We start from the raw sequence: 72089 nt of genomic DNA, 5'->3' as shown, positions 1-72089 counted from the left end.
GTTTCCTCTGTGGGTGGGCATCTGCTGAGTTCAGCCCAGTTTTGCTTTCCATTGTGACAGGGTAGCATGGAGTTAAATGCAAAGTCTCACAATCACTGAGCTCTCCCTCTCCCAAGCACAGGGATTTCTTATGCCATGTAGCCACTGTGGAGGAATGAGGTAGGTGTGGTATCCATAGTTCAAGACTGTTTTTGCTGCTCTCTTCCGTGCCCCTTTCGGTGAGATGAAGTTAAAACCATGTACTGTGAGTGCTCCTCTGATCTTTGACTCTTATGAAGGTGCTCTTTTGTGTAGCTAGTTATTGAATTTGGTGTTCCTGTGTGGAGGGATGATTAGCGGGATCTTCTACTCTGACGTCTTGCTCCAATCCCTCTCTATAGTGGTATGCTTTGATTCTTTTGTTTTTATCTTTTATCTGATAAAAGTAGATTTTTGCTTTGTGCATATCATTGAACTTATATAAAACATCAAATAGATATAACAGTCTATTTTATGATGATAACTATTATATATACCTGACAACCCCCATATTTTAAGTTTTTGGTGTCACAATTTACTTCTTTTTATGTATCTGTTGACAAATTATTGTAGCTATAGTTACTTTTATTGCTTTTGTTTTTAAACTTTTACACTAGAGTTAAAAGTAATTGTTACAATGCAATCACAGTATTAAAGCATTCTCAATTTGACTATATACTTTATCTATATGATTTTGATTCTAAGTTCTTACTTTTATGAATGGACTTGGATTCTATGCATGAAGTATGATATTCTAAATATAATCTGAACAACACAGAGTCAAAAATGGAATGAATTGGAAGAACAGTAAGGAGGAGAAGGAACTTGCGTGAAGGTCTTCTTTTCTCCTCTGCGTAATCACCACATTAATAATTTAGAAAATAATTACATAATCACTGTCTGCATTAGTTATGTGGAACCAGGTAGTATGAATGTGGTTATCTTCTCTTTGCCAAGTATTTCTTCTTAGTATTCCATTAAGAAAGTTTTTTGAGATTAACTTAATATAATTAGTAAAATTTCCTGTGATTATATTACGGGGACATCTTTACACTTGTATTTCTTAATTTGGGTATATACATCTCTTAATTGAATCATTACCGGACAGTAATTAATACAAATATATATTTATTGAGATGTAATTCATATACAATTACATTCTCCCATTAGTAATAATATATTCTGCAGAAATATTGAACGTTTTGACATTTTAAAACATTATATTGATCAACTATTATTCTTTAATGTAGTTATGCTCATGGAATCCAATGATTAGAAAAAAATGTATTTCAGATGTCTTAGACATATCTAAGCTAGTTAGTCAGTGATAACCCATCTTAATAAGTTTTCTGGATGGTCAGCATCCTACTGAGTTCCAGTAATTACAAAATGCCTAGATTTGGGCATCAAAAAATTGTGTGAACTAAGCTATTAATTATGAAGTGGGTCCTATCTTACACTTCAAGAAATAAAACTGAGATGCAAAAATAGCATTCTATCATCAGGTGAAAATGATATGTAGGAGATCAAGTTTACCAGTTCTAGAGGCATAAAGAAGTTGTATTAACTTCTGGTACAACTCCTTCATCAACTACTATTGGATTACCTTCTCTTCCTCAATGAATACCTATGGCTACATGAAGAGTTCCTTTTAAAAAGTGGATTGACAACTATGAACTTGGGCCTAAGTAAGACAATTGTTTTTTATTATAGCAAATTAGAAGCAGAAATTAAAAGCAACTAGGAGTGAAAGATTGCAGCTTTATAGTTCCAATTAAGTAAAGTATTATGAACAAGTATTAGTTATGGTTAGCATTATGGTTGTGTTCCTGTAGAACAGTGGTGAGGGGAATATAGTGAGGACTATATTATAGTGGTGAGGACTATATAGTGAAAATATAGGGGTCCTATTTGAATGCCTGCCAGATAGTATTCACTAGAGGGAAAGCTTTAGTAATCAAGTAGATGTATAATAAGTTCTTGGTATGTTGGCTTCTATTTCCAGCTTCCCCAACTTACTTAATAAGTCTCTATACAAAATGACTAGCGTGGAAGCCATATGATGCAAAACAACATGGATTTCCTCACAAAGAATGACCTAGCTCCTTTAATTCTGATAGTACTGATAAGCTCCTTTAATTCTGAGCCACTAATATTGCTCAGCAAACTGTGTGGATCTGTTGGGCACTTAGTGGCAGGTTGATTATATTGAAATCCTTTCATTCATGGAGGAAATAAAATTCTGTTTCATTGAAGTGAACATGTATTCTGAATATACATTTTCACCCTTATCTTAATAGTTCAACTTGCACTATTATCTTTGTATTTAAGCAATGCCTTTGTATTAGTCTGTTCTCACGCTGCTAATAAAGACATATTTGAGACTTTATAAAGTAATTTATAAAGGAAATTTATAAAGGTAATTTATAAAGGGTAATTAAAGGAAATTTATAAAGGGTAATTAAAGGAAATTTATAAAGGGTAATTTATAAAGGAAAGAGGTTTAATGGACTCACGGTTCTACATGGCTGGAGAGGCCTCACAATAATAGCAGAAGGCAAAGAAGGAGCAAAGGCATGACTTACAAGGCAGCAGGCAAGGGAACATGTGCAGGGGACTACCCTTTATAAAACCATCAGTTCCATGAGACTTATTCTCTGTCATGAGATCACCACAGAAAAAACCTGCCCCCATGGTTCAATTACCTCCCATTGGGTCCCTCCCACAACATGTGGGGATTATTACAAGTCAAGGTGAGATTTGGATGGGAACAGAGAGCCAAATCATATTATTCTACCCCTGGCCCCTCCCAATTTCATGTCCTCACATTTCAAAACCAGTCATACTTTCCCAACAGTCCCCCAAAGTCATTATTTATTTGAGCATTAACTCAAAAGTCCACAATCCAAAGTGTCATTTGAGACAAAGCAAGTCCCTTCACCTATGAACCTGTAAAATCAAAAGCAAGTTAGTTACTTCCTAGATACAATGGAGGTTCGGACATTGGGTAACTGCGCCTGCTCCAAATGGCAGAAATTGGCCAAAACAAAGAAGCCACAGACCCCGTGAAAGTCCAAAATCCATTGGAGTATCCAAATCTTAAAGCTCTGAAATGAGCTCATTTGACTCCGTGTCTCACATCCAGGTCATGGTGATGCAAGAAGTGAGTTCCCATGGTCTTGGGCAGCTCTGCCCCATGGCTTGGCAGGGTACAGCTCCCCTCCTGGCTGCTTTCATGGGCTGGTGTTGCCTGTGGCTTTTCCAGGCACATGGTGCAGGCTGTTGGTGGATCTACTATTCTTGGGTCTGGAGGATGGTTGCCCTCTTCTCACAGCTCCACTAGGCAGTGCCCCAGTGGGGACTTCATGTGGGGTCTCCAACCCCACATTTCCCTTCTGCACTGCCCTAGCAGAGGTTCTTCATGAGGTTCCTGCCCATGCAGCGAACTTCTGCCTGGACATCCAGGTCTTTCCACACGTTCTCTGAAATCTAGGGAGAGGTTCCCAAACTTCAATTCTTGGCTTCTGTGCACCCACAGGCCCAACACCACGTGTAAGCAACCAAGGCTTGGGGCTTGGTAATAAATACATACCTGATAATAAAGACATACCTGAGACTGGGACATTTATAAAGAAAAGAGCTTTAATGGGCTCACAGTTCCACATTGCTGGGGAGGCCTCACAGTCATGGCCAAAGGCAACAGAGGAGCAAAGGCATGACTTACACGGCCACAGGCAAGAGAGCATGTTCAGGGGAACTCCCCTTTATAAAACCATCAGATTTTGTGAGACTTATTCACTATCATGAGAACAGCACAGGAAAAACTCACCCCCATGATTCAATTGCCTCCCACCTGGTCCCTCCCCACGACACACAGGGATTATTACAATTCAAGGTGAGATTTAGGTGAGGACACAGAGCCAAATCATATCAGCCTTATTCACCATAATGGTACTCTATAGAAGATTGCTGTTGATCAATAAATTTATTTTATACTAAATGGCAGGGCACAGAAGCTCATTCCTGTAATCCCAGCACATTGGTAGGCCGAGGTAGGTGGATCACCTGAGCCCAGGGGTTTGAGACCAGCCTGGGCAACATAGCAAAACTCTGTCTCTACCCTCAAGCCAACCCCCAACAAAAAAACAAAAATTAGCTGGGTTTGGTGGTGTGCACCTGTAATCCTAGGTACTCAAGAGGCTGAGGTGGGAGGATGGCTTGAGCCTCCCCAGAAGCAGAGGTTCAATGAGCCGAGATCATGCCATTGCACTCCAGCCTGGGAGACAGAGTGAGAACCCGCCTTAAAAAAATAAAATAAAAAAAAATAAAGAATAAAAATGAAAGAAATTTATTTTACGTTAAAATGAATGAAGTAATGGGCTCATGACCATGGGGTTACCTGGTCTTAACATATACATGATCACCCATACACAGCTAGTCTAATAGAATGGTGGAATGGCATACTGTAGACTCATACGTTGCTCTCATGAGAAAGAAGATCTTCATTCTCTGTATTTGGGAATGAAGATATGGGAGTGGAAGTAGCCCCCCTTACTTTTATACCTAATTATTCACAAAATTTTTGCCTTCCGTTCTCACAACTTGGAGCTCTGTTGTGTTGGAAGTAACTTTGCTAAGGAAGAAATGCCTCCACTAGAGTAGAAGATATTTTCATTAAATTGGAAGCTAAGACTGAGTATTTGATATTTAAATTTTGTCTAGAAAATATGCATAACTACAGGTCCTCTAGATTAGTGTCTGTGAAGATGACAGTAATATTAATAGAAACCAGTGGGAATTGGAGAGAATCCTCCTCTGCTTAATGTATAAATACTGAGCTCTCATAGCATGGTGGAAGGTGACAAAAATTTTGTTGTGACAGGTTTTATAGCAAAACAATACAAGCTGTGTTTTTTTTTCTTATGACCTTCTTTCAGAATATTTAGGAAATCCATACAAGGAGTACTTAACACTCAAGTTTACCTTCTAAAGATATATAGAGATAATAATATACTCAACAGTATGAGTACTAAAATGTTACTTAAAGCATAGTGATTAAAATGCAGTGGCAAATTTGTGTACCCATGAGGATCAATTGACCCTACAACCTGTGACTGAGACTGACAAATAGATAACTGTTAGTTCTTTTTTTAAATTAACTTTTATTTTAGATAGAGAGGGTACATGTGTAAGTAAGTTTATTACATGAGAATATTGCATGACGATGAGGTTTGGAGTATGGACCCTGTTACCCAGATAGTGAGCATAGTATCTGATAGGTAGGTTTTCAACACATGGCCCCCATTCTTCCCTCTTCCCTCTGGTGGTCCCCGGTGTGTATCGTTCCTATATTTATGTCCATCTGTGTTCAATGTGTAGCTCCCACTTAAAAGTGAGAACAGGCACTATTTGCTTTTCTGCTCTTGCATTAATTCACTTAGGATTATGGCCTCCAGTTGCATCCAGGTTGCTGCAAAGGACATGATTTAATTCCTTTTTTATGGCTGCATAGTTCTCCATGGTGCATATGACTACCTTTTCTTTGTCTAATCTACCATTGATAGCCATCTGGGTTGATTTCATGTCTTTGCTATTGTGAATAGCACAGTGGTGAAGGTATGAGTGCATGTGTCTTTTTGGTAGAATGATGTATTTTCCTTTGGGTGAATACCCAGTAATGGGATTGCTGAGTTGAATGGTAGCTCTAAGTTCTTTGAGAAATCTCCAGACTGCTTTTCACAGTGGCTGGACTAATTTGCATTCCCACAAACAGTAGATAAGTGTTCCCTTTTCTCGGCAGCTTCACCAGCATCTGCTGTTTTTTGACTTTTTAAGTTACTAACAAACCTATGAAGTACTGTTTAACATCACTAATCATCAGAGAAAGGCAAATCAAAATCATACTCAGATATTATCTCACACCAGCCAGAATAGCCGTATTAAAAAGACTGCTAGTTCTTTAACACTATTTATGTGCAGTCATGGTCTGAGGTTTACAATTTAGATAATTTATACTGCATGATCAAACTAGAGTTGTAATTTATGTCATTTCCAGTAGTTATTTTTCATTTGTTAGAGTAATAGAGATATTCTGGTATTTTATTCTAGGTATGAGTTACTTACAAACTGTCTTTTTGAGAAATACATTTTTTTTAAATTATAACTTTTATTTTAGGTCCAGTGGTACATGTGCAGGTTTGTTGTATCAGTAAACTCTGTGTCATAGGGGTTTGATGTGCAGATTGTTTCATCTCGCAGGTAATGAGCATAGTACCCAATAGGTATATTTTCTGATACTCTCTCTCCTCCAGTCCTCCTCCCTCAAGTAGGCCCATGTCTGTTGTTCCCCTCTTTGTGTCCGCGTGTTCTCATTGTTTAGTTCCCACTTGTAAGTGAAAATACGTGACATTTGGTTTTCTATTCCTGCATTAGTTTGCTTAGATAATGGTCTCCAGCTCCATCTGTGTTGCTGTAAAGAACATGATCTCATTCTTTTTCATGGCTATGTAGTATTCCATGGTGTATATGTACCACATTTTCTTTATCCAGTCTATCATTGTTGGGCATTTAGGTTGATTCCATCGCTTTCCTGTTGTGAATAGTGGTATGCATGCATGTGTATTTATGTATGTGTATTTATGGCATGCATGTGTATTTATGGCAGAACAATTTTTATTCTTTTGGGTATCTACCCAATAATGGGGTTACTGGGTTGAATAGTAATTCTGTTTCAAGTTCTTTGAGGAATCAACACATTGCTTTCCACAATGGCTGAACTAATTTACAGTCCCAACAGCAGTGTATAAGCATTCCCTTTTCTCTGCAACCTTGCCAGCCTATGTTATTTTCAAGTTTTTAATAATAGCCATTCTGACTGGTGGACATTTTCTATTGCACTGTATAGTATTGTTTAATAAGGGAATAGTCTTTAAAATAAATTTTATCTCCAAATGCTTTAAATGAAGAAGAAATAAAGATGTGCTACTTTGAGAATTGACATTTTTGAGTCTCACCCACTCACTCACAATTTGGAGATAATAATAAGAATACTTAAGGTAATACTATAACATGCTGACACAGAGTTGGCAGTCAAGCATAATGACTTTATTTTTACCCTGCCACTGTGTTTTGTATTTTGATTCCATATTAAAATAAATAAAAACTGAATATGTGCCATACTTATGTTTTAGGCCTTTTACTGTTGATTCTTACAACTACAATTGAACTATTCTTTCAATTGACTTAGTTACTAATTCTAGAAGACAGAAAATAAACAAAATTTATGATTTGAAACTTTAGGAATTCTTTTTAATGCCAAAAACTATACTTAAATACACCTTGACAAATAAATGTTATGAATATTTTAAAAGAATAATTGACCCTTAATATTTTATTAATATATAATTACTATCTGGTATGCATTAATCACAGTAGTATAATAAACATTGCAGTTTCATAATTAACCATGTAAGACATGACTCCAGGCCTCAAGAAGATTACATTTTATAAGTTTACACTGAATACGTTTAAAGAATAAATGTTAGTTTTTGGAACTGAGATAACTGAGAGAAATAGCATTAAGTTTTAATTTTTTCAAAACTTTTATTGAGTTAGTGAAATCTAAGCAAGAGTAATCTCTTTTATCCTCTCTTTATTTTTTTCTTTTGGTTTTTCCCATTAGTATTTGAGTAGGATGCTAAGTTAAGGAAACAACAATTTCATTGCCTTTTGTCAATATGTAAGTGAACATTTTGAAGGTGCTAATGTTACAGACACATTTTTCTTCCAAATAAAATTAGGAGAAAATTCAAGATAAGGTTATTAAGATGCTATTCAGCAGGATGGAGGCATACTTTTGTAAAAATCGTTTTTATATAATTAAACATAGTTGAAGGCATAGGGAGACTGATTGGATACTTCTTTCCATAATGAAGGATCATTAGGCTTCTAGGCATTAAATATTTCCCTTGCATTCCATTTAGTAGCTTCTGAACCTCTTCAAAGCATTTTTTATCTCTTTATTTCTCAGGGTATAAAAGGCTAGATTTAGGAGAGGTGTAAAAACAATAAAACGCAGCAAGAAACGTGTTCACCCAGGTGATGCTAAGTGGCCTCACATAGATGAAGATAGAGGGTCCAAATAAGAGCACTACCACTGTGATGTGGGCAGTGCAGGTAGAGAGTGCCTTAGAAGCCCCAGTTATAGAGCTTCAGTGGACAGTGAGAAGAATATATGTGTAGGATGTCAGTACTAGAATAAAGCATGTTATGGCCAGAACCCCACAGTCAAGATTCATGAAAATGTCTAAATGATAGGAATCCATGCAGGCAAGCTTGATTACCAGTGGTCTATCACAGAAGAAGCTATCTATTTCCTTGGAACCACACAAAGGCAGCTGAACAATCATAACTATTTGGCTCATGGAATGAACAAAGCCAATGGTCCAGGAAGTTGCCACTAACCGAATGCACATTTGTAGGCTCATAATGGTGGAGTAGTGGAGTGGTTTGCAGATTGCCACATAGCAGTCATAGGCCATTACCGCCAGTAGCACCATCTCAAACCCTGCAATAAAATGAGCAAAGAAGATCTGGGACATGGAGCCTCCAAAGGAAATGGTCTTGCTCTCCTTGAGAAAATCTGCTATCATCTTAGGAATGGTAATTGAAGAAAGTCACATATCAACAAAGGACAGGTTGGCCAATAAGAAGTACATGGGGGAATGGAGATGGAATCAGTGATGATTAAGATCATGATGACAATATTTCCAGATACAATAATCAGGTAAAAGATTAAAAATATCATGATAAGTAAGACCTGAATATTCCATGCGTGGCAAAGTCCCAGATGCACAAATTCTGACACTACGGACTGATTTCCTTCATCCATTTTGTTCAGTGTGTCTTCTAAAATAAAGATAGAAAAGTAAATTATTAGTTAGTGGAATGAGAAAGGGTCTTTAATTTTTGAAATTTAGTGTTCACATTGAAATTTAGCATCTATATTTGAGAGTGAAAAACATAATTCTGAAGAGAAACCTTGACCAAATATATGTGGTATTATGACCAAAAGAGAAACTGACTGCCTAAGATTGGCTTTCCAAGAAACAGAGCCTGAGATTGAGACAGTTATTCCAATGCTTTACTGAGAGGCTACTCTCATTAAAAGGGAGGAAGGAAATTGGAACTGCAAGTAAGGTTTAAAAAGATAGTGGTGTCACCTGGATTAGCTTCAGTCCACTAATGCTGTAAAAAGAATGTAGGTGGAGCACCAACCATAATTATTATAGTAAATAATTATAATTAGGTCATCAACTTAGGAAGGTGAATGTAAACTAATATGATACACAATATAATTTATCTGTACAGACATTCTTCCTTTTATTTAATTTCATTTTACTGCATTTTTCAGATATTGCATTTTTTTTTTTTTTTTTTTTACAAATTCACTGCTGCAACTCTGTGTCAAGCAAGTCTATTGGCATCATTTTTCCAATAACGTGCTCACTTTGTGTCCTTGTGTCACGTTTTGGTAATTCTTACAATATTTCAAACTTTTACAATATTATATTGTCTGCTGTGGTGATCTGTGATCAATGATCTTTTACGTTAGTCTTGTAATTGTTTTGGGGGCACTGCAAACTGTGCCCATGTAAGACTCAGTTGATAAATGTTGTGTGTGTTCTGACTGCTCCACCAACTGGCTGTTTCTCCCTCTCCCTTTCTCTCTTTAGGCCTCACTATTCCCTGAGACACAATAACATTGAAATTAGGCCAATTAATAATCCTGCAATGGCCTCTAAGTGCTCAAGTAAAAGGAAGAGTTACATGTCTTTTACTTTAAATTAAGAGCTAGAGGCTGGGCACAGTGGCTCATGCCTGTAATTCCAGCACTTTGGGAGGCCAAGGCGGGCAGATCATGAGGTCAGGATATCAAGATCATTCTGGCTAACATGGTGAAATCCCATCTCTACTAAAAAAATACAAAAAGGCTGGGTGCAGTGGCTCACGCCTGTAATCCCAGCACTTTGGGAGGCCGAGGCGGGTGGATCACGAGGTCAGGAGATCGAGACCATCCTGGCTAACAGTGAAACCTCGTCTCTACTAAAAATACAAAAAATTAGCCAGGCATGGTGGCGGGCACCTGTAGTCCCAGCTACTCGGGAGGCTGAGGCAGGAGAATGGCGTGAACCCGGGAAGCGGAGCTTACAGTGAGCTGAGATCGCGCCACTGCACTCCAGCCTGGTGACAGTGCAAGACTCTGTGTCAGAAAAAAAAAAAAAAAAAAAAGAGCTAGAAATAATTAAGCTTAGAGAGGAAGGCACATTGAAAGCTAAGATAAGCCAAAAGTTGACCTCTTGTGCCAAACAGCCAAGTTGTGAATACAAAGACAAAGTTTTGGAAGGAAATTAAAAGTGCTATTCCAATGCACACAGAAATGACTTAAGAAAAAAAAAGAAAAGCAAAACACTGTTATTACTAGTATTGAGAAAGTGTTAGTGGTGTATATAAAAGATCAAAGCAGCTATAACATTGCTTTAAGCCAAAGCCTAATCCACAGCAAGGCCCTAACTCTCTTCAATTCTATGAAGGATGAGAGAAGTGAGAAAGCTACAGAAGAAAAATTGGAAACTAGCAGAGATTGGTTCATAAGGTTTAAGAAAAGAAGCTATCTCCATAACATAAAAGTGCAGGGTAAAGTAGCAAGTGCTAATGTAGAAGCTGCAGCAAGTTATCCAGAAGATCTAGTTAAGATAACTGATGAACTTGGCTACACTAAACAACAGATTTTCACTGCAGACAAAACAGACTTAAATTGGAAGAAGATTCAATGTAGGACTTTCATAGCTAGAGAGGAGAAGCCAATGCCTGGCTTCAAAGCTTCAAAGGACAAACTGATTCTCCTGTTAGAGCTAATGCAACTGGTGAGTTCCAGTTGAAGCCAGTGCTCATTTAGCATTCTGAAAATCCTTAGGGCCTTTAAGAATTATGAAAAAATACTCTGCCTGTGCTCATTTTTATAAATGGGAAAACAAGGCCTGGATAGCAGCACATTAGTTTATAGCATAGTGTACTGAATATTTTAAGTCCATCGTTGACATCTACTGTTCAGAAGAAAGATTCTTTTCAAAATATTTCTGTTCATTGACAATGCACTTGGACACCCAAGAGCTTTGATTGAGATGCACACGGAGATTAATGTTGTTTTCATGCCTGCTAACACAACATTTATTCTGTACCCCATGGATCAGGAGAAATTTTGACTTTCAAGTCTTATTGTTTAAGTAATACATTTTGTAAGGGCATAGCTGCCATGTACAGTCATTCCTCTGATTAATTTAGGGGGAGTGAATTGAAACCATTCTGGGAAGAAGTCCCCATTCTAGATTCCATTAAGAATATTCATGGTTCATAAGAAGAGGTCAAATATCAACAGTAACAGGAGTTGGGAATAAATTTATTTCAGCCCTCATGGATGACCTCGAAGGGTTCCAGATTTCATTGGAAGATGTAACTGCAGATATGGTGGAAATATTAGAGAAAGAGAATTAGAAGTAGAGCCTGAAGATGTGACTGAATTGCTGCAATCTCATGATAAAACTTTAATGAATGAGGAGTTATTTCTTATGGATGAGCAAATAAACTGGAAATTCCATGTAGGAATAGGGAATTCCAGTAGGAATAGGATAGGAGAAGAAAGCCTGTGAATTATCTTCTGAAAATATAAAAAACTAAAAAATTCTTTATCAACTCCAAGCATTGTGGGCATGCATGAAACAGATACATAAAAATATTTTAAGACTTAGTATCGTAAAAAAGAGAATTAGATGAAATGACTTACTAACACAAATGTTCTCTTAGATCAGGGTCTCTTTTTGTGTTTTCTTCTGATGTGTGTTTGAGATGTATCCATTGTTGAGTGGAAACAATATTTGTGGAAGTGCTTTCCCCCAGCCTGGCATATATTCACCAACCGAAGTGGTCCCTTGAGTGTCAGTTTCCTATTCTACATCTCAGCAGAACTGGAATCATAGAAATAATTTACCTTGGATGTCTCTTTGGGACTTCTTTGTTAAGAGTGATAGCGATTGTTGCATACTGTAGAAATCAGAACAAAGAGACAAGAAAAACCTCATCTAAATCAACCAAGCATTATAATTAGTGGTTTTAAAATGATTATTCACTTTATTTTTTTATTTTTAGTTTTTTGTGGGTACATGGTAGGTGTGTACATTTATGGGGTATTATGAGATGTTTTAGAACAGGCATGCGATACAGAATAATCCCATTATTTATTCTTTATTTGACCTGTAAGTATTAAGGATATGTCTTCTGCAATGTTGATCTGTAACTTGATCTTGATCTATAGTGTCAAATTAAATTAACATTTTAGTTCTTGTTGCAAGATAAGTAAAATCCTATTTGGTGTGACATATGACCATCAACAGAAACCTCTGATATGAATGGAGTGCCCTAATGCACATCAATATTGTCCAAATAGGCAGGTACTCTTGGTCAGCTAATTGATGTATTTCAATAGCTGTGATTAATTGAGGCCCTGAACAATTATGCACTGAATGTTAAATTATTAAAATATCTTCAGATTTTCAAAATAAGGATATTGAGGTTACGTTAAGATACATTCATTTTGACTTTTTAGATTTTAAAATGACTTTATTGTAGTGCAGTTGATATTTAATAACCTGTCCATATTTAAGTGTAGAGTTTGAAGAGTTTTGACATATGTATACAACAATAAAAAGGCCATCACTGTTAAGATAGCGGCCATATGCCTCCAAAGTTCGCTTGTCCCTTGATATCACTCTTTCCCTTCCTTCCACACATCTACCATCCCCAGACAACCACTAATAAGTATCTATAATTATTTATTAGTTTGCATTTTCTAGGGTTTTATATAAATGGAATAAGAACATATGTATTCTTTTTTTGATCTGGCTTCTTTCAGAATACTTATTTTCATATTTGTCATGTTGTTGTGTGTATCAATAGTGTATTCCTTTTTATTGCTGATGAGTATTTCATTGTATGTATATGCCATACTTAGGTTATCAGTTCATTTGAGAAACATTTAGGTTGTTTTCAGTTTTTGGCTATTACAATAAAACTGATATGTACATTTGTGTACAATATCTGTGTAACTTGAATAATTTTAAATGTATTGAGACTTGATGTGTAGCCCAGAATATGTTCTGACTTGGGAAAGGTACTTTGTTAATTTTAACAAGGAATTATCTGATTTTTTTTTTTTTTTTTGGTCGAAGTGTTCTACAATGTCAATTACATCAAACTGGTTCATAGTAGTCTTCAGGTGTACTACATCTCTGATCAATTTTTGTTTACTTTTTCTGACAATTATTAAATATAGAAGTATTGAGGTTTTGATTACAACTTTTTGGACTATTTTTCCTCGTAGTTCTGTCAGTTTTTGTTTCACCTACTTTAAAGCTCTGTCATTAGGAAAATACATAATTAAAATTATATCCTTCTAATTAATCAACCCCTCTCTCAATATGAAATGACTTTTAAAAAACCTCGGTAATATTATTTTTTGAACAGTGTTTCTCTTATTATTAAAATAGCTACTGAAGTTTTCTTTTGGTTTGCTTTATCATTATATGTATTTTTACATGATTTTATTAATAATTTAATGACTACATATTTTAAGAGCAGTTTTAGGTTCTCAGCAAAACCTGAGTGGAAAGTATAGAGAGTTCTTATATACTCTATGCCCACAAACATACACAGCCTCTCCACCATCAACAGCCTGCAACATAGTGGGGCATTTGTTACATAGCTGAACCTGCTGCAACACACGATTATTACTCAAAATCTATAGTTTATATTAGGATGTACTTTTAATATTATGCATTCTATAGGTTTGGAAAATATATAATCACAGGTATCCACCACTGTAGTGTCTTACCAATTAGTTTTTCTGCCATAAAAATCCTCTGAGGTTTGCCTAATCATCCCTCCCTCCCACACAACTCCTGGCAACCATTTATCTTTCTACTGTTCAATGTTTTTTTCTTCCCCAGAATGTCATAGAGTTGGAGTCCTACAATATGTAGGCTTTTCAGATTGGTATATTTCCCTTACTAATAAGATTTATGGTCTTCTGTGTTTTTCCATGGCTTGATAGCTCATCTGTTTTTATCACTGACTAATACTCCATTTTCTGCATGTACAACAGTTTGTTTATACATTTACATACTGAAGGATAACTTAGTCGCTACCATTTTTTTGACAATTATGTATAAAACTGCTGTAAATATTCATGTGCACATTTTTGTGTGGATACAAGGTTTGAAAGCATTTGGGCGAATACAATGAAGTGTGATTATTGGATTTTATGGTAAGAGTAAATGTTTTGTAGAAAACTGCCAATCTGTCAGTATCTTGGATTTAGCAATTCTAATAGTTTTGTAGAGGAATCTTACTATTGTTTAATGTACCTAGACTATTGTATTTTAATTTTTCTTTGTGTGTTTCAGATAACCATCCTTACTTAGACATATGTTTGCAAATACTTTCTGCCAATGTGACCAGTCTTCTCTTGACATTGTCTTTAAGAAAGCAGATTTTAATTTTAATGTAGTCACATAGCCAGTTTACCAATTATATCTTTCATGGATTGTGCCTTTAGTGTTGTATGTAAAAACTCATCACTATACCAGAGGTCACATAGATTTCCTCTTATATAATATTCTATGAGTTTTATAATTTTCATTTTGAGTTATTTGTAAGTTAATGTCTGCATGGTGTGTGTGTGTGTATATATTTGTATTTTCTTTTTTTATCATAATTTAAGTTCTGGGGTACATGTGCAGAATGTGCAGATTTGTTACATAGGTATACACGTGCCCTGGTGGTTTGCTGCACCCATCAACCTGTCATCTACATTTAGGTGTTTCTCCTAATGCTATCCTTCCCCTAGCCCCCACTCCCTGACAGGCACTGGTGTGTGATGTTCCACTCCCTGTGTCCATGTGTTTTCATTGTTCAACTCCCACTTATGAGTGAGAACATGTGGTGTTTGGTTTTCTGTTCTTGTGTTAGTTTGCTGAGAATGATAGTTTCCAGCTTCATCCACGTCCCTGCAAAGGACATGAACTCATTCTTTTTTTTTTTTTTTTTTTTTTTTTTTTTTGCTGGTCCATAACTTCCTTTATTCCCCAAAATGAGTTTAAAGTCCTATTGGCCCTTAATAATAAAAACCCACTGTTTGGGAGGAGAAGTGGATAACTCATCCTACATTTTAAATGCAGTTTTTGACTTTTTGACCTGTTCTGTGAAGAACTGCCTTTAACAGATGATTTTTAGTTTTAATAGATATTTTTAGTTTTATAGGAACTTAAGAAAAAAGATTAGAAACAAATTAAATGAACTCTATGATCGATAGTACAGTATTATATCCAATGGCTACATATATTTCTATAATTATCACAATGACCTGAATGATGCAAATTATTTTATGTATGTTTTTATTAATATATATTTTTTTTGAGACTGAGTCTCGCTCTGTTGCCCAGACTGGAATGCAGTGGCATGATCTCGGCTCACTGCAACCTCTGCCTCCTGGGTTCAAGCGCTTCTCCTGCCTCAGCCTCCCAAGTAGCTGGGACTACAGGCGTGCACCATCACACCCAGCTAATTTTTATATTTTTAGTAGAGATGGGGTTTCACGGTGTTAGCCAGGATGGCCTCCATCTCCTGACCTTGTGATCCACCCGCCCCAGCCTCCTAAAGTGTTTGGATTACAGGCATGAGCCACCGCCCTCAGCTTACTAATACATTTTAGAGACAGGGTCTCACTCTGTTTCCCAGGCTGGAGTGCAATGGTTATTCACAGGCACAATCTCCACTGCAGCCTCGAACTTTTGATCTCAAGCAATCTTCCTGCCTCAGCCGTTGGAGTAGTTGGGACTACAGGTGTGTGTCATTGCACCTGGCCTGATCCCCAATTATTATAAAAGAAACCTTCATGAGTTGAAGGCAATTGGCTGTGATCTTTTTGTTTCTCTTCTAGAAGCTTTCACACTATGGGATATATTTTTAATCATCCATATTCTTAATTTTTTATTCTGGTTAAAATAGGATTGCTGCTTGTTTTTCATTTTTTTTGGCATAATTTCTATTCCTTTATGGATTTATTCATGTGGAAATACAGGAATCTCAAAGGCAACTGTTAAGGAAAACAGATTAGGGAAAGGTATTCTATAAACAGCCTTCTGATTGTAGTCACAGGTCACATCACCTTAAAGAAAACTAATTTCATATAATGCCATTATGTCAGAGTTTCCCAAGACCACCTCTGTGTTTGGTGATTCACTTGGAAGGAGTCAGCAAACAGTCCTACTCTGGGCTTTGATTTGTTACAGTGAAAGAATACAAAGTAAAATTGGCTCAGGGCAAAGGGGCATGTGGCAAGTCCTGGGGAGCCGGGCACAAGCTTCCGGGAGCCATCTCCTGTGGCGTCACCAGGATGTGCTGAATTCCTGCAGCTTCCAATTTTGACAGCACATGGGCAGTATTGTCTACCAGTGTGAGTCTGACTAGAGACTTACACAGTGTCCAAGGTTTTTATGGAAGCTGGCTACATAGGCATTCTCTCACACATACACACAAATTCCACACTTCCAGAAGAAAAGCAGCTGTTCAGAGTCAGGCACATTGTTTATGCAAACAGTTTAGGTACAGTGAGCTACTTTTCTCAGGAAATGGTGACAAACCTTTAAAATGCAAATTTCCAAACACCAGCGAAGGGCCAGTTTTACATGTAGGCCTTTCTTTTTTATTTATTTATTTATTTATTTATTTATTTATTTTTTTTTTTACTTTTTTTTTTTTTTTTAAATCTTTTTTTTTTCCTTTTTTTTTTCTTTTATTATTATTATTATTATTATTATTATACTTTAGGTTTTATGGTACATGTGCGCAATGTGCAGGTAAGTTACATATGTATACATGTGCCATGCTGGTGCGCTGCACCCACCAACTCGTCATCTAGCATTAGGTATATCTCCCAATGCTATCCCTCCCCCCTCCCCCCACCCCACAACAGTCCCCAGAGTGTGATGTTCCCCTTCCTGTGTCCATGTGTTCTCATTGTTCAATTCCCACCTATGAGTGAGAATATGCGGTGTTTGGTTTTTTGTTCTTGCGATAGTTTACTGAGAATGATGATTTCCAATTTCATCCATGTCCCTACAAAGGACGTGAACTCATCATTTTTTATGGCTGCATAGTATTCCATGGTGTATATGTGCCACATTTTCTTAATCCAGTCTATCATTGTTGGACATTTGGGTTGGTTCCAAGTCTTTGCTATTGTGAATAATGCCGCAATAAACATACGTGTGCATGTGTCTTTATAGCAGCATGATTTATAGTCCTTTGGGTATATACCCAGTAATGGGATGGCTGGGTCGAATGGAATTTCTAGTTCTAGATCCCTGAGGAATCGCCACACTGACTTCCACAAGGGTTGAACTAGTTTACAGTCCCACCAACAGTGTAAAAGTGTTCCTATTTCTCCACATCCTCTCCAGCACCTGTTGTTTCCTGACTTTTTAATGATTGCCATTCTAACTGGTGTGAGATGGTATCTCATTGTGGTTTTGATTTGCATTTCTCTGATGGCCAGTGACGGTGAGCATTTTTTCATGTGTTTTTTGGCTGCATAAATGTCTTCTTTTGAGAAGTGTCTGTTCATGTCCTTCGCCCACTTTTTGATGGGGTTGTTTGTTTTTTTCTTGTAAATTTGTTGGAGTTCATTGTAGATTCTGGATATTAGCCCTTTGTCAGATGAATAGGTTGCGAAAATTTTCTCCCATTTTGTAGGTTGCCTGTTCACTCTGATGGTAGTTTCTTTTGCTGTGCAGAAGCTCTTGAGTTTAATTAGATCCCATTTGTCAATTTTGGCTTTTGTTGCCATTGCTTTTGGTGTTTTAGACATGAAGTCCTTGCCCATGCCTATGTCCTGAATGGTAATGCCTAGGTTTTCTTCTAGGGTTTTTATGGTTTTAGGTCTAACATTTAAGTCTTTAATCCATCTTGAATTGATTTTTGTATAAGGTGTAAGGAAGGGATCCAGTTTCAGCTTTCTCCATATGGCTAGCCAGTTTTCCCAGCACCATTTATTAAATAGGGAATCCTTTCCCCATTTCTTGTTTTTGTCAGGTTTGTCAAAGATCAGATACTTGTAGATATGTGGCATTATTTCTGATGGCTCTGTTCTGTTCCATTGATCTATATCTCTGTTTTGGTACCAGTACCATGCTGTTTTGGTTACTGTAGCCTTGTAGTATAGTTTGAAGTCAGGTAGTGTGATGCCTCCAGCTTTGTTCTTTTGGCTTAGGATTGACTTGGCGATGCGGGCTGTTTTTTGGTTCCATATGAACTTTAAAGTAGTTTTTTCCAATTCTGTGAAGAAAGTCATTGGTAGCTTGATGGGGATGGCATTGAATCTGTAAATTACCTTGGGAAGGATGGCCATTTTCATGATATTGATTCTTCCTACCCATGAGCATGGAATGTTCTTCCATTTGTTTGTATCCTCTTTTATTTCCTTGAGCAGTGGTTTGTAGTTCTCCTTGAAGAGGTCTTTCACATCCCTTGTAAGTTGGATTCCTAGGTATTTTATTCTCTTTGAAGCAATTGTGAATGGGAGTTCACTCATGATTTGGCTCTCTGTTTGTCTGTTATTGATGTATAAGAATGCTTGTGATTTTTGCACATTGATTTTGTATCCTGAGTCTTTGCTGAAGTTGCTTATCAGCTTAAGGAGATTTTGGGCTGAGACAATGGGGTTTTCTAGATATACTATCATGTCATCTGCAAACAGGGACAATTTGACTTCCTCTTTTCCTAATTGAATACCCTTGATTTCCTTCTCCTGCCTAATTGCCCTGGCCAGAACTTCCAACACTATGTTGAATAGAAGTGGTGAGAGAGGGCATCCCTGTCTTGTGCCAGTTTTCAAAGGGAATGCTTCCAGTTTTTGCCCATTCAGTATGATATTGGCTGTGGGTTTGTCATAAATAGCTCTTATTATTTTGAGATACGTCCATCAATTCCTAATTTATTGAGAGTTTTTAGCATGAAGGGTTGTTGAATTTTGTCAAAGGCCTTTTCTGCATCTATTGAGATAATCATGTGGTTTTTGTTTTTCGTTCTGTTTATATGCTGGATTACATTTATTGATTTGCGTATATTGAACCAGCCTTGCATCCCAGGGATGAAGCCCACTTGATCATGGTGGATCAGCTTTTTGATGTGCTGCTGGATTCTGTTTGCCAGTATTTTATTGAGGATTTTTGCATCAATGTTCATCAAGGATATCGGTCTAAAATTCTCTTTTTTTGTTGTGTCTCTGCCAGGCTTTGGTATCAGGATGATGCTGGCCTCATAAAATGAGTTAGGGAGGATTCCCTCTTTTTCTATTGATTGGAATAGTTTCAGAAGGAATGGTACCAGCTCCTCCTTGTACCTCTGGTAGAATTCGGCTGTGAATCCATCTGGACCTGGACTTTTTTTGGTTGGTAAGCTATTGATTATTGCCACAATTTCAGCTCCTGTTATTGGTCTATTCAGAGATTCAACTTCTTCCTGGTTTAGTCTTGGGAGGGTGTATGTGTCGAGGAATTTATCCATTTCTTCTAGATTTTCTAGTTTATTTGCATAGAGGTGTTTGTAATATTCTCTGATGGTAGTTTGTATTTCTGTGGGATCGGTGGTGATATCCCCTTTATCATTTTTTATTGCATCTATTTGATTCTTCTCTCTTTTTTTTCTTTATTAATCTTGCTAGCGGTCTATCAATTTTGTTGATCCTTTCAAAAAACCAGCTCCTGGATTCATTTATTTTTTGAAGGGTTTTTTGTGTCTCTATTTCCTTCAGTTCTGCTCTGATTTTAGTTATTTCTTGCCTTCTGCTAGCTTTTGAATGTGTTTGCTCTTGCTTTTCTAGTTCTTTTAATTGTGATGTTAGGGTGTCAATTTTGGATCTTTCCTGCTTTCTCTTGTGGGCATTTAGTGCTATAAATTTCCCTCTACACACTGCTTTGAATGCATCCCAGAGATTCTGGTATGTTGTGTCTTGGTTCTCGTTGGTTTCAAAGAACATCTTTATTTCTGCCTTCATTTCGTTATGTACCCAGTAGTCATTCAGGAGCAGGTTGTTCAGTTTCCATGTAGTTGAGCGGTTTTGAGTGAGATTCTTAATCCTGAGTTCTGGCTTGATTGCACTGTGATCTGAGAGATAGTTTGTTACAATTTCTGTTCTTTTACATTTATTGAGGAGAGCTTTACTTCCAAGTATATGGTCAATTTTGGAATAGGTGTGGTGTGGTGCTGAAAAAAATGTATATTCTGTTGATTTGGGGTGGAGAGTTCTGTAGATGTCTATTAGGTCCGCTTGGTGCAGAGCTGAGTTCAATTCCTGGGTATCCTTGTTGACTTTCTGTCTCGTTGATCTGTCTAATGTTGATAGTGGGGTGTTAAAGTCTCCCATTATTAATGTGTGGGAGTCTAAGTCTCTTTGTAGGTCACTCAGGACTTGCTTTATGAATCTGGGTGCTCCTGTATTGGGTGCATATATATTTAGGATAGTTAGCTCTTCTTGTTGAATTAATCCCTTTACCATTATGTAATGGCCTTCTTTGTCTCTTTTGATCTTTGTTGGTTTAAAGTCTGTTTTATCAGAGACTAGGATTGCAACCCCTGCCTTTTTTTGTTTTCCATTTGCTTGGTAGATCTTCCTCCATCCTTTTATTTTGAGCCTATGTGTGTCTCTGCACGTGAGATGGGTTTCCTGAATACAGCACACTGATGGGTCTTGAGTCTTTATCCAGTTTGCCAGTCTGTGTCTTTTAATTGGACCATTTAGTCCATTTACATTTAAAGTTAATATTGTTATGTGTGAATTTGATCCTGTCATTATGATGTTAGCTGGTTATTTTGCTCGTTAGTTGATGCAGTCTCTTCCTAGTCTCGATGTTCTTTACATTTCGGTATGATTTTGCAGTGGCTGGTACCGGTTGTGCCTTTCCATGTTTAGCGCTTCCTTCAGGAGCTCTTTTAGGGCAGGCCTGGTGGTGACAAAATCTCTCAGCATTTGCTTGTCTGTAAAGTATTTTATTTCTCCTTCACTTATGAAGCTTAGTTTGGCAGGATATGAAATTCTGGGTTGAAAATTCTTTTCTTTAAGAATGTTGAATATTGGCCCCCACTCTCTTCTGGCTTGTAGGGTTTCTGCCGAGAGATCCGCTGTTAGTCTGATGGGCTTCCCTTTGATGGTAACCCGACCTTTCTCTCTGGCTGCCCTTAACATTTTTTCCTTCATTTCAACTTTGGTGAATCTGACAATTATGTGTCTTGGGGTTGCTCTTCTCGAGGAGTATCTTTGTGGCGTTCTCTGTATTTCCTGAATCTGAATGTTGGCCTGCCTTGCTAGATTGGGGAAGTTCTCCTGGATAATATCCTGCAGAGTGTTTTCCAACTTGTTTCCATTCTCCCCGTCACTTTCAGGTACACCAATCAGACGTAGATTTGGTCTTTTCACATAGTCCCACATTTCTTGGAGGCTTTGCTCATTTCTTTTTATTCTTTTTTCTCTAAACTTCCCTTCTCGCTTCATTTCATTCATTTCATCTTCCAGGGCTGATACCCTTTCTTCCATTTGATCGCATCGGCTCCTGAGGCTTCTGCATTCTTCACGTAGTTCTCGAGCCTTGGTTTTCAGCTCCATCAGCTCCTTTAAGCACTTCTCTGTATTCGTTATTCTAGTTATACATTCTTCTAAATTTTTTTCAAAGTTTTCAACTTCTTTGCCTTTGGTTTGAATATCCTCCCGTAGCTCGGAGTAATTTGATCGTCTGAAGCCTTCTTCTCTCAGCTCGTCAAAGTCATTCTCCGTCCAGCTTTGTTCCGTTGCTGGTGAGGAACTGCGTTCCTTTGGAGGAGGAGAGGTACTCTGGTTTTTAGAGTTTCCAGTTTTTCTGCTCTGTTTTTTCCCCATCTTTGTGGTTTTATCTACTTTTGGTCTTTGATGATGGTGATGTACAGATGGGTTTTTGGTGTGGATGTCCTTTCTGTTAGTTTTCCTTCTAACAGACAGAACCCTCAGCTGCAGGTCTGTTGGAGTACCTGGCCGGCCGTGTGAGGTGTCAATCTGCCCCTGCTGGGGGGTGCCTCCCAGTTAGGCTGCTCGGGGGTCAGGGGTCAGGGACCCACTTGAGGAGGCAGTCAGCCCGTTCTCAGATCTCCAGCTGCGTGCTGGGAGAACCACTGCTCTCCTCACAGCTGTCAGACAGGGACATTTAAGTCTGCAGAGGTTACTGCTGTCTTTTTGTTTGTCTGTGTCCTGCCCCCAGAGGTGGAGCCTACAGAGGCAGGCAGGCCTCCTTGAGCTGTGGTGGGCTCCACCCAGTTCAAGCTTCCAGGCTGCTTTGTTTACCTAAGCGAGCCTGGGCAATGGCGGGCGCCCCTCCCCCAGCCTCGCTGCTGACTTGCTGTTTGATCTCAGACTGCTGTGCTAGCAATCAGCGAGACTCCGTGGGCGTAGGACCCTCTGAGCCAGGTGCAGGCTATACTCTCCTGGGGCACCGTTTCCTAAGCCCGTCGGAAAAGCACAGTATTCGGGTGGGAGTGGCCCGATTTTCCAGGTGCCGTCTGTCACCCCTGGAAGGGGAACTCCCTGACCCCTTGCGCTTCCCGAGTGAGGCAATGCCTCGCCCCTGCTTCGGCTGGCGCACGGTGCGCTCACCGACTGACCTGCGCCCACTGTCTGGCACTCCCTAGTGAGATGAACACGGTACCTCAGATGGAAATGCAGAAATCACCCGTCTTCTGCGTCGCTGGCGCTGGGAGCTGTAGACCGGAGCTGTTCCTATTCCGAACTCATTCTTTTTTAGGGCTGCATAGTATTCCATGGTGTATATGTGCCACATTTTCTTTATCCAGTCTATCATTAATGGGCATTTGGGTTGGGTTCAAGTCTTTGCTATTGTGAACAGTGCCACAATAAACATATGTGCTCATTTGTCTTTATAGTAGAATGATTTATAATCCTTTGGGCATATACCCAGTAATGGGATTGCTAGGTCAAATGGTACTTCTAGTTCTAGATCCTTGAAGAATCGCCACACTGTCTTCCACAATAGTTGAACTAATTTACAGTCCCACCAACAGTGAAAAAGTGTTCCTATTTCTCCACATCCTCTCCAGCATCTGTTATTTCCTGACTTTTTAATGATCACCATTCTAACTGGTGTGAGAAGGTATCTCATTGTGGTTTTGATTTGCACTTCTCTGATGACCAGTGATGATTAGCTTTTTTTTCACGTTTGTTGGGTGCATAAATGTCCTCTTTTGAGAATGTCTGTTCATATCCTTCGCCCACTTTTTGATGTGGTTATTTGTTATTTTCCTGTAAATTTGTTTAAGGTCTTTGTAGATTCTGGATATTAGCCCTTTGTCAGATAGGTAGATGGCAAAAATTTTCTCTCAATCTGTAGGTTGCCTGTTCACTCTGATGATGGTTTCTTTTGCTGTGTAGAAGCGCTTTAGTTTAATTAGACCCCATTTGTCAATTTTGGCTTTTGTTGCCATTGCTTTTGGCGTTTTAGACATGAGGTCTTTGCCCATTCCTATGTCCAGAATGGTATTGTCTAGGTTTTCTTCTAGGGTTTTTATGGTTTTAGGTCTTACGTTTAAGTCTTTAATCCATCTTCAATTAATTTTTGTATAAGGTGTAAGGAAGGGGTCCAGTTTCAGTTTTCTGCATATGGCTAGCCAGTTTTCCCAGCACCATTTATTAAATAGGGAATCCTTTCCCCGATGCTTGTTTTTGTGAGGCTTGTCAAAGATCAGATGGTTGTAGATGTGTGATGTTATTTCTGAGGCCTCTGTTCCATTCCATTGGTCTATATATCTGTTTTGGTACCAGTACCATGCTGTTTTGGTTATTGTAGCCTTGTAGTATAGTTTGAAGTCAGGGAGTGTGATGCCTCCAGCTTTGTTCTTTTTACTTAGGATTGTCTTGGCTATTTGGGCTCTTTTTTGGTTCTATATGAAATTTAAAGTAACTTTTTTTTTCTAATTCTGTGAAGAAAGTCATGGTAACTTGATGGGGGATAGCATTGAATCTATAAATTACTTTGGTCAGTATGGCCATTTTCACGATATTGATTCTTCCTATCTATGAGCATGGAATGTTTTTCTATTTGTTAGTGTCCTCTCTATTTCCTTGAGCAGTGGTTTGTAGTTCTCCTTGAAGAGGTCCTTTACATCCCTTGTAAGTTGTATTCCTAGGTATTTTATTATCTTTGTAGCAATTGTGAATAGGAGTTCACTCATGATTTGGCTCTCTGTTTGTCTATTATTAGTGAATAGGAATGCTTGTGATTTTGTACATTGATTTTGTATCCTGAGACTTTGCTGAAGTTGCTTGTCAGATTGAGGAGATTTGGGGCTGAGATGATGGGGTTTTATAAATATATAATCATGTCATCTGCAAACAGAGACCATTTGACTTCCTCTTTTCCTATTTGAATACCCTTTATTTCTTTGCCTGATTGCCCTGGCCGGAACTTCCAATACTATGTTGAATAGCAGTGGTGAGAGAGGGCATCCTTTTCTTGTACTGGTTTTCAAAGGGAGTGCTTCCAGTTTTTGTCAATTCAGTATGATATTGGCTGTGGGTTTGTCATAAATAGCTCTTATTATTTTGAGATACATTCCGTCAATACCTATTTTATTGAGAGTTTTTAGCAAGAAGGGGTGTTGAATTTTGTCAAAGGCCTTGTGTGCATCTATTGAGATAATCATGTGATTTTTGTCATTGGTTCTGTTTATGTGACAGATTACGTTTATTGATTTGTGTATGTTGAACCAGCCTTGCATCCCAGGTATGAAGTTGAGTTGATCATGGTGGATAAGCTTTTTGACGTGCTGCTGGATTCTGTTTGCCAGTATTTGATTGAGGATTTTGCATCAATGTTCATCAGGGATATTGGCCTGAAATTTTCTTTTTTTGTTGTATCTCTGCCAGGTTTTTGTATCAGGATGGTGATGGCCTCATAAAATGACTTAGGGAGGAGTCACTCTTTTTTTAATTGTTTGGAAATGAATGGTTCCAGGTCCTCTTTGTACCTTTGGTAGAATTTGGCTGTGAATCCATCTGGTCCTGGGCTTTTTTCGGTTGTTAGTCTATTAATTAATTTACTGTCTCAATTTCAGAACTTGTGTTTGGTTTATTCAGGGATTCGACTTCTTCCTGGCTTAGACTTGGGAGGGTGTATGTGTCCAGGAACTTATCCATTTCTTCTAGATTTTCTAGTTGATTTGTGGAGAGGTGTTTATAGTATTCTCTGATGGTAGTTTGTATTTCTGTGGGATCAGTGGTATTATACCCTTTATCATTTTTTATTGCGTCTATTTGATTCTTCTCTCTTTTCTTCTTTATTGGTCTGCCTAGTGGTCTATATATTTTGTTAACCTTTTCAAAAAACCAGCTCCTGGCTTCATTGATTTTTTAAAGGGTTTTTCGTGTCTCTGACTCCTTCAGTTCTGCTCCAATCTTAGTTATTTCTTGTCTTCTGCTAGCTTTTGAATTTGTTTACTCTTGCTTCTCTAGTTCTTTTAATTGTGATGTTAGAGTGTCAATTTTAGATCTTTCCTGCTTTCTTTTCTGTGCACTTAGTGCTATAAATTTCCCTCTAAACACTGCTTTAGCTGTGTCCCAGAGATTGTGGTACATTGTGTCTTTGTTCTCATTGGTTTCAGAGAACTTCTTTATTTCTGCCTTAATTTCATTATTTACCCAGTAGTCATTCAGGAGCAGGTTGTTCAGTTTCTACGTACTTGTGCAGTTTTGAGTGAGTTTCTTAATCCTGAGTTCTAATTTGATTGCACTGTGGTCTGAGAGACTGTTTGTTGTGATTTCTGTTCTTTTGCATTTGCTGAGGAGTGTTTTACTTCCAAATATGTGGTCAATTTTAGAATAAGTGCAATGTGGTGCTGGGAAGAATGTATATATTCTGTTGATTTGGAGTGGAGAGTTCTGTAGATGTCTATTAGGTCTGCTTAGTTCAGAGCTGAGTTCAAGTCCTAAATATCCTTGTTAATTTTCTTTTTCATTTACCTGTCTAATGTTGACAGTGGGGTGTTAAAGTCTCCGCCTATTATTGTGTGGGAGTCTAAGTCTCTTTGTAGGTCTCTAAAAACTTGCTTTTTGAATCTGGGTGCTCCTGTATTGGGTGCATATATATTTAGGACAGTTAGCTCTTCTTGTTGCATTGATCCCTTTACCATTATGTAATGCCGTTCTTTGTCTCTTTCCAACTTTGTTGGTTTAAAGTCTGTTTTATCAGAGACTAGGATTGCAACTCCTGCTTTTTTTTTTTTGCTTTCCATTTGCTTGTTAAATATTCCTCCATCCCTTTATTTTGAGCCTATGTGTATCTTTGCATGTGAGATGTGTCTCCTGAATACAGCACACCAATGGGTCTTGACTCTTTATCCAATTTGCCAGTCTGTGTCTTTTAATTGGGGCATTTAGCCCATTTATATTTATGGTTAATATTGTTACATTATGAATTTTATCCTGTCATTATGTTGCTAGCTGGTTATTTTGCCCATTAGTTGATGCAGTTTCTTCATAGTGTCGATGGTCTTTACAATTTGGTATGTTTTTGCAGTGGCTGGTACTGGTGTTCCTTTCCATGTTCAGTGCTTCCTTCAGGAGCTCTTGTAAGGCAGGCCTGGTGGTGACAAATTCTTTCAGCATTTTCTTGTCTTTAAAGGATTTTATTTCTCCTTCACTTATGAAGCTTAGTATGGCTGGATATAAATTCTGGTTGAAAATTCTTTTGTTTAAGAATGTTGAATATTGGCCCCCACTCTCTTCTGGCTTATAAGTTTTCTGCAGAAAAAGCCACTGTTAGTCTGAAGGGCTTCCCTTTTGTGGGTAACCTCACCTTTCTCTATGGCTGCCCTTAACATTTTTTCCTTCATTTCAACCTTGGTGAATCTGACTATTATGTATCCTGGGGTTGTTATTCTTGAGGAGTATCTTTGTGGGGTTATCAGTATTTCCTGAATTTGAATGTTGGCCTGTCTTGATAGGTTTGGGAAGTTCTCCCAGATAATATCCTGAAGAGTATTTTCCAACTTGGTTCCTTTCTCCCCATCACTTTCAGATACACCAATCAAACATAGGTTTCATCTTTTCACATAGTCCCATATTTCTTGGAGGCTTTTTTCATTTCTTTTCATTCTTTTTTCTCTAATCTTGTTTTCTTATTTTATTTCATTAAGTTGATCTTCAATCTCTGATATCTTTTTTTTCCACTTGATCAATTTGGCTATTGATACTTGTGTATGCTTCATGAAGTTCTTGTGCTGTGTTTTTCAGCTCCATCAGGTCATTTATGTTCTTCTTAAAACTGGTTATTCTAGTTATCAATTCCTCTAACCTTTTTTCAAGGTTCTTAGCTTTCTTGCATTGGGTTAGAACATGTTCCTTTAGTTTGGAGGAGTTTGTTATTACCCACCTTCTGAATCCTACTTCTGTCAATTCGTCAGACTCATTCTCCATCCAGTTTTGTTCCCTTGCTGGCAAGAAGTTGTGATCTTTTGGAGGAGAAGCGGCAAGATTTTCTGGGTTTTGGAATTTTCAGCTTTTTGTGCTGGTTTCTCCCCATCTTTGTGGATTTTGTTTTTAAAGTGACATCTAGGTGTTTCAGCACCATTTATTGAAAAGACTGATTTTTTTTGTTCCTTTAAAATCACTAGATAGCTCAATAAATTATGTATCTACCAAGTTCTCTGAAGAACAAGTGAGTCTTTGGCAATTTTTATAACAGTCGACATCATTTTAAAATCCCTAAGTATTTATAAATTCATTGTTTGTTGGTAATACATTAAATATATTCTTGAATATCTGACTTTTATAATCTTGCTGAGTTTTTCTTGTCTTACTCTTTATGGAACCAATAACTATATTTAAACAAATCCTTAGAAACCTTAGAAATACCTAATTTATCTCCAGATTATTTTTAACATGTAAGTATCCTCTCTAGAATTCACAAAACCTCTCCAGAGTTTCCTCACAGATGTTTTCATTGCTTTCAGAGTGTAATAATTGGATTCAATGATTGTGTAAAATACAGCAAGAAACTTATCCATAGAGTGGTTGCTGAAGGGCCAGATATAGATGAAGTTGCATGGGCCAAAGAAAAGAATCACTACTCTGATGTGATTGGTTAAAGTAAAATGGGCTTTGGATTGCCCAATAGAAGAGTGGTTTCTAACAGTTATGAGGACTAGACTGTAGGAGATAAGAAAATAATGAAGCATCTCAGGGAGATCATGCTACTTTTGGCAACAACGACTATCTGTACAATATGTGCATCTATGCAGGCAAGCTTAGTAATCAGAGGGAGATCACACCAAAAAATACTGTCTACCACATTGGGAACTTTGATGTGAAAGGTAAATTCAAATCAAAGGGTGTCTGAAGCTCTCAGTTAAGAAGACCTAAGAAATTCCAGCAAAACGTACACCTTTTTGTTCATGATGGTCATGTAGTGTAGGGGTTACAAATGGCCATATAGCTATCATAAGCCACAGTGACTAACATTGCCATTTCAACCCCACCCAGTAAGTGAATGAGAAATATATGAGTGAAGCATCCAACAAAGGACCTTGTCTTCTGCTTTTTTTTTTTTTTTCGAACTTCACAATTATCTCAAGGTTGGCAAAGAAAACTAGGGTCATATCCACCAAGGAAAGATTCCCAAGGAGAAAGTACACGGGATATTCAAATATTGGATATAAAACACTGTGACTACAATGAAAAGGTCATCTGAAACTGTGGCCACACACATGGCTAAGAATGGTGCAAAGAGAAACTATTTATCCTGGGAACTGGTGAGTCCCCGCAGAATAAATTCTGACACTGGGGACTGATTTAGGTTCCATGGACTCCATCATATCGCATGTTCTCAGATGGCCTGTAGAGAGAAATAAGAGAGCACTGATAGAGCAGAGGTTGCCAACTTTTACATTCTTTCGGTTTCTTAATATTATTTTTTGACATTGAAATTTAGTGCCATTCTCCATTACCTGTAAGAAGGACATATAGTCTAAATAATCTACCTCCGACCCTAGCTTAAGTTCTACTCTTTTTTTGTTTGTTTGTTTTATTTTATTTTTATTTTTATTATTATTATACTTTAAGTTTTAGGGTACATGTGCACAACGTGCAGGTTTGTGACATATGTATACATGTGCCATGTTGGTGTGCTGCACCCATTAACTCATCATTTAGCATTAGGTATATCTCCTAATGCTATCCCTCCCCCCTCCCCCCACCCCGCAACAGTCCCCAGTGTGTGATGTTCCCCTTCCTGTGTCCATGTGTTCTCATTGTTGAATTCCCACCTATGAGTGAGAACATGCGGTGTTTGGTTTTTTGTCCTTGCGATAGTTTGCTGAGAATGATGGTTTCCAGCTTCATCCATGTCCCTATGAAGGACATGAACTCATCATTTTTTATGGCTGCATAGTATTCCATGGTGTATATGTGCCACATTTTCTTAATCCAGTCTATCGTTGTTGGACATTTGGGTTGGTTCTACTCTTAAGCAACACATATTCATGTCACTAGGTTCCCCTGCAAATCATGAGCTCAGAGATGTACGCTCTGTCTTTGTAGGTCAAAGAAGAATTGACCATCTTTGGGAGGTTACTGTTTGTTGGCAGTGAGATGCCTTAGTCCGAATTCCTTGGATGACAGAGGGGCTCCTCACAACCTCTTTCAAGTTCAAATTTGAGTGAATCTGGGAGATACTGTCTTCCTACTACTACCTTAAGAAATTGTGTTTTCATCTCAAATCAGCCCCAGGGTTTTGAAGGAGCTGTGATCCAGCAGATATAAAACTGGTCTGGATAAGTGATGCAGTAAAGTTTGCAGTGAAAGAGACTGCTGTAGTTTCCCTCCTGAACTTCCAGAGCTTTCTGGCAGAGATGACTGTTCTCTAATGTGACTGTCATTACCCATGGCTTGCTGTGGCAGAAACCCACATTTCTAGAAATGCTTTTACAAGGTCCATAAGTGGCAAAGGCAGCTGTGTTTAAGTAGCAGGAATCAATATTTCGAGACACTGACTAGCCCCATCACATTCTAACCTTGACCACATATTCTAGAGGAAGCAAGAAATACACTGTGAGTACGAGTGACATTTCTCGTGACATCTAAATATCTTGCTTTCTGCTTTTAGCTCCCATGTCGCATCTCACTTGTCTTTATAAAATTGTATACTTTGAGTAAACTTGGTTTTGTAATTCATACATTAGCTATAGTCTTCAACAGACCTACATTCATATTCATGGAAATAACACTGATCTAGTGATAATCGGAGCCCGCAGTCTAGAAATGTCACTCTAATTACTTAATATGAACCAAGAGAGGTCATATTGATAGCCACGATCTCTATCCTTCTCTGAATTCTATGAACTTAAGGCAAACATCTGCACACAAAGTGGGGAACCGCAGACACTGGGGCCTACCAGAGGGTAGGAGTAGGGTGGGAGTAGGGAGAGGAGCAGGAAAAAATAACTATTGGGTACTAGGCTTATTATCTGGGTCACAACATTGTCTGTACAACAGATCCCCAAGTTTACCTGTATCATGAATCTGTGCATGTACCCCTGAACCTAAAATAAATTTTTTTTTTAAAAAAGGATCAGCATGATGTTTGAAAAGAATGTTGAAATGAAGATGGCAGACTGATACTGGAACCAGCATTTTCTCCAATGGCTGACTTATCTTTTCCTCTGGGTTCAGTTCCTTCATTGGTAAAATAAGGTGGTTGAGCTCAAACTTTCCGTGGTCTCTCAGGCCCAAGTACTTAATGAATCTATTATTAATGTATCTATTATCACTGTTTATGGATCCATTATTCTAGCCCCATTTCAGGGTTTTGTTATTTATTAGCTAATTTGATTTTAACTTTTATTAACTCAAATATAAATATGAGATACAGGGTATTTGACAAATTGCTGTCTAAAACTTTCTCTCTGAAGAATAGTTCACCTCTTTTTAAGTAGTGTTTTCTTTCTTATTACATATTATTTACTCTAGGTGCCTGCCACACTGTTTGCTCTCAAATGCTCATGTCACTTGGTCACCTTTTTGTACCTGTTCTCTTCTAAAAGTATCTTAGGCTCTAAAATGTTTTCAGTTGTCTGTCTTTCAAAAACTTTGTAGAAGCATTCCTTTTTCTCCACAACCTTGCCAGTATCTGTTATTTTTTTACTTTTTAATAATAGCCATCTGACTGGTGAGAGATGGTATCTCATTGTGGTTTTGATTTGCGTTTCTCTAATGATCAGTGAAGTTGAATTTTTTTTTTCATATATTTGTTGGCCACATGTATGTCTTCTTTTGAAAAGTGTCTGTTCATGTCATTTGCCCAATTTTTAATGGGGTTATTTTTTTCTTGTAACTTTGTTTATATTTCTTATAGATGTGGATATTAGACCTTTGTCAGATATAGTTTGTAAAAATGTTCTCCAATTCTGTGGGTTGGCCGTTTACTCTCTTGATAGTTTCTTTTGCTGTGCAGAAGCTCTTAGTTTTATTAGATCCCATTTGTCAATTTTTGCTTTTGGTGTCTTTCTCATGAAATATTTGCTTGTTCCTATATCCCGAATGGTATTGCCTGATTGTCTTCCAGAGTTTTTATAGTTTTTGGTTTTACATTTGAGTCTTTAATACATCTTGAGTTAATTTTTATATATGGTGTAAGGAAGAGGTCCAGTTTCAATCTTCTGCATGTGGCTAGCAAGTTATCCCAGCACCATTTATTGAATAGGAATCCTTTCCCCATTGCTTTTGTCAACTTCATCAAAGATGAGATTATTGTAGGTGTGCAGCCATATTTCTGGGCTCTCTATTCTGTTCCATTGGTCTATGCATCTGTTTTTGTACCAGTGAAGTGTAAATTAGTGCAACCTTTGTGGAAAACAGTGTGGCAGTTCCTCAGAGATGTAAGCATAGAGCTACCATTTAACCCAGCAATCCCATTACTGGGTATATACCCAAAGGAATACAAATTGTTCCACCATAAAGGCACATGCGTGCGTATGTTCATTGCAGCACTATTCACAATAGCAAAGACATAGATTCAACCTAAATGCCATCAATGGGAGACTGGATAAAGAAAATGTGGTACATATACTCCATGAAATACAATGCAGCCATAAAAAAAGAATGATATCATATCCTTTGCAGCAACCTGAATAGAGCTGGAAGCCATTATCCTAAGCAAACTAACACAGGAATAGAAAACCAATACTTATGAGTGGAAATATAAATACTCCTTTGCAGAAATATGGATGGAGCTGGAGGCTATTATCCTTAGCAAACTAATGCAGGAACAGAAAACTACATACCATATGTTCTCACTTGTAAGTGGGAGCTAAATGACACAGACATAGATGGGAACAACAGACAATGGGGCTTATCAAAGGATGGAGGATGGGACGAGGGAGAGGATCAGGAAAAATAAGTAATGGGTTCTAAGCTTAATACCTGGATGATGAAATAATCAATATAACAAACCTCCGTGACACAAGTTTACCTATATAACAAACCTGCAGATGTACCCCTGAACTTAAAATAAAAGTTAAATAAAAGAAAAAATAACTTTAAAATGTGCAGAACTTTTGAGACAGATCTTTCAGCTCTCATAACTATTGCAAGGAAATGATTATGCATATGTTATAAAATCTTCATGGTAACATTACTGTGTATATAAAAATGGATAATGTGGTAAACCTACACAATGGAATATTATTCAGCCATAAAAATAATAATGTCCTGTCATTGGCAGCAACATGGATGAAACTGGAGGTCATTATGTTAGATGATATAGGCCAGGCACAGAAAGATAAATATAATAAGTTCTCACTTATAAGTGGGAGATAAAAAAGTTGATTTCATGGAGGTAGAGAGTGGAATGCTGGTTACCATAGGGTGGAAAGCATAGTGGGTCAGGGGGTGTAAAGAGACGTTGGCTCATGGATACAAAAATGCAGTTAGATAGAAGGAATAAGTTCTATAATTAACATTAATTTATAGTATATTTCTAGGGCAACTATAGTTAACATTAATTTAGAGTATTTTTCCAAATAGTCAGAAGAGAGGATTTGGAATGTTTCCAACACAAATAAATGAAAAATGTTTGAAGTAATGGATATCTAAATTACCCTGTTTTAGTTACTACACACTGTATGCAATCAAAATATCACATGTATGGTATAAATATGTACAACTATCATATATCAATAAAAATAAAATATAAAAGCTACACAAATTTAAAAAATGAAGCAGTTTAAATATTCTACAATTTGCACTTACTTTCTTAAATTATAGAATATCCTAGGATGTAATATTGCACAACGAATAAAATGATGTTTGAGAAAACTGTTTAAGAATGTAGAAAATGCTCATTCTTCTAAGTGAAAAAAATGCAGGTTAAAATACACTTTGTATAATGATCCTGTTAAAACTAGGATGTAGTAAGTTGATCATTACAGTATTGTTTCACTTTTCTGTCCCAAAGAGGTGTAAGGAATGAGGTGAATCATTGTACTTTGCTAATCCAAACTTAAAAAAAAAAAAGAAAAAGAAAAAGTATGATGTTTTGTTTGACCAGTGGAATGTCTGTGGGTTACTTGTCTTCTTTAAACTTAGTTTCCTCACAATAATTTTATTTAATGTTCATTTGACTTTTTCCAGTATGGATATAAGCCACAAATTCTGTGTTACTGACTGACGTGGACTCAGTGAAGCTAAATACAATCAAAAGAAAATATACACATATTTCAAGGGAAAAGGTCAGTGCACAATATGCATAAATGTACTTAGTTCAGTGCCTCCTCTGTTTGGCTAATGGTTGCTCTATTTTCCAAGTCTCATTCCAGATGTGTTGCTACTCACCATGTCTTTTCTTGTCTTTATCAGAGCCTAGATTCAAACCTAATATAAATTATCTTGGGAAAAATCAAATATATGTGATATTTTCTGTACATTTTAACCTTTTAATCACACTGCTTAAATTTTAAAAATATAATATCTAGTATCATAGTGAAGATTTAATTACATGCACTTTTCTATGCATAGTTAATATCACTAATATAAGCATTTAGTCATAAGTGGCTTATATTCTAACCATTATATTTGAAAGCATTATTCAGAGTAGCATGAAAACCTGTTTCTTTCAAAAGGTAATAGAATTTGAAGATGGAAATCTTCATACTTCTCATCCATAGCTGTAAGTCTACTCCTTCACTGTGCTTTATACTCTTACAATAACACAATCACTCTATCTCAACTTTAGCATCTGGGTCTTTTGTGTTTCTGTGAAGTATGCAAGTAAGTTCATTTGCAAGTGCACATGGATCTGGCAAAGATACAGTGCTCAGCAAAACTATTTCTCTCCTGATTCTGATTTAATGAGTGTGTAAATATTTGACCATTTTTGGACTGTTATCATAGGGAACTTAAATTTTCTCATGTTTTCCTCCCTATAATTCTTAACAAGTGCAATGATAACATTGATATGGTAACATACTATTATGTTTCAAGCCATGAATCAAGCATTTTATCTTTGTAGTCCTATTATTTATTCTTCTTAAAAATAATTTCATCCATCAAAGGAACTAAGCTACTTTCTCTATGTTACGTGATCATTCAAATAAAATCATTTTGTCCAATCAGTATAGCGGAACAATTTAAACATACCTGGATCTTCCTTCTCTGAGAAAGATTTATTCAGCCCAGATTGTTAGATTATTACCCAGACTCTCAATTCACATTGATATAATGATTTTCATATTTTCCACCTAATTTTTATAAAATTCATTTTATTTTACTTTAAGAACTTTTTTATTTTTAATTTTTGTGGGTACACAGTAGGTGCATGTATTAATATGGCACATGAGATGCTTTGTTACATACATGCAATATGCAATAATCACATCATGGAAAATGGCTTATATATCTCCTCAAGAACTTATTCTTTGTGTCATAAACAATCCAATTATACTTTTTTAGTTATTTTAAAATGTATAATTATTATTATTTTAGATTCAGCGGTACATGTGCAGGTTTGCTATGTAGGTAAATTGCATGACATGGGGATTTGGTGTGCAAATTATTTCATCACCCAGGTAATAAGCATAGTACCTGGTAGGTAGTTTTTCTGTCTTTACCCTCCTCCCACCCTCCATCCTCAAGTAGACCCTAAGGTCTGTTGTTCCATTCTTTGTGTCCATATGTACTTAATGTTTAGCTTCCACTTAGAAGTGAGTATTTGTATTTCCACTTGTAAGCGTTTGGTTTTCTGTTCCTGCATTTGTTTGCTTAGGATAATGGCCTCCAGCTCCATTCAGGTTGCTGCAAAGGACATGATCTCATTCCTTTTTATGGCTGCATAATATTCCATGGTATATATGTACCATATTTTCTTTATCTATTGTACCATTGATGGGAGATTAGGCTGATTTCATGTCTTTGCTATTTTGAATAGTGCAGTGAAGAACACGTGCATGCTTGTGTCATTATGGTAGGACAATTTATATTCCTTTGGGTATATACCCAATAATGGGATTTCTGAGTCAAATGGTAATTCTGTTTTAACTTTGAGAAGTCACCAAAGTGCTTTTCACATTTGCTGAACTAGTTTACATTCCCACCAGCAGTGGATAAGCTCTATATTTATCCTGTTGTGCTATAAAATAAATACTAGGTTTTATTCATTCTTTTCTTTTGTTTTCATTTTTTATTGAGTTTCATTCAGCAAACATAGCCAAATAAATGTCTTGCAGGAGGGCCTCCAATGGCTGCCATCTTCTACAGCAATAGCCGGCCACCCACTGACACCGTTCAGAAAGTGTCCATTGGTTGGGCTTTCTTCCAGCGCCTCAAAAAAGTAGTGGCTTCTTTGGTGAGGACTGCAGTGGTCCCTTTTCTCACACCTGTACCTGCCAAATCTAGTCCCCTTCTTTTTGGACACTGTGAATGGGCCAAGAAAATATACCTTGCTCTTTCCTATAATGCTGAGATCAATGTGGCTTCCAGAGCCCAGGTTGTTGAAGAAGCCAGCTGCAGTGGCTTCATTCACCATCTTCTTTGCTTCCTCTTTCCCCATATCTGGCCTAGAATATCTTCAAATACAGCCTTTGCTGCTGAGGATCCATGGTGATGAGGCAAGTTATCAGTTGATTCATGAGGATAGATGCTGTAGAGGTGAGGTCCAGTAAAAATTCTCAATCTCCTTAAAACTAGGGCTGCACCAATGTAACCTTGATACTTTAAAAGCATTTGCTTCAGTATCTGATTGGCCATGACAACTCAGGAAGATGGCCACTAGAGATGGAGTGGAGCTCCAAGTTGGAAGAAATACAACAATATGCTCCTGAATGACTAGTGGGTCAGTGAAGAAATTAAGAAGGAAATTGAGAAATTCCTTAAAACAAATGATAAATTAAAAACAACCTACCAAAACCTATGGGATATAGCAAAAGCAGAACAAAGAGGGAAGTTTATAACTGCAAATGCTTCCATCAAAACGAAAAAAATCTTCAAATAAGCAACTAATGATTAATCTTGAAGAACTAGAAAGGCAAGAGCAAGCCAAAACCAAAATTAGCAAAAGAAAAGAAATAATAAAGAGTAGAGCAGAAATAAATGAAATTGAAATGAAGAAAACAATACAAAAAATGAATGAAACAAAAAGTTGACTTTTTTGAAAAGATAAACAAAATCAACAAATCTTTAGCCAGATTAACAAAGAGAAGACTGAAATAATTCAAATTAGAGATGAAAAAGAAGACATTATAACTGATACTACAGACATTCAAAGGATCATTAATGGCTACTATGAGCAACTATATGCTAATAAATTGGAAAATCTAGAAGAAATGAATAAATTCCTAGACACATACAACCTATCAGGATTGAACCAGAGAACGGGAGAAAATATATGCAAAGTGCCCATCTGACAAGGGATTAAAAACCAGAATATACAAGGAGCTCAAACAACTCTATAGGAAAAAATCTATTAATCCAATCAAAATATGGGCAAAACATTTGAATAGACATTTCTCAAAAGAAGGCATAAAAATGGCAAACAGGTATATGAAAAGGTATGCAACATCATTGATCATCAGAGAAATGAAAATCAAATAACAAATATTGGTGGGGATGTGGAGAACACTGTTGATGGGAATGTAAATTAGTGCAGCCTCTATGGAGAACAGTTTGATGGTTCCTCAAAGAACTACAAGTAGAGTTACCTTGCAGTTCAGCAATCCCACTCCTAAGTATATACCCTAAAGAAAAAAAAATCGGTATATCAAAAGATATCTCCACTCCCATATTTATTGCAGTACTATTCACAGTTGCCAATATTTGGAAGCAACCTAAGTGTCTGTTAACAGACAAATGGATAAAGAAAATATGGTACTTATTTATACACAATGGAGTGCCATTCAGCCATAAAAGAGAATGAGATCCTATTATTTGCCAAAACATAGATGGAATTGGAGGTCATTATGTCAAGTGAAATAAGCCAGGTACAGAAAGACAAACTTCTAATATTCTTATATATGTGTAAATATGTATCTATCTATAGCAAATTACATAAGACATCATACTATTGCTTGTATAGTCAATATTCAGTGTATACTTATTTACATATGCCAACTTATTTGCCAGTCTACTTCTTTATTTTTTCCTTTAATTTAGTGTTTTTCTCCAGGATTCTTTTATTTGAAGAACTGTTATTAACATTTATTTATTAGAAGTTCTTAGTCAACAGATTCTCTCATTTTTGTTTGTCATAAGATGTCTTTATCTCATCTTTACTTAAATGATTTACTTTATCTCATATAGACATTTAGGTTGATATTATCTTCTTTCATCAATTTAAAGATGTTTTTCCATTTTTCTCTGGCTTCCGTTGTTTCTTTTATGAAGAAATTTATCAGTTCCCTTTAAACTAAAGGACAGTCTCTCATCCCAGCTGCTAAGATTCTCTGTTTTTAATTTTTATTGTCACATGTTGATGTGTTTAGATCTTTTTCATTGTTGTTTATTCTGCTTGTGGTTTGCAGTGTATTTTTTTCCTGTGGCTTGTTGTCTTTTATCAGGATTTAAAAGTTATTGGTAATTCTTTCCTCAAATATTTCACCTTTCTCATTCTCTTGTTTGCCTATCCACTTGGACTTCAATTACATATATAATTACATATATATGTAATTGAAATATATATATATATACGAGATTTCACTGCATCTTACACATCTCTAATATTTTTTCTTGTATTTTTCCATTTTTCCTATTTGCATTTTTAATTTTAGTATTTGTATTGATTTAACTTCCAGCACACTCTGTATTCTTCTCCTGTGTTTAATCTGATTTTAAACTCATCTAATGAATTTTTAATTTCAAAATTTTTTAGTTCTACAATTTTCATTTACTTCTCTTTATGGATTCTAATTGTCTGGTGAAATTTGCTATCCTTTTATCTATTTATTACAACTTTTCTTCTACTGTCTTGAACATAGTAGTTATGGTTATTATAATGTTACTGTTATTCACTTTCATACTCTGGGTGGACTCTGATTATATTCCAATTATTTATTTTTTTTCTTTATTTTGAAATTTTTTTTCACTCTTCTGGTGTTTCTTATGATTTTTATTAAATTATGGATATTGTTTATTAAAAATTACAGGTTGTATAGGCTCCAGTTCACGTTACTTCCTGCAAAGAAAGTTCACACACCTCATTACAAGATGGACATAGAAGTAAATCCCCTTAAAGTTCATATGGAACCAAAAAAGAGCCCGCATCGCCAAGTCAATCCTAAGCCAAAAGAACAAAGCTGGAGGCATCATGCTACCTGACTTCAAACTATACTACAAGGCTACAGTAACCAAAACAGCATGGTACTGGTACCAAAACAGAGATATAGATCAATGGAACAGAACAGAGCCCTCAGAAATAACGCCACATATCTACAACCATCTGATCTTTGACAAACCTGAGAAAAACAAACAATGGGGAAAGGATCCCCTATTTAATAAATGGTGCTGGGAAAACTGGCTAGCCATATGTAGAAAGCTGAAACTGGATCCCTTCCTTACAACTTACACAAAAATTAATTCAAGATGGATTAAAGACTTACAAGTTAGACCTAAAACCATAAAAACCTTAGAGGAAAACCTAGGCAATACCATTCAGGACATAGGCATGGGCAAGGACTTCATGTCTAAAACACCAAAAGCAATGGCAACAAAAGCCAAAATTGACAAATGGGATCTAATTAAACTCAAGAGCTTCTGCACAGCAAAAGAAACTACCATCAGAGTGAACAGGCAACCTACAAAATGGGAGAAAATTTTCGCAACGTACTCATCTGACAAAGGGCTAATATCCAGAATCTACAATGAACTCCAACAAATTTACAAGAAAAAAACAAACAACCCCATCAAAAAGTGGGCAAAGGATATGAACAGACACTTCTCAAAAGAAGACATTTATGCAGCCAAAAAACACATGAAAAAATGCTCATCATCACTGGCCATCAGAGAGATGCAAATCAAAACCACAATGATACCATCTCACACCAGTTAGAATGGCCATCATTAAAAAGTCAGGAAACAACAGGTGCTGGAGAGGATGTGGAGAAATAGGAACACTTTTACACTGTTGGTGGGACTGTAAACTAGTTCAACCATTGTGGAAGTCAGTGTGGCGATTCCTCAGGGATCTAGAACTAGAAATACCATTTGACCCAGCCATCCCATTACTGAGTATATACCCAAAGGATTATAAATCATGCTGCTATAAAGACATATGCACACATATGTTTATTGCAGCACCATTCACAATAGCAAAGACTTGGAACCAACCCAAATGTCCAACAATGATAGACTGGATTAAGAAAATGTGGCACATATACACCATGGAATACTATGCAGCCATAAAAAATGAAGAGTTCATGTCCTTTGTAGGGACATGGATGAAACTGGAAACCATCATTCTCAGTAAACTATCGCAAGGACAAAAAACCAAACACCGCATGTTGTCACTCATAGGTGGGAGTTGAACAATGAGAACACATGGACACAGGAAGGGGAACATCACACTCCGGGGACTGTTGTGGGGTGGGGGGAGTGGGGAGGGATAGCATTTGGAGATATACCTAATATAAATGACGAGTTAATGGGTGCAGCACACCAACATGGCACATGTATACATATGTCACAAACCTGCACATTGTGCACATGTACCCTAAAACTTAAAGTATAATAATGATTAAAAAAAAAAAAGAAGTAAATCCCCTTAATGCTGTGTTTCTCATTGTAAAAAATTTACCTTTTAGGGAACATTTGGCAATATGTAGAAATATTTTTGGTTGTTACAACTAAGAAAATGCTGCTGGCACCTAGTAAGTAAAGGTCAGGAATGCTACTAAACAACCTACAATGCACGGGGCAGCCTCCTACAACAAATAATTATTTTGTCCAAAATGCCAATCGTGCCAAAGTTAAGAAGCCCTGCCTTAATTTGAATAAAGGTTTGTTGGAGTTGAAGCTGATTTTCAGGTTTCATAGGACTCAGTCAATCTCTGGCTCATTCATAGATTGCCAGGTTTAAAATCAGTCTCTGATATATTCTCAGGACTTCTAATTCACTTATGAAGGATTTAAATTTAGAAGTGAAGTAAGTGAATGTGCCTGATCATGTCTGATCTCAGAAGCTAAGCAGGATTGGGTCTGGGTAATACTTGGATGAGAGACCACTGAGTTATGTAGGCTTGTAGGCTTTAATAATAATAAATAATAATAGTTTTAAAAGTAAATTTAAAAAATGAAATGAAGGAAGTGGTAATAGAGATTACAAAATGTAAGGTTTCCATTTTGTGTAGGGATGTCTAATAGGACTAGAGCAATACTGAGTATTTTCCTGATCACAGGCAGATGGTTCAAATGCTGTAATCGTGGAACTGGCAGTTAAAAAATGATTTCTGTGTTCCCTACATTCATAATTGCTGTGGGGACAGTTACTCCTTATATAGACGAATTTATTGGTAATGTTTAGAAATTTATTTTAGTAAGCCAAGTCTACAGCCTGGTCTTATAGTTCTTCAATGATTTGTAAGTATCTAATGCTTTATATATGCTTATTCAAATAATCAGAGTGGTTTAGTTATCTGTAACCAAATAATAACTTGTATTACATATAACTATTATCGTTGCATTCAGGGTGAAATAATTTGTAAATGAACTCAAGTTTTTATCTAATATTTAAAAAATACCCATTAGGAATAAGCATAAATCTCTACAAAACTTTGAAATATATAGTTAAATTGTCTTTTCAGTTTCTGATAAAATATAACAGCTTTAATTTTCTCTCTCTATCAAATTAGAAAAAGTAACTAGATCTTTTAAGTGTTGACATAAATAAAAAATACTTAGCAGCATGTACTTTCCACTTAATGATATCTTACTACTCATAGTTCTGTAATCAGAATCTTGAGTATCTTCCCTTAAGTGAAATAGGAAACATTAGAGAGTTACTCTCCCGCTTATTGCCTTTCAAGAATCTCCTTTTGAAATCTGAATAAATTGAACTTCTTATCGACTAAAATGCTCTACATAATTTTGCCCCTACCAAACTCTTTGACTTCAATTTTTGCCATTTTCACATTCACTAAATACAGTACAGATGTTCTCTTCCTTTTTATGGACATCAAATATAACAAGCTCATAAGATCTTTGGATTCTTGTACTAGTCACTCTTTTTGCCTAGAATTTCTGTCCCCAGATATTTGCATGGTTGTTTCTTTCAAATCATCTTGGTTTCAGCTAAACACCACTTGAGGCCTCACTTAACAACCAAAAGTAAGGAATTACCACCTCTCCAGATAATCTGTAGCATAATACCACTTTCTGCTTGCTACAGAACACGATTTCTTTCTGAAACTATAGTTGTTTTTAAAATTTAATAACCTGTATTTATCCTCTTGAATAAATTTAATAACCTGTATTTATCCCCTTGAATATAAATCTAGGAGACCTGGAATCTTACCTGTCTCATTCATATGCCTGGAATAGTGCCTGAAAATGGGAAGTGCTTAATAATTATAATCCTTGCTAAATGACTGACTGATTCAATGCATGAATGAGGAAATGATTTAGCTAAATTCAACTGGTCTTTCTCCTTTCTTGCTTTTCTCATTCTTCTATTCAGCAAAACATATGTTGACTGAACAACTTCCTCATGGAAGCTTTCACTTCCTGGTTGCGAAGTGTATAAATAACAGGGTTCATCAAAGGAAAGATGACAGTATGGAAAAGAGAAACTACCTTGTCAGCTGGGAAAGCCTGGAAGGGGCGAGTGTAGATGAAAATAGCAGGTCCAAACATGAGAAATACAATGATAATATGGGTGGTACATGTGGAGATAGCCTTGCTGTTTCCTTCAGAGGAGCGCTCCCTTATACGACAGAGGATGACTGCATAGGAGGCCAGAAGGCCCAGGAAGCACAGGAGGCTGAGCAGGCCACTGTTGGAGACCATCAGAAGCTCCACCACAAAGGTATCGGTGCAGGCCAGCTTGATGACCTGTGGAACATCACAGAAGAAGTTATCAAGCTGGTTTGGGCCACAGAAAGGCAAGTGCAGGATAAGGGCTACTTGTACAATGGAATGGATAAAGCCCCCAAGCCACAGAGCCAACGATAATGCATAGCAGGCTCTAGGGTTCATGATGGTTGAATAGTGTAAAGGCCGGCAGATGGCGATGTAGCGGTCAAAGGCCATCACAACGAGAAGGAACATCTCTCCCGCTCCAAGAAAATGCAAGAAAAAGAGCTGAGTGATGCAGCCTCTGTAGGAGATTACCTTCTTCGCAGAGAGGAAGTCCACCAACATCCTGGGAACCACAATGATGGAGTAGGATGCATCTAAGAAGGCCAAGTTGCCCAGAAAGAAATAGAGGGGGGCTGTGAGGCCAGGGTCTGACTTTATGGTGAAAATGATGAGGAAATTTCCAGGGAGGATGATAAGGTAGAAAATTAAGACTAGCACAAAGACCAGAAGCTGAGCATCTTGAGACTGGGTCAGACCAAGAAGAATGAATTCTGTCACCACTGTGAGGTTCTCTGTTTCCATCATTTCTCACTCTGCAGAATAAAATAGGGCAAATTGTTATCTGTTATAACCACCTTTTCATCTGTTTTGTATCTCCTCTCCAGATAAGAACATTATTTGTCCCAACCAATGTTCCGTAGCTGAAGACAACTTATGCCTCATAACTGTCTTGTATCCTGAGCTAACCCTTCTATCCTTCATCCTCTTTATTCCTCACTAAAATAAAATATGTTTTTCTGTAGCCACATTTTCATGCCCATTTAACCTCAGGCTTCTAGGTAACTTCACTCCTGTAGGATTCCAGGCTACTTTGCTTGAAGAATATTAGAAGTTGTCTTATTAAAGCAAGACTTAAGCATGATCAAGTTTGTCTGTTTTGTTTGTTTTTGTTGCTGTTAGTGGTGGTCCACTGTCTCTAAATGTTAGATTAGTTGCTAGGTTTGAGTTCCTTTTCTTCCTGTCACAGAATAAAGTGCTTTCACGTTGCTTCTGCCACCAGTTCCTATGGAATTCTTGGTTCCTGGTTGTTACCTATATGACTGGTTTCTAAATTTGTTCCTTGCTTATTCCCATCACATTGTTCTGCTTTGGTGCTCTTGTGTATTCTTACTTCAAACTGATAGCAGGCAAGATCTGTATATTTCTCTTAACTTAGAAGAATTCCCTAGTTAAAGCCTTGGCTGAGTACCACTCTGAATCTGCTCTACAACCTGTTCTTAAGTTCTAGTTAATACTAATTCAGTTTCATCTGCTCTCTATATATCTATAACTTACTTCTTCTTCGGATCTCAGGGTGAGAGCCAAATGATATTCTTTTCACAAACATTTTTGCATAATACAAAATTTATCAGAATATGTAAAAGATTTTGACTATCTCAGCTAATAAAATTAAAATATAGTAGAGCTGGAATTGGCCATACAGAACATATAATCTGATGTACTCATTTGAGAGATTAAAAAATGCAATTGTAGACAAGTTTTAAACTTGCAATGAGTTTTCTTTTCTCTCATTATCAAGTGATAGAGGAAAGCAGGTATTTATTCCTCAGTTTACATGTTTTAGGGAATTATTTAGTGTCTCATCAATTGGCAATATTTTATTTAGGCACTTAAGTAAATATGATGCTGCATGTCCAAATATTCCCCCTTTTCTGGCTATAGCTTTGTCTAAATAAGTATTCTATTCATGTTGGAGAAATCTAGAATTAAGGCTTAGTCTGTATACTAATCTCCAAAATTAGATGTGTTCACCCAAGGAGGTGCACAAGATAATCCATTGGGATGCATAAAAATAATGGAACTTCTCTGTATATTATTATAAGCTATGTTTTTAAAAATGTATTTGTTCACGCCTGTAATCCCAGCACTTTGGGAGGCTGAGGAGGGTGGATCGCAAGCCTCCACATGTACCACCAGGAGATGGAGACCATCCTGGCTAACATGGTGAAACCCCGTCTCTACTAAAAATACAAAAACAAAATTAGCTGGGCGTGGTGCTGGCACCTGTAGTCCCAGCTACTTGGGAGGCTGAGGCAGGAGAATGGTGTGAACCCAGGAGGCAGAGCTTGCAGTGAGCTGAGATCGCGCCAGTGTACTGCAGTCTGGGCAACAGAGCGAGACTCCGTCTCAAAAAAAAAAAAAAAATATATATATATATATATATATGTGATTGTATTTTAATGATTGTGTTGAGATTATTATAAAACATTTTATAAATAAATTCTCACATATGATGATACCATGCATGTTTCAATTGGAATGAATGATTTCAAAGATGAAATATTGCTAATTATAACAAAATGCTATAATGTGATATGTACAAATGTTACCCTTGACTTTTGACTATATACAATATTTATTTTCAAAAGTGCTGTGGATACAATATCATGCAATGTGACAATAAAAAGGAAGTACTGTTACATGCTATAACATGTTGATGCTTGCACAAACTCTGTAAACATACTTAAAACCGTTGAATTTGTACACTTTAAATGGTGAATTTTATAATGTGCTGATTACATTTCAATGTAACTTTTTTTTTTTGAAGCAGTGCTACTGAATGTGGGGGAGGAGGACTGGAGGAGATAAATTCCTAATTGAAATTTGACAGAAATTACTAATGGCATCCCTAGAAAAAGGAACTAGAAAGAGAGAAGGGAGGAAAAGAATAAAGAAAAATCAGCCTTAAAAATCCGTAAGAAAATTCAGGGGAAACGTAGGTAATATATTAGCATTTTACAGCACGACCATTAGGAAACATCAGAACATTTGTTTCATGTGACTAGTAACATTCGTAACTAGCAGCAAATGCTATGGAATAAGTACTTACAACACATGGGCACATATTTATGCATTCCAAATACATATTCACACTTGTATAAATACACACATAGTGAATCTAAGAAAACCAAAATAGGAAAAAGTATTTCAGTGTTCTTCAAATTAGTTTAGGCATTTCCTTTTCTTTTTTACCCACTTAGACACCTCTTGGCTTCCACATTTATACCTTGCTCTACCTAAGGAAACCTGGTCTTAAGAACTTAAGTCAGAAGCTCCCTCCCCTAGTCCTACCTTTTGTTCATTCCAGATGTTCAATTATAGTTAGTTATCTCATGCTTCTCCAGGTTGAGGATTCCAAGACACAGGGAGCACCTGAGAGTTTCAGCTTCTCCCACTCTTCCTTTGCTTTTATTTTCTACTATTTCCCTCTATTCTCTGTTAACTAACAGATGAAATTCCATGTTACTCAACATCTTTAATCCACTTTTCTTCTTTCCTCTGTCCTCATTTATGTACCTTTTGTTGTGTTGATTCTCAAATTGTATTCGTCACAGAGGTGGAGGACACATATGCATTAGATGGGCATTCCTCGTACAAAATGAGTTCCTGAAAAAAAAAAGCACCAAACGATGGATCTCACATGGGCAAACTTCTTGTTCTAGTCAGATAAGACAAAGAGGCATTGTCAGTGTAGGCCAAGACAGAAACCTAAATGATGGTCACCATCTCTAACCTTCCTTATTATTTCAACAGATTATCTATCTATCTATCTGTCTATCTATCTGTAGATAGATAGATACATAGATGTATATGCACACATACATATACGTACATACATACACACTCCTTTGGCACTGAAGATGCATAAGTGGAGAGGGTCCCCATACTGTCCCGCACAACACCTTCCAGACTACAGAGCAGCAAGCATCTGCAGGCAACACTATGGATCTCTCAATTCCAGACTGCTCTCAGACCAGCTCCTGAAGCCAAGTGTCTGGGGACCTGATCACCATCCTAGCAGCTCACTCCCTTACCCTTTCTCATTCACTTTATCTTGCTTCTTTCTTATTTCCCATCCATCCATGTTCTCTTCCTGCTAATTCTGTCTTCATACAGTCATTTACAACAATTATTTCTTTACATTCACTTTTAGCTTCTGTTCCTGTTACTTGCTTTTTAATTTTTTCTTGCAATTTATCTTCCTAATCCCTTGCTTTTCCTCCCTCTTTGCTCTCTTCCTTGTCATTCTCTTTCTTCTCTCATTTGCCTACATTCTTTCAGTCTTAAGTATGTTTCACCTTGTTCTTTACACATATTCTCCTTAAATATATTCAATGCCTACCCTTTACTGATTCTGAAATAATAAATTGCTTAACCTATTCCAAGGTAGAGTGAGCACAGTAGTTAGGTGCTTCCTATGTATTTCATTCCAATGACTTTTTCTACTGACCTAAAGTGCTTTCCTTGCTCCCCAGTGCTAAGCCTTACTTCCTGAATATTATCTTCTTTGAAATTTACTGAGTCTGAATCACTCGTTAATTACTTCAGCTTTTGTCACATGTTTTGTCTGTTTTTAACTCATCTTGATAAAAATGAGGCAAGTTATTTTGGTGTTCTAAAATAGATCTCTGGTTTGGGAATTATTTTACCTTGCTGAGTTACCATATCTGCAATTTTAGGAAGCTTAGGCAAGTTATTTAATGCAATTAATGACCTTAGGCAAGTCATTTAATCTTTTAATATCTGTATTTTGAATCTATTAAAGAGAAATAATATATTCACTGTTTTTACTTCACAGGGTAGAGGGAATATGATGATCAAATTAGGTGGTTAGGAGCTAATCCACATCTGTGTAAACGAAGAGAGGAAGCATTCAGTGATTAATACATTCTAGCAAAAAATGGATACCATGTCAGTAGATCTTTTGTCACTGCCCTGGGATTAATTCCAAGGGAGATGATAACTGCTTGAATCTAAGTGGATTTCAGAGTAAGAAACCGTGGAGGTTCTAGGAAGGGTCTAAGTAAAGGTTTTCTTATCTAATTCAGACATGTTTGAGAATCATGTCTTTCTTGTTTTAGGATTGCTAACTCTGAGCCTTATATTGCTGGATGTAAGGACGATGTGCAGATGAGGAAACACATGTAACTGAGTGTGGAACCAGAGGTTTCCAAACTTGTGAAGTCAATGAAGTTTGTCTCTGAGACTCAGCCTACCCTTTTTGACTGATTGTGATTCCTTAACTCTTCCTCCCTTTACCTTTGGTTTAGGATAAAGATGAAATCAGTCGTTTGTATTATATACAAATTGAAATCCAGGTAGTGAATCTTCATAATCAATTGGTATTTTTATTTTTAAAATAATAGTAGAATTAAAAATTTTAGCACCTTTAAAATAGTACTAAGTATTAGATAGTAGGAGGTTTATTTGAGAAACAGGTTTATTTGAGAAAAGTGCTGAACACCTGAATTTAGAACTCACCCTTACTCTGTTTCTGCAGCAGAATTCTGTTCTCATAAATTTCAAGGCAGCAGATAACCAAGACAAATAGTATAATTTTTCTTCTTTTTTTTCTTTTTCTCTATTTAATTTAAATATAAAGAATGATAAAAAATTTTACCTTGCTGGGAGCCAAATGCTTCTCTCAAACAAGTGGCTATTCTTTTCAGTCTGATAAAAGGGAGATTAGCTAATTATTTCAGAATTTGTCCTTAAATATATATTCTCATGTTGGAATATTATAAATTCTGAAATCTCTATTCATTTGTAATAAAATTAATGCAATAGAGAATGTGCTTTGGGGTTTTACTGCTACCTGAATTCTGCAGAGTTCTACCAATGGGAATTATTAGTCTGTCAACTATAATTAGACAAAGAAAGAGACAAGAACATTTTAAAGATTAAATATTCAAAACACATGCCAGTGAATACCCCATTGAGTCATGTTAGGGTTTTGAATTTGGCATTTTATCAGTGGCAGTGATAATGGAATGTCCCATACACTTATTAGGCAAAATTATTAATGATTAATTCAATGTTAATAATGTTTTATTTAACTCAGTATATCTAAATTATTATCCTTTCAAAGTTTGTCTTTAAATAAAAAGAATTTTATGCATCTTGTAGACCAGTTCCTCCAGGGGAATGCACCTCAAATAAAAGAAGTACTCTATTGTATTATTGGTTTTTTTGAATATGTGGTTCCTAAGTCCTGCTATAGGATAATGATCTTTCTGGTTTTTAATGAAATAATATAACATAAAAATATTTAATCATACAAGAAAAAAATCAATGTAAGTTTTTTTGTAACACATTATAAACAAAGATGCCATTCCTCAGAGTCACATTAAAATTAAAATACCAAACTTAAATTTAATAAAGCAAATTCAATACACAGTCAAGTATGCTTTCATTCACATTTATGCCCAGCTCAGCCAGAGATGCAGTCAGAGATGTTTAAAAGTGGACAGAGATGAAGAGAGGTAGATAACATTTTAGCAGGTTTCTTTCATATTATGATTGGTGCTGCAACTTCTAACATATACCATTTTCCTTGAGTGAAAGCATAGCAGTACAATACAGTCCCAGAAAGATACAAAGTTAGAAATACAAGATAATTGCAAAAGAGAGAACAGAGGCAAAAAAGAGAAAAAGCATACACAAAAAATAGGAGAAAAGATGGGTAGAAAGAGAAACAATGCCCACAAAGATGCTTGTACCACAAAGCTGTACACACAGGTTTAGAAAAAAAAAAAGACAGACAGGATAAGAGAAGGGAAGGGATGGAGAGAGAAAGATAGAGCGATAAAGATATTTTTGAAAATGCAAATTACTTTGTTTTGTTTTTGTTTTTTATTTTTTACTTTAGTTTTGTTTTATGCAGTTAAGAGACTTCCCAGGGATGTCACTTCTCAATATTGACAACAATGCTTTAGAATTAGTTAGAAGAAGATATTTTAACTGAGATATTAACTAGTGCAAAGTAGGCCTTTCCCCTCTGCTGAGAATGCTTTTTCATCTTAGGCAATTTTATACTATTAAAAAAAAAGATGTATGTTTGTGTGAATGTCTGTGTGTTTTAAAACATGTATCTCAGAGTGGCCTGAACTAGCTTTCTAAACAAGGCATCCAATTGTGGTGAAACTAGCACAAGACTGAAACTCAAAAGACGAGTTTGCAGTCCTGGTTCCAACCATGATGATTCTTTTTTTTTGAGAAAATGTCAAAAACTTCCTCTGATGTTTTGTCATCTGAAAAATTGCAAATGTATTTCCTTACTTTACAAAGGGTTTTAGGTGTTTATCATTTGGAAAACTTATTACATAGGTAAGTGATTAGGCACTGATTATTATATACAAGGTCCTTGGTCTCCGGGATTTGACATTCCAGTGGAGGAAGCCAAAGAACAACAACAACAAAAAAGATAGTAAAATGTGGGAAGATGAAAGAATATAACAGAGGGATGTGTTGGAGGGTGAATGAGGGCGGGGGGTGGTGGTGTTATTTTAGATTGAGTAGTTAGAAAAGTTATCCCGGAGGGGCTGAAAGTTAAGCTGAGGTTTGAATGACTAGGGTAGGGGTAGGGTATTTCAGGCAATGTGAAAAACAAGAATGAAGACTGTGGAAAAGGATTGAGCTGGTACAGTAAGTCACAGAAAGGAGACCATTGTGATGAGGAAATGGTGAGCATAAGAAGGAAAAGTATAAGGCAACATTAGAGAGGTAAGCAGATGTTATCCAGCACATGGCATTTGGAGGTTATTCTCAGTATGTAATTATAATGTCAACAATTGTAATCTTTAGGTCATTCTGGCTATTGTGTGGAGAATGGATTTGAGGGAGGCAAGTATAGGAGCAAGGAGAACAGTTTGAAGATGTTGCAGTACCAAGTACAAAAGATGATGTTGGTAACTTTGCCTGATGGAGAGTGGGAGGAGGGGACAGTAGTAAGAAGAATTCAGAGAACTTGACATGTATTTTGATGGCGGAGATGTTTAGACTTGCTGATAGACATGATGTCTTAAAAACTCCTAAGATTTTAGATGAAATAGCTATGTATAGAAGAGTAATTTAATAAAATTATGAAGACTCAAACAAGATAAGGTGGTGATTGGAAAAAGAATATGCTTTTTTAAAGGTACACTTAATTTTCACATAGGAAATATATTTGCATGGTTAAGCATTTTTAAAAAGTAGAAATGTGGCCACTTTTTTTTGCACCTACCACAATTAGTTTATTCTCAATTTATTCAGAGATTCTTTAGAAAAAAATACATACTGAGCTATTCTATTAAAAACTTTGTTTATAATCCTTTAATTTGAGTGGCAGTTTTCTCAGACATAAACCACTGAGTTATATTTTCTTGCCTGAAAAATCTGTAGGTTTTGATCCAGTGCCACTTCCATTTTAAAAATGCTAGTTAATTATTTTCTGGAGAAATGTATGAGTGACATTCCTATGATGTTTTGTCATGTACAAAATTGAAAATGTATTTCCTTACTTTACAAAAAGTTTTGGGTGTTTATCATGTGGAAGACTTACTACATAGGTAAGCAATTAGGGACTGATTATTAAAGGTCCTTGGTCTCAGGGATTTGACATGCCAGTGGAGTTGACATTCCAGCAACTAGATTGCTACTCAGTGAGAACCTTATAGGTTATACCACTCTAAATCCTGGTAACGAAAACCTCTTTCTCTGGGATGGTTTTCATTTTCTTCTTTGTATGTTTCATGTTATTAATTTTAGTAAAATGAGATTTTAGTTTGTAATTTAAGAAATAGTATCATTAGTTTATTTTGAAAAAGAAATTGTATCAATGTTTACAAAACTTAATAGCAAACAGTCATATTTTGCTCAGGATAGCAGACAAGGCACAAATAGGTGTCAAATAGATTCCAGTGTTTCAGACAAGTCAGTTCTTGATAGTGTAACGTGATGTTTGACTAAAAATTTTATTTTATTTAATGGTAAATTACTGATATTGAACACAGATGGTAATCAGTAATTTTAAAAAAAAGGAGAAACCCAGGCAAATTTAAAATCACATTGATAAAACTTAGAGAATTGGGGGAATCTTTGTTTACAGGCAGGTTGACTGGCTAATTTGGAGGCAGCAATACAAATTAAAGGACTAGCTATGAGGCTGTTCTCTAACATCTATACTTATTTGCGTATTCTTGGGATGCAGGGTGGGTTTGACATAGGCAAATCAATAACTGTGATTCACCACATAAAGAGAATTAAAAACAAAAACGGTATAATAATCTTAATGACGCAGAAAAAGCTTTTGATACAGTTCAACATTGGTTCATGATAAAAACACTCAAGAAACTAGGCATTTATAGAAGGAACATACCTCAAAATAATAAGATCCATTTACGACATACCCACTGCCAACATCTTACTGAATGGGAAAAAGCTGGAAGCATTCCCCTTGAGAAATGGAACAAGACAAGGCTGTCCATTCTCATCACTCCTATTCAACATAGTGCTGGGAATCTGAGCCACAGCCAACAGGCAAGAGAAGGAAATAAATTACATCCAAATAAAAAAATAAAATGTCAAATTACCTTTGGTAATGATATAACACCAAACATAGAAAACTCTAACTCCACTAAAAGGCTCCAAGGACTGATAAATGATAAATGTATCAAAATCAGCAGCATTTCTATACAGCAATAACATTCAGGTTGAGAGACAAATCAGGAATGCAATCTCATTTACAATAGCTCTGCACACACACACACACTCACACGCACACACACACACACAAAACCCAACAATACGTAAAAGTAGATCTAACCAAGGAGGTGAAAGATCCCTACAAGGAACTACAAAACACTGTTGAAAGAAATCATAGCTGACACAAACAACTGGGAAAACATTCCATGCTCATTGTTTGGAAGAATCAATATTGTTAAAATGGCAATAGTGCTCAAAGTAATGTACAGATTCAATGCTATTACTATCAAATTACCAATGCTACTCTACACAAAATTAGAAAAAGAATCCTAAAATTGATGTGGAACAAAAAAGAGCCTGAATAGCTAAAGCAATTCTAAGCAAAAAGAACAAAGCTGGAGGCATCACATTACCTGACTTTGAGCTATACTACAAGGCTAAAGTAGCCAAAAGGCATGGTGCTGTGCAAAAACAGACACATAGACCAGTGAAATAGGATAGAGAACTAAGAAGTAAAGCCTCACACATACAACCATCTGATTTTTGACAAAGCTGACAAAAACAAGCAGTGGGAAGAGGACTCCCTATTCAACAAATAGTACTGAGATAACTGGCTAGCCATCTGCAGAAGACTGAAACTGGACCCCTTCTGTATTAGTCTGTTCTCACTCTACTAATAAAGACATACCCGAGGCTGGGTAATTTATGAAGAAAAGAGGTTTAATTGATTCACAGTTCCACATGGCTTGCGAGGCTTCACAATCATGGCAGAAGGCAAAAGAGGAGCAAAGTCATGTCTTACATGGCAGCAGGCAAGAGAGTGTATGCAAGAGAACTCTCCTTTATAAAACCATCAGATCTCATGAGACTTATTCACTATCATGAGAAAAGCATGGGAAAGACCCACCCCCATGATTCAATTATCTCCCACCAGTCCCTCCTCTAACACATGGGAATGATGGGAGCTACAATTTATTTATTCATGTATTTATGTATTTATGTATTTATTTATTATGGGCCAGGCACGGTGCCTCACGTTTGTAATCCCAGCACTTTGGGAGGCTGAGCTGGATGGATCTCTTGAGCCCAGGAGTTTGAGTCTAGCCTGGTCAACATGGTTAAACCTCATATCTACTAAAAATACACAAAGTTAACCAGGCACGGTGGTGCAGCTACTTTGTAGGCTGAGGTAGGAGGATCACCTGAGCCTAGGAAGTCAGGCCAGGCTCCCAGGCCTGGCCCATAAAAGCTTTCTATAGTTTTTTTTTTTTTTAATTTATTACACTTTAAGTTCTGGGATACATGTGCAGAACGTGCAGGTTTGTTACACAGGTATACAAGTGCCACGGTGGTTTGCTGCACCCATCAACCCATCATCTATGTTTTAAGCCCTGCATGAATTAGGCATTTGTCCTAATGCTGTCTCTCCCCTTCCCTGCCAACCCCCAACAGGCCCCGGTGTGTGATGTTCCCCTCCCTGTGTCCATGTGTTCTCATTGTTCAACTCCCACTTACGAGTGAGAACATACAGTGTTTGGTTTTCTGTTCCTGTGTTAGTTTGCTGAGAATGATGGTTTCCAGCTTCATCCATGTCCCTGCAAAGGACATGAACTCATTCTTTTTTAGGGCTGCATAGTATTCCATGGTGTATATATGCCACATTTTCTTTATCCAGTCGATCATTGATGGGCATTTGGGTTGGTTCCAAGTCTTTGCTACTGTAAATAGTGCTGCAATAAACATACATGGGCATGTGTCTTTATAGTAGAATGATTTATAATCCTTTGGGTATATACCCAGTAATGGGATTGCTGGGTCAAATGGTATTTCTGGTTCTAGATCCTTGAGGAATCATCACACTGTCTTCCACAATGGCTGAACTAATTTACACTCCCACCAACAGTGTAAAAGAGTTCCTATTTCTGATTGGAGCTACAATGTAAGATGAGATTTGAGTGGGGACACAGCCAAACTACATCACCTTCCTTTCAGTATATACAAAAATTAACTCAAGATAGATGAAAAACTTACATGTAAGACCTAAAACTATTACAATCCTAGAAGAAAACCTATTAAATATTATTCTGGACATTGATCTTAGGAAAAAATTATGATGACATCTACAACGCAATTGCAATAAGAATAAAAATTGGCAAGTGAGACCTAATTAAACTAAAGAGCTTCTACACAGCAGAAGAAAGTATCAAGAACAAAAAACTTACAGAATGGAAGAAAATGTTCACAAGCTATGCATTTGACAAAGGTGTAATATCCAGAATCAATACGAAACTTAACAAGCAAAACCAAACAACCTCATTAAAAAAGTGGGCAAAAGATATGAACAGATACTTCTCAAAAGAAGACATACATGCAGCCAACAAACATATGAAAATATACTCAGCGTCACTAATCATCAGAGAAATGCAAATCAAAACCCCAATGAAATAGCATCTCACACCATCAAAATGGCTATTATTAAAAGTTCAGAAAACAACAGATATTGATGAGGCTACAGAAAAAATAGAACACTTATACACTATTGATGGGAATATAAATTAGTTCAGCTCCTTTGGAAAGCACTTTGGAGATTTCTCAAAGAACTCCCCATTCATCCCAGCAATCCCATTTTTGGGTATATACCTGAAGGAAAATAGATTATTATACCAAAAAGACACATGCATTCATATGTTCATCACTGCACTGTTAACAATAGCAAAGACATGGAATCAACAAAATGCCCATCAACAATGGACTGGACAAAGAAAATGTCATACATATACACCGTGGAATACTATCCAGTAAAAGGAATGAAACGGTGTCCTTTACAGAAACATGGATGCAGCTGGTGGTCATTATCCTAAAGCAAATTAATGCAGGAACAGAAAACCAAATATCATGTGTTCTCACTTACAATTGGGAGCTAAACATTGGGTGCACATGGATATAAAGATGGGAACAAAGGACGCCGGGAATTAATAGAGTTGGGAGAGAGGGAAAGGGTTGAGAGTTGATAAACTATTAAATGACAAAACCACAATTACTTTTGCACCATCCTAATACCTATTGGGTACTATGTTCACTACATGGGTACTGGGATCAGTCATACCCCTAATCTCAGTATCACACAATATATCCATGTAACAACCCTGCACATATACCCTCTGAACCTATAATAAAAAATAAAGAAAGAAAAACAACTATGTCTACTATTATTCCACACTGGACCATGAAGTGCAAACTTAGTTCTCCATGAATAGTTAGAATATCTTCAGATAAATAGAACCTCTGTTATTTTTATTATTCACTCATTTTTATTCATTCATAATGAAATTATGGCAGAATTTCTCTCAAATGCTGAACACACTACCTGGCCTGATAAGAAGACTATAGCTACATGTATTCATATGAAAGGACCTAGCTCTGTGATGACTGTGTTCCTCAGTTTAAATTGGAAAGTTGATACACGTAGACAAAGACAGACTAAGAGTTAACCGCACCTATTCCAAAATTGACCACATAGTTGGAAGTAAAGCACTCCTCAGCAAATGTAAAAGACAGAAATTATAACAAACTGTCACTCAGACCACAGTGCAATCAAACTAGAAGTCAGGATTAAGAAACTCAAAACTGCTCAACTACATGGAAACTGAACAACCTGCTCCTGAATGACTACTGGGTACATAACAAAATGAAGGCAGAAATAAAGATGTCCTTTGAAACCAATGAGAACACAGACACAACACACAAGAATCTCTGGGATGCATTCAAAGCAGTGTGTAGAGGGAAATTTATAGCACTAAATGCCCACAAGAGAAAGCAGGAAAGATCTAAAATTGGCACCCTAACATCACAATTAAAAGAACTAGAGAAGCAAGAGCAAACACATTCAAAAGCTACCAGAAGGCAAGAAATAACTAAGATCAGAGCAGAACTGAAGGAGATAGAGACACAAAAAACCCTTCAAAAAATCAATGAATCCAGTAGCTGGTTTTTTGAAAAGATCAACAAAATTGATAGACTGCTAGCAAGACTAATAAAGAAGAAAAGAGAGAAAAATCAAATAGACGCAATAAAAAATGATGAAGGGGATATCACCACCGATCCCACAGAAATACAAACTACAATCAGAGAATACTATAAACACCTCTATGCAAATAAACTAGAAAATCTAGAAGAAATGGATAAATTCCTGGACACATACACCCTCCCAAGACTAAACCAGGAAGAAGTTGAATCTCTGAATAGACCAATAACAGGCTCTGAAATTGAGGCAATAATTAATAGCTTACCAACCAAAAAAAGTACAGGACCAGATGGATTCACAGCTGAATTCTACCAGAGGTACAAGGAGGAGCTGGTACCATTCTTTCTGAAACGATTCCAATCAATAGAAAAAGAGGGAATCCTCCCTAACTCATTTTATGTGGCCAGCATCATCCTGATACCAAAGCTGGGCAGAGACATAACAAAAAAAGAGAATTTTAGATCAACATCCCTGATGAACATCGATGCAAAAACACTCAGTAAGTATTCTAAACTTAACTTTTAATGTAAAACATGGTCATTTATGGCCTTACTGCCGGGAAAAGTAAATGATTAAGTAACAAATAATTTACCAGTGTATCATTATTTATCTTGCTGAAAAGAAAGTAGTAAATTGGAAAATATTGTTACAGTGTATTTTTAATCGCATTTTAAACATATGAGGCAATATCAGAGACAAGGCATACAAAAATGCAAAGGAGAGAATGAAAAACAACCAAGTAACAAGATATCTATTAAGGCCAGCAAACCTAGAATTCCTTTTCCCTAGGCCTGCTTTGACCTTAGAAAATATAATTAGACACTGGCTATAAGAATTTATAGCTGGCTGGAAACTCCCTCAGGAGGGATTAAAAATAGGCATCTGGTAGAGAAGCAAAGCAAGATACTGCTCTATAATAAATATCATTTCCAAAATGTGCCATAAGGCTTTCTTTTGTTGCCAGTACTGGTTGAAAATATAGTATTCCAAATATCATTTCAAACCATCTCATTTCTTGTTTTAATTTTTTTGCCAATATGCTTTTTAATTCCTTTTATTAGAGAGAAATAATTTACAGATGGTAAGATACACAAATCTTAAATGCTTGGATTGAGGTTATTTTCCCCTATGTATGCAACTGTGAAATCATCATACTTATCAAGATACAAAATATTTCTCTGAAACGTAAAAGTTTCTTTGGATCCCTTTGCAGTCAATACCATCAGAGATAGACCGTTGTCATTTCTATCATTAAATATTAGTTGTGTCTCTTCTTGTATTTCATTTAAATTAAATCTCACAGTATTTATTATTTTGAGTGTCTTCTGCTCAACATAACAATGTTTTAGGAATTGTATCCATTTTGTTTCATGTACCAGTTTTGTTTTTATTGCTGAGTAGTGTCTTCCTGTGTGAAGTACTTTAATCCCATCTTGGTGCCTACTGCTCAGATGACCCAAATTAACACAACTGGTAGTGCGAGTGGTCTGAGCAAGTGGGTGATAAATGAGAATTTGTGGCTGGGCCACTCACCAACCTGGTAGGCAAATAGGACTATATTCTAAGTGGTAGGTGGCACACAGATAACCCCAGGCACAAAAGAGATGCCTGATTGCTGAATATTTCACTGTTGGTGATCTGGCAAAACATTCTCTTAAAAAGAACATAATTGCAGGTGAATGCTTCAGATATTTGAAAGATAAAGGGACAAGGAGTCCTACAAACAATGAGGTTATTTTCTTATTGGTAAGTTTTTTTGACTTCTTGTAGAGGCATAATAAGTGGAAGGCCACTAGAAAGTAGTTTAAGGTTCAGCATAGGAGCCTAAGCAACTATTTGGTAGTTTACAAAAAAACTCTTCTTTCCTGTAGTGAAAGGATAGACATATACTAGCAGTAGACTGAAATCTAATAGAGTTACACAGCTCCAGAAGTATATTAATGTCAATTAAGGCATGTGTGCTATGCTAAGCTCAGGGCACTGGCAGGGAAAATGTAGTACCCTAAAATACGAGATGAGTACACCTGGATGGCTGCCCCTGAAAACTTTGGCTCTGCAGACTTCCTCACCTTAGTAAGAACTAGAACTTCCCCTGCTTAAAGAAGCTTCAGAGGCCTCCTACCTACAAGGCAGCAGATGATACTTTTGGCCTGGCCTGACTTCCTCTCCAGAATGGTAACTAGAGTAAAGTCCTAGCAAAGCTACTGGGACAAGCTGACCCTCATAGAGGAGGAAAGAGATTACACATTGAAGCAGCTACAAGAAGTAGCTTTCATGTACTGGCTGGAACCACGAAATATTCTTAGAATTGAATTTTTTATAGCCTTTTTGAGATTAGGATTAACATACTATCAATTAATGGATTCCTTGGGATTTTTGTCTTTTTTTGTATAATTATGAGAATTCCTTATTTATTCTGGATACAAGCAGTTTAGCAGATACATAATTTATCAATATTGTCTCCAATTCCGTGGATTTTTTTCACTCTTTAGATAATATCATTTGCAATGAAGAAATACATTAATAACATACAATTTACGTATTTTTCCTTTTGTTGCTTATCCATTTGGTGTCATATCTGAGAAACCATTACCTATCTCAAGTTTATGAAGATTCACTTTTACATTTTATTTCAAGGCTTTTATAGTATTACCATTTATTTTAGGTCCATTATCCGTTTGACTTAACTTTTGTTATGATGTAAGACAGGAATTTAACATTATCCCTTTGCATGTGAATATCCATTTGTGCCTGCACCATTTGTTGAAAAGACTCTAGTATCCTTTCTATCATTGAATTGTCTTGTCACCTTTTCCAAAACAATTGACCATAAGTATGAGGGCTTATTTTTGCCCTCACACTTGGATGACCATTCATCATAAATTATAATGTTACATTTGTATTTTTAATTGTATATATTTATGGTGTACAACATGATATGTATATATATGTATGTATACACACAAACACACACACACACAAAGTAAGATGATTACTACAGTCAGGCCAGTTAACATGTCCATCATGTGACATAGTTACCTTTTCTTTTTTAAGATAAAAATACCTAATATCTACTTAATTTTTGTTCAGTTTACATCAATATTATTAACTATAGCTCTCATGTTATAATTTAGTACTTAGGTCTCTAGATTTATTTATCATACATAACTGCCACTTTTGTACCCTTTGACCTATTATCTCTCCATTACCCTCACCCCTTGCCTCTAGTAACTGCTCTTCTACTCTCTGTTTCTATGTATCTGACTTTTTAAAACATTTGACATATGAGAGGTCTTATACTTCAAATACGCAGTATTTTTCTTTCTGTATTTGTCTCATTTTGGCATAATGTCTTCTGGTTCATCCATGCTGTCACAAATGGCAGGATGGGATAAAATACAAGTTTAGTTGCCATTGATATTGCCTCTGGAAAATCTTGTCCAGAAGGAGGAAAATGTATACTAAAAAAAAAAAAAAAAAAAAAAAATCTAAGCCTGCCAACTGACTGATGGACCTCTTTCTCAGCCAAGGGCATTCCAAAGTAAACCTGATAATCTAGCTCAGGTCATGGTGAGAAGTGCTGGGTTGTACCTCATTATACACTTTTTTCTTTGTAATTCAGGCACAACTGACCACCATTAACATTAAGACTAACTAAACAGACTTTTTGTAGTTATAAGACTCTAAATTCCAGCCTGAAGCTGGTATTGCATCACATGACAGATAGCCGGCCCTGGAAGAAATTGAAGTATTTTACCCCAGAATACATTTCTTTGACATATTTTGCAATAGCTCTGCAAAGAGGTCTCTTGTGGGAGAAATCTACATTCTGGAGAGAATTCTATTTTCTTTCCAGGTCTTTCCTCTGATCCAGGAGACTATTAACTAATAGTCTGGCACTTTTTTTTTTTTTTTTTTTTTTTTTTTTAGTTCTGATAAGAGCTCTGAAGCCTGCTACTTGGAGGCTTTCTCTGCATAATAAAACCTTAGTCTCCACAGGTCCTTATCTTAACCCAGACATTTCTTTCTATGGATTCTATGGATTCCAGGTCTTTAGATATAACTGTTTCAATCAATTGCCAATCAGAAAATCTTTGAATCCATCCCTGCTTCCAGTTGTCCCACTTTTCTGGACTGAACCCATGTACATCTTACATGTATTGATTGATGTCTTATGTCTCCTTAAGATGTATAAAACCAAGCTGTACCTGACCACTTTGGGCACATGTTCTCATGATCTCCTGAGGCTGTGTCATTGGCCATTGGTCACTCATATTCAGCTCAAAATAATTCTCTTCAAATATTACAAAAAAACCTTTTTCATATATGCTGTTTGTCAGGTTGAGGAAATTCCTTCCTATTTCTAGTTTGTTGAGGGCTTCTATCATGGAAGTCTTGAATTTTGTCAAAAGGTTTTTATATCAACTCCTCCTTAAATGTTTGGTAGAATTTACCAGTGAAATCATCGGGACCTGGGCTTTTGTTTGTGGGGTTCCTCAGGGTAGTTTTTATTGATAGCTTTTTTATTTTCTATTTGTGAGCCATATTTTTCTGCTTCTTTGCCTTCCTCACTTTTTTTTTTTGTTAAAAAGTGAACATTTTAAATAATATGTTATGCTAGATTTCCTTTCCCTCCCCTGTGCTTGTTGTGTTTGCTATATTGTTGTTTTCCTCATTTGTTTGGTGACTTCCCTAAACCAATTTTATATAGTCTATGCTCCCTGTATGGTAAAGTCACTGAAGTTTTGGCTAATTTATTTAGCAGTCAGCTATCAAGTGGTCAGTTACTTCCATAAATGTCTTCACCCTATATGTTTTCCATCTTTTACTGGGATGCTGTGTGCATGTTGAGGCACACCGACAACAGTCACAGTTTTTAACTTTGCTTTGACATTCAATGCTTGCTCATTCAGAGACTAGATGAACCATAATTGAGAGGTGATGGCTTATCAGGTCTTTGCCAGGCACATGCACATTCCTGTACCTGCATAAGGGCTTCTCTATCTCCATAAGTGTGTTAAAACTTTTCAAGCCATCCCAGGATATTCCTTTTTAAATTTTGGCCAGTCTCTTGTTTCTCTGAAGCGGTACTGTAGCTTTAGGCAGTTGCAAATTTGAATAACGGCTGCTTTTTTTTTTTTTGAGACAGAATCTCACTATGTCACCCAAGCTGGAGTGCAGTGGCACAATCATAGCTAACTGTAAACTTGATTTCCTGGCTCAAGCAGTCCTCCCACCTCAGCCTCCCCAGTAGCTAGGACTACAGGTGGGTGCCACCATGCCGGGCTAATCTTTAAATTTTGTTTTTCAGAAGCAGGGTCTTGCTATGTTGATCAGGCTAGTCTTGAACTCCTGGCCTCGAGCAATCCCCACCTTGGCCTCCCAAAACTACATTGCCAATACCAATATCAAGGAGTTCTTCCCTGTTTTCTTCTAGAAGTTTTATGATTTCAGGTGTTACATTTACATTTTTATCCTCTTTGAGTTGATTTTTGTATATGGTGCAATTAATAGCTCAATTTCATTCTTTTTCAAATGGATCTTCAACTTTCTCAATATTGTTTATTGAAGAGGTTGTTCTTTTCCCACTGTGTATTCTTGATGACTTTGTCTAATAGTAGTTAATCATACATGTGTGAATTTACCTCTGTGCTGTCTGTCTGTTCTGTCTGGTCTATAAATCTTTTTTAATGTTAGAACAATACTGTTCTGATTACTATAGCTTTGCAATATAATTTGAAATCAAGAAGTGTGATGCCTCCAGCTTTGTTCATCTTTCTATAGGTTGCGTTATTTATTTGGGGTCTTTTGTGGTTCCATATAAACTTCAAGATTGTTTTTTCTATTTCTGTGAAAAAATGGCATTGGGATATGTATAGATGCAAGTGATTTTTAAATGCTTATTTTGTATCTAGATATTTTACATAACTTGTTAGTTCTAATGGCTTTTTGGTGGATTATGTTGATTGTCTATATATAAAATCACAGATCTTCTAACAGAGACAATCTTACTTTTTCCTTTCTGATTTGGATACCTTTTATATAGTTTTTCCTGTCTACTTGCTCTGGCTATCCTTGAAGAAAATGTTAAATAAAAGTGGTGAAAGTGGACATTCTTATCTTATTCCTGATCTTAGAGGAAAAGCTTCTAACTTTTCAACATCAAGTATGATGTTAGCTGTACCCAACTATGTATGACCTTCGTTATATTGAACTACCTCCTTTCTATTCATAATTTACTGAGAATTTTTTAAATGATAGTTTGCTGGATTTTCTCAAATTATTTATCTGCAAATTATTTATTTGTTGAGATTATCATATGACTTTTATAGTTTATTCTATAAACTGTGTAGAATAAATTGGTGTAGCAAATTGATTGATTTGCTTATGTTGAACCATCCTTGCATCCTTGCATTCCAGGGACAAATCTCACTTCATTACAGTGTATGGTTGTTTTTATGTGTGATTAAGTTTGATTTGCTAATATTTTGTTAAGCATTTTTGGATCTATGATCATCAGCAATATTTGCCTGTAATTTTCTTTTCTTGTAGTATTCTCCTCTGGCTTTATAAGGCCAGGTTATAAAATAATTTTAGAAGTCATTTTTCCTCTTTAATTTTTTTTGTAATAGCTTTAGGATGAGTGGAGTTAATTCATCATTAAATGTTTGATAGAATTCACCAGCGAAGACCTCTGGTCATAGGTGTTTTATTTATTTATTTTTGTCATTGAGAAGTTTTTGATTGCTTATTCAGTCCCCTTAGTTATTGGTCTTTTTGGATTTTTCTATTTCTTCATGATTTTGTCTTGGTAAGTTGTATGTTTCTAGGAGTTTATCCTTGTTTCATGTTATCCAATTTGTTGACACATAATTGCTCATAGTAATCTCTCAAGAACCTTTGCATTTCTGTTGTGTCCATTGTAATGGCTCTTATTTAATTTATATTTTTTTCCATATTATCTCTTTTTAATTTATGTATTTATTTATTATTATTATTATACTTTAGGTATATCTCCCAATGCTATCCCTCCCCCCTCCCCCCTTCCCACAACAGTCCCCGGAGTGTGATGTTCCTCTTCCTGTGTCCATGTGTTCTCATTGTCCAATTCCCACCTATGAGTGAGAACATGTGGTGTTTGGTTTTTTGTTCTTGCGATAGTTTACTGACAATGATGATTTCCAATTTCATCCATGTCCCTACAAAGGACATGAACTCATCATTTTTTATGGCTGCATAGTATTCCATGGTGTATATGTGCCACATTTTCTTAATCCAGTCTATCATTGTTGGACATTTGGCTTGGTTCCAAGTCTTTGTTACTGTGAATAATGCCGCAATAAACATACGTGTGCATGCGTCTTTATAGCAGCATGATTTACAGTCCTTTGGGTATATACCCAGTAATGGGATGGCTGGGTCAAATGGTATTTCTAGTTCTAGATCCCTGAGGAATAGCCACACTGACTTCCACAATGGTTGAACTAGTTTACAGTCCCACCAACAGTGTAAAAGTGTTCCTATTTCTCCACATCCTCTCCAGCACCTGTTGTTTCCTGACTTTTTAATGATGGCCATTCTAACTGGTGTGAGATGGTATCTCATTGAGGTTTTGATTTGCATTTCTCTGATGGCCAGTGATGGTGAGCATTGTTTCATGTGTTTTTTGGCTGCATAAATGTCTTCTTTTGAGAAGTGTCTGTTCATGTCCTTCGCCCACTTTTTGATGGAGTTGTTTGTTTTTTTCTTGTAAATTTGTTGGAGTTCATTGTAGATTCTGGATATTAGCCCTTTGTCAGATGAGTACGTTGCGAAAATTTTCTCCCATTTTGTAGGTTGCCTGTTCACTCTGATGGTAGTTTCTTTTGCTGTGCAGAAGCTCTTGAGTTTAATTAGATCCCATTTGTCAATTTTGGCTTTTGTTGCCATTGCTTTTGGTGTTTTAGACATGAAGTCCTTGCCCATGCCTATGTCCTGAATAGTAATGCCTAGGTTTTCTTCTAGGGTTTTTGTGGTTTTAGGTCTAATGTTTAAGTCTTTAATCCATCTTGAATCGATTTTTGTATAAGGTGTAAGGAAGGGATCCAGTTTCAGCTTTCTCCATATGGCTAGCAAGTTTTCCCAGCACCATTTATTAAATAGGGAATCCTTTCCTCATTGCTTGTTTTTGTCAGATTTGTCAAAGATCAGATAGTTGTAGATATGCGGCATTATTTCTGAGGGCTCTGTTCTGTTCCATTGATCTGTATCTCTGTTTTGGTACCAGTACCATGCTGTTTTGGTTACTGTAGCCTTGTAGTATAGTTGGAAGTCAGGTAGCGTGATGCCTCCAGCTTTGTTCTTTTGGCTTAGGATTGACTTGGCGATGCGGGCTGTTTTTTGGTTCCATATGAACTTTAAAGTAGTTTTTTCGAATTCTGTGAAGAAAGTCATTGGTAGCTTGATAGGGATGGCATTCAATCTGTAAATTACCTTGGGCAGTATGGCCATTTTCACGATATTGATTCTTCCTACCCATGAGCATGGAATGTTCTTCCATTTCTTTGTATCCTCTTCTATTTCCTTGAGCAGTGGTTTGTAGTTCTCCTTGAAGAGGTCCTTCACGTCCCTTGTAAGTTGGATTCCTAGGTATTTTATTCTCTTTGAAGCAATTGTGAATGGGAGTTCACTCATGATTTGGCTCTCTGTTTGTCTGTTGTTGGTGTATAAGAATGCTTGTGATTTTTGTACGTTGATTTTGTATCCTGAGACTTTGCTGAAGTTGCTTAACAGCTTAAGGAGATTTTGGGCTGAGACAATGGGGTTTTCTAGATATACAATCATGTCGTCTGCAAACAGGGACAATTTGACTTCCTCTTTTCCTAATTGAATACCTATTATTTCCTCCTCCTGCCTAATTGCCCTGGCCAGAACTTCCAACACTATGTTGAATAGGAGTGGTGAGAGAGGGCATCCCTGTCTTGTGCCCATTTTCAAAGGGAATGCTTCCAGTTTTTGCCCATTCAGTATGATATTGGCTGTGGGTTTGTAATAGATAGCTGTTATTATTTTGAGATCCGTCCCATCAATACCTAATTTATTGAGAGTTTTTAGCATGAAGTGTTGTTGAATTTTGTCAAAGGCCTTTTCTGCATCTATTGAGATAATCATGTGGTTTTTGTCTTTGGTTCTGTTTATATGCTGGATTACATTTATTGATTTGCGTGTATTGAACCAGCCTTGCATCCCAGGGATGAAGCCCACTTGATCATGGTGGATAAGCTTTTTGTTGTGCTGCTGGATTCGGTTTACCAGTATTTTATTGAGGATTTTTGCATCAATGTTCATCAAGGATATTGGTCTAAAATTCTGTGTTTTGGTTGCGTCTCTGCCCGGCTTTGGTATCAGGATGATGCTTGCCTCATAAAATGAGTTAGGGAGGATTCCCTCTTTTTCTATTGATTGGAATAGTTTCAGAACGAATGGTACCAGTTCCTTCTTGTACCTCTGGTAGAATTTGGCTGTGAATCCATCTGGTCCTGGACTCTTTTTAGTTGGTAAGCTACTGATTATTGCCACAATTTCAGCTCCTGTTATTGGTCTATTCAGAGATTCAAGTTCTTCCTGGTTTAGTCTTGGAAGAGTGTATGTGTCAAGGAATTTATCCATTTCTTCTAGATTTTCTAGTTTATTTGCATAGAGGTGTTTGTAGTATTCTCTGATGGTAGTTTGCATTTCTGTGGGATCAGGGGTGATATCCCCTTTATCATTTTTTATTGCATCTATTTGATTCTTCTCTCTTTTTTTCTTTATTAGTCTTGCTAGCGGTCCATCAATTTTGTTAATCCTTTCAAAAAACCAGCTCCTGGATTCATTAATTTTTTGAAGGGTTTTTTGTGTCTCTATTTCCTTCAGTTCTGCTCTAATTTTAGTTATTTCTTGCCTTCTGCTAGTTTTTGAATGTGTTTGCTCTTGCTTTTCTAGTTCTTTTAATTGTGATGTTAGGGTGTCAATTTTGGATCTTTCCTGCTTTCTCTTGTGGGCATTTAGTGCTATAAATTTCCCTCTACACACTGCTTTGAATGCATCCCAGAGATTCTGGTATGTTGTGTCTTGGTTCTCATTGGTTTCAAAGAACATCTTTATTTCTGCCTTCATTTTGTTATGTACCCAGTAGTCATTCAGAAGCAGGTTGTTCAGTTTCCATGTAGTTGAGTGGTTTTGAGTGAGATTCTTAATCCTGAGTTCTAGTTTGATTGCACTGTGATCTGAGAGACAGTTTGTTATAATTTCTGTTCTTTTACATTTATTGAGGAGAGCTTTACTTCCAAGTATGTGGTCAATTTTGGAATAGGTGTGGTATGGTGTTGAAAAGAATGTATATTCTGTTGATTTGGGATGGAGAGTTCTGTAGATGTCTATTAAGTCTGCTTGGTGTAGAGGTGAGTTCAATTCCTGGGTATCCTTGTTGACGCTCTGTCTCGTTGATCTGTCTAATGTTGACAGTGGGGTGTTAAAGTCTCCCATTATTAATGTGTGGGAGTCTAAGTCTCTTTGTAGGTCACTCAGGACTTGCTTTATGAATCTGGGTGCTCCTGTATTGGGTGCATATATATTTAGGATAGTTAGCTCTTCTTGTTGAATTAATCCCTTTACCATTATGTAATGGCATTCTTTTGATCTTCATTGGTTTAAAGTCTATTTTATCAGAGACTAGGATTGCAACCCCTGCCTTTTTTTGCTTTCCCTTTGCTTGGTAGATCTTCCTCCATCCTTTTATTTTGAGCCTATGTGTATCTCTGCCCATGAGATGGGGTTCCTGAATACAGCACACTGATGGGTCTTGACTCTTTATCCAATTTGCCAGTCTGTGTCTTTTAATTGAAGCATTTAGTCCATTTACATTTAAAGTAAATATTGTTATGTGTGAATTCGATGCTGTCATTATGATGTTAGCTGGTTATTTTGCTCATTAGTTGATGCAGTCTCTTCCTAGTCTCAGTGATCTTTACATTTTGGCATGATTTTGCAGTGGCCCGTACTGGTTGTGCATTTCCATGTTTAGTGCTTCCTTCAGGAGCTCTTTTAGGGCAGGCTTGGTGGTTACATAATCTCTCAGCATTTGCTTGTCTGTAAAGTATTTTATTTCTCCTTCACTTATGAAGCTTAGTTTGGCTGGGTATGAAATTCTGGGTTGAAAATTCTTTTCTTTAAGAATGTTGAATATTGGTCCCCATTCTCTTCTGGCTTGTAGAGTTTCTGCTGAGAGATCCGCTGTTAGTCTGATGGGCTTCCCTTTGAGGGTAACCTGACCTTTTTCTCTGGCTGCCCTTAACATTTTTTCCTTCATTTCAACTTTGGTGAATCTGACAATTATGTGTCTTGGAGTTGCTCTTCTCGAGGAGTATCTTTGTGGCGTTCTCTGTATTTCCTGAATCTGAATGTTGGCCTGCCTTGCTGGATTGGGGAAGTTCTCCTGGATAATATCCTGTAGAGTGTTTTCCAACTTGGTTCCATTCTTCCCGTCACTTTCAGGTACACCAATCAGATGTAGATTTGGTCTTTTCACATAGTCCCATGTTTCTTGGAGGCTTTGCTCATTTCTTTTTATTATTTTTTCTCTAAACTTCCCTTCTCGTTTCATTTCATTCATTTCATCTTCCATCGCTCATACCCTTTCTTCCAGTTGATTGCATTGGCTCCTGAGGTTTCTGCATTCTTCACGTAGTTCTCGAGCCTTGGTTTTCAGCTCCATCAGCTCCTTTAAGCACTTCTCTGTATTGGTTATTTTAGTTATACATTCTTCTAAATTTTTTTCAAAGTTTTCAACTTCTTTGCCTTTGGATTGAATATCCTCCTGTAGCTCGGAGTAATTTGATCGTCTGAAGCCTTCTTCTCTCAGCTCGTCAAAGTCTTTCTCCGTCCAGCTTTGTTCCGTTGCTGGTGAGGAACTGCATTCCTTTGGAGGAGGAGAGGTGCTCTACTTTTTAGAGTTTCCAGTTTTTCTGCTCTGTTTTTTCCCCATCTTTGTGGTTTTATCTACTTTTGGTCTTTGATGATGGTGATGTACAGATGGGTTTTTGGTGTGGGTGTCCTCTCTGTTTGTTAGCTTTCCTTCTAACAGACAGGACCGTCAGCTGCAGGTCTGTTGGAGTACCCGGCCGCGTGGGGTGTCAGTCTGCCCCTGCTGGGGGATGCCTCCCAGTTAGGCTGCTCGGGGGTCAGGGGTCAGGGACCCACTTGAGGAGGCAGTCTGCCCATTCTCAGATCTCCAGCTGCGTGCTGGGAGAACCACTGCTCTCTTCAAAGCTGTCAGACGGATATTTAAGTCTGCAGAGGTTACTGCTATCTTTTTGTTTGTCTGTGCCCTGCCCCCAGAGGTGAAGCCTACAGAGGCAGGCAGGCCTCCTTGAGCTGTGGTGGGCTCCACCCAGTTCGAGCTTCCGGGCTGCTTTGTTTACCTAAGCAAGCCTGGGCAATGGCGGGCGCCCCTCCCTCAGCCTCGCTGCCGCCTTGCAGTTTGATCTCAGACTGCTGTGCTAGGAATCAGCAAGACTCCGTGGGTGTAGGACCCTCTGAACCAGGTGCGGGATATAATCTCCTGGTGCTCCGTTTTTTAAGCCCTTCGGAAAAGCGTAGTATTCGGGCGGGAGTGACCCGATTTTCCAGGTGCCGTCTGTCACCTCTTTCTTTGACCAGGAAAGGGAACTCCCTGACCCCTTGCACTTCCCAAGTGAGGCAATGCCTGGCCCTTCTTAGGCTCGTGCACGGTGCGCGCACCCACTGATCTGCGCCCACTGTCTGGCACTCCCTAGTGAGATGAACCCGGTACCTCAGATGGAAATGTAGAAATCACCCGTCTTCTGTGTCGCTCACGCTGGGAGCTGTAGACGGGAGCTGTTCCTATTTGGCCATCTTGGCTCCCGCACTAAGATTGTTTTTGTTATCTGGAGTCCTTTGTGGATCCATACACATTTCCTAATTTTTTTTCCTTTTCTGTGAAAAATGTCATTGGAATTTTGTTAAGGATTGCATTAAATCTATAAATTTCTTTGAGTAATATGGAAATTTTAGCAATATTAATTCTTTTTGTATTTTCAAAATTTATTTTATGAGGGTATTATTGTTCTGATACCAAGTCTAGCAGAAACAAACAAATCAAACCCACAAACAAACACAACAACCAAACCTTATGGAAAAAAATCTCACTTGTGAATATAGATGTGCCAATCCTACATAACCTAAGAAATTAGCAACCTCTCAAAAACACTATACCATGATCTATAAGCATTAATTAAAGAATACAGATGTGAATCAAATTTTAGAAATATATTAATACATTGTGTTGATAGCATATCACAGTAGAAAAAATATATAAATAACAATACATAACCCATAGAATTCATCTCTCACTTCTTATAAAATCCTTTCAAACTTTATTAATCTTATAAAAATGTTTATCTCTGCTTATAGCTAACACATATTGAACCATAAAATACTGAAAAAGATAAATTTCTTATTTTGTTTTAGAGTTAGGCATCTCACTATATTGCCCAAGCTGGTCTCTAATTCCTGGGCTCAAGCAATCTTCCCACCTCAGGCTCCCGAGTAGATGGGATTGCAGGCACATGTCACCACACCTGGTGATTAATTTGTATTAAAATAAATTACCTACCTCTGTCAGTATTGTTTAATATTGTTTTAGAATTATGGCCAAAGAAATAAGACAATTGAATTAAAGTGAGATTAAAAAAACAGGAAAGGTGAAGTAAAAATGATTGTCATATGCATCTAGCAAACTCCAAATCAATTAAAAGAGTTAAATTAATAAGAAAGCACAATATATTTATAAAAGATAATTATACACAGCTATAAATACATGCAGATGTTTTAGGGAAACATAAGATGTTCCTAAAATATAATTAACAAAAAAGAAATACACAATGAAATAAATACAGTTGTTTAATAAACATATGGAAAATGCTTTATTTCACTAAAATGACAATGAAAATTTAAACATCAAAGGGATACTATTTTTGCCTATCAAATTCACAAAGATTTGAAATATAATACTAATGGTATTGGAAATAGGTATGTTGCTGATAAACGTGCAAATTATAATTCTTACAATCCATGAATGCAAGATATCTTTGCATTTATTTGTATCTTCTTCAGTTACATTTAACAATGTTAAATGTTGAATGAGTGATAAGATCTTTCACCTCCTTGGTAAAATTTATTCCTAAGTATTTTATGTATTATAGCTATTGTAAATGAGACGTTTCCTGATTCTTTTTCAGATAGTTTGTTGCTAATGTATAGAAACACTACCAATTGTATATTGATTTTTTAATCCTTTAACTTTACTGAATTTGTTTATTAGTTCTAACAGTTATAACAGTTTTCCGGTGGAGTTAGTAGGGACTTTTAGATACAAGTTGACATGATCTGCAAACAGAGACAATTTGACTTCTTTGTTTCCAATTTGGATGCCTTTCATTTCTCTTGCCTAAATGCTCTGGCTAGGACTTCTATGTTGAAAAAAAGTAGTGAGACTGTACATCTTTGTCTTGCTCTTGACCTTAGAGGAAAAGCCTTTCAGTTTTTCATCTTGAGAATGATGTTACTTGTGGGCTTGTCATATATGACCTTTATTGTGTTAAGCTATATTTATTCTACATTTAATTTTTTGAGAGTTTATATCATAAAAGGACGTTGAATGTTGTTAAATGGTTTTTATGCGTCTATTGGGATGATCATATTGTTTTTATCTTCATTCCGTCTATGTGGTATATCCTATTTATAGATTTGCATATGTTGAACCATCCTTGCATCCCCAAGATAAATCTCACTTGATCATGGTGAATAATCCTTTTAACGTGTTGTTGAATTTAATTTTCTAGTATTTTGTTGAGGATTTTGCCTTCCTTAAGGATAGTGTCTTGTTCTTTTCTTTTCTTTTGTGTTTTTGTCTGGCTTTGGTATCAGTGTAATGCTGGCCTCATAAAATGATTTTGGAAATTCTCCTTATCAATTTTTTAGATTAGTTTGGGGAAAATGGTGTTATTTCTTTTTTAAATGTTTGGTAGAATTCAACAGCATAGCCATCAGTTCTTGGACTTTTCTTTGGTGAGATGCTTTTTATTACTAATTCAATCTCCTTAATCTTGATTAGTCTGTTCAGGTTTTCTATTTCTTCCTGATTCATTCTTGGTAGACTCTTTTTTTCTATGAATTTATTCATTTCTTCTAGGTTATGCAATTTGTTGGTAAATAATTATTTATAGTAGGGTCTTTCAATCCTTTGCATTTCTGTGGTATCAGTTGTTAAGGTTTCCTCTTTAACTTCTAACTTTATTTTGGTAGTCTTAATATTTTTTTTTCTTAGTCTAGGCAAAGGTTTATTGATTTTGCTCATCTTTTCCAAAAACCAACTCTTAGTTTTGTTGATCTCTATTGTTTTTCTGGTCTCTATTTATTTTTGCTCTGATCTTTGTAAGTTTTCTCCCTTCTACTATTTTAGGCTTAATTTGGTCTTAAGTTTTATTTTATTGTGTGTCCATTTTTCCTTGTTTCAAGATATTTTAAAATTTCCTTTCTAATTTTTTCATTGACTCATTAGTTATTTAAGGGCATATTATTTAATTTCCATGCAATTATGAATTATTCAAAATTCCTCTGTTATTGATTTCTAGTTTACTGTCATTGTGATGAGAATAGATATTTTATATGATTTCAGTCTTATAAATTTGATAAGACTTGTTCTATGGGCTAACATGTTTTATATAGGAAAATGATCTGTGTGCACTTGAGAAGAATGTCTATTCTACTGCTCTTGGATTAAAT

At 36.6% G+C, this 72089-nt stretch overlaps 1 protein-coding gene and 3 pseudogenes across 1 annotated transcript; all 4 read right to left on the bottom strand.

Annotated features, from left to right (window-relative positions):
* Positions 1 to 7996: 7996 nt before the first annotated feature.
* On the bottom strand, positions 7997 to 8908 carry LOC129012754 (olfactory receptor 4K14-like; annotated as a pseudogene).
* Positions 8909 to 28083: 19175 nt separating this feature from the next.
* On the bottom strand, positions 28084 to 29166 carry LOC129013210 (olfactory receptor 4K17-like; annotated as a pseudogene).
* Positions 29167 to 35998: 6832 nt separating this feature from the next.
* Positions 35999 to 40510, bottom strand: LOC129013209 (proteasome subunit beta type-7-like; annotated as a pseudogene).
* A 1052-nt stretch (positions 40511 to 41562) lies between these two features.
* LOC129012753 (olfactory receptor 4N5) lies at positions 41563 to 48247 on the bottom strand. Its single transcript, XM_054448745.2, has 3 exons — positions 48177 to 48247; positions 45848 to 46214; positions 41563 to 43308 (listed from the first exon to the last, which is right to left on the bottom strand). The coding sequence occupies exon 3, from the start codon at positions 43298 to 43300 to the stop codon at positions 42371 to 42373; it is 930 nt and encodes a 309-aa protein (XP_054304720.2). The 5' UTR covers positions 43301 to 43308; positions 45848 to 46214; positions 48177 to 48247; the 3' UTR covers positions 41563 to 42370.
* Positions 48248 to 72089: the final 23842 nt, after the last annotated feature.

Source organism: Pongo pygmaeus, chromosome 15 (genome assembly GCF_028885625.2).
Source record: "Pongo pygmaeus isolate AG05252 chromosome 15, NHGRI_mPonPyg2-v2.0_pri, whole genome shotgun sequence".
NCBI classification, from domain to species: domain Eukaryota; kingdom Metazoa; phylum Chordata; class Mammalia; order Primates; family Hominidae; genus Pongo; species Pongo pygmaeus.
The sequence above is the reverse complement of the archived record's forward strand: the minus strand, read 5'-3'. Positions and strand labels throughout refer to the sequence as shown.

Coding starts and splice junctions, on each gene's coding strand:
- LOC129012753 (XM_054448745.2), bottom strand. CDS start 43,300: ATGATGGAAACAGAGAACCTCACAGTGGTGACAGAATTCATTCTTCTT.